The sequence below is a fragment of the Triturus cristatus genome, chromosome 11 (assembly GCF_964204655.1).
Source record: "Triturus cristatus chromosome 11, aTriCri1.1, whole genome shotgun sequence".
Classification (NCBI taxonomy): domain Eukaryota; kingdom Metazoa; phylum Chordata; class Amphibia; order Caudata; family Salamandridae; genus Triturus; species Triturus cristatus.
This window is the reverse complement of record NC_140594.1, coordinates 459,367,465-459,439,553: the sequence shown is the minus strand read 5'-3', so window position 1 is coordinate 459,439,553 and position 72,089 is coordinate 459,367,465.

The window sequence follows — 72,089 nt, the reverse complement described above, 5'->3', positions numbered from 1 at the left end:
TGCTACAGTACCATCACAATAGAATTAGAGAAGAACAAGAACATGAACATAGGCGCATGAAAGACACGAAAATGAAAATGCTAGTTTCCCAGACAGTTCCAGCTGACGGTCATAAGAAGGGTATAACACAGTCCAGTGTTTCAACAGGTCCTGTTAAAGGGACGTGCAACTATTGTAAACAGCCAGGTCATTATGTACACGATTGTCCCGTTTTAAAACATAATATCGCCATAGGTAACACAAAAGAAAGACCAAGACCACTTAGACAGGATCAGAATCAACAAGGAACCCCGCAGCATGCACAGTCCATGCCAGCTCCGCAACAGTCTATGCCAGCTCCACCACCGCAGCCTATTGCTGCCACACAAACAACGACCCGACAGATGTATCAGACCGCACAGTATGACTATCCTGATTATCAACGATACTCATGAAACAGCCTAGAGAGGGAAGTTGGCTTACCCCTTATTGAGGTCCCTGTAGATCAAGAAGGACCTTATGTACACAGTGAACTGTTAGGTCAAGATAGAAAATTCTTACTTGATACAGGGGCAAGCCGAACAACAATAAAACGTAGTGAAGTTCCAGGGGCACCCCTCTCAGGCTCACAGAATATTTCCCTTGGCTTTTCAGGAAAACCTATCATTAACGAAGTAACACAGCCTCTTCCACTTACGATCGGTCCCTTGACACGAACTACAGATTTATTACTTACTAAATCATGTCCAGAAAACTTGTTAGGCATAAAAACTTTGAAAGCTCTAGGAGCTATTATATGTTGTTCTCCGGAAGGAGTAAGATTGTTTTTACGTGATTTCAAAGGGCACTACGTGTCCCGAGACATGGATCACCGACTACAGACTTTACCCACACATTTATGGGCACAAGGCCCTACAGATGTTGGTTGCATGAACATTACACCATATCGAGTCACACTAAAGGCAGGAGTGGTACTTCCACGAATGCGACAATACAAGTTACCCCCAGATGCTGTAGTGGCTTTACTACAAATCATTGACGAGCTTATTACCCAAGGAGTGGTTGTGGAAACTGACTCCAATATATGTAATTCACCGATAATTCCGATTCTTAAACGAACCGATCCAACAGCCCCGCCAGTATATCGATTGGTTATTGATCTGCGCGAATTAAATAAATGCATAGTACCACAATACCCCGTAGTCCCAGACATTTCTTCATTACTGACAGCCATTGATTCCGAAGCAACATTCTTTACTGTAATTGATCTCAAGAATGCCTTCTTCAGCGTCCCAATAGATCCGGAAAGCCAATACTTGTTCGGATTTAGTTTAAATGGACGAAGCTTTAAATTCACACGCGCACCTCAAGGATTTACAGAAAGCCCCAGCATTTATAGCCAAGCACTGAAACGAGAACTCGACAGTATCCACATGCCAGTCAACACTGCCCTGCTTCAATACGTCGATGATCTGCTGATCACCGCTAGAAGCGAACCTGAATGTGAAAAAGCCTCACTGACGGTTTTACAATTTTTGGCCGAAAAGGGGCACAAGGTGTCCCCTTCTAAGCTGCAATTCTGTGTCCAGCGAGTTGTTTACCTTGGTCACTCGCTGTCCAAGGAGGGAAGGCAGCTTACACCAGATCGCATCCAGCTAATTGCTAATATGCCAATACCCAAGACACAAAAGGAGGTGCGGGCTTTCATAGGCCTCACTTCATATTGTAGGCAGTGGATCCCTCAGTATGCATTTCTAGCGAAACCACTCATTCAATTGACAACACAGGAGGCAGCCACATCGACTGTTCTCCCTTGGACTCAGGAACATACACAAGCTTTTGAAAGCCTAAAGAAAGCCTTATGCCAAGCACCTGTTTTAGCAACACCATGTTACAATAAACAGTTTACACTCTTCGTTACAGAACGCGAAGGTACTGCCTTGTCAGTACTCACACAGGAACAAGCAGGATCACACAAACCATGTGCTAATTTTTCTAGTACATTAGATCCCGTAGCTCAGGCTTTGCCTGCGTGCCTGAAATCAGTGGCAGCAACAGCTTTAGCAATCAGACAAAGCGATGCCATAGTATTAGGACATCCATTGACAGTACAAGTACCACATGCAGTAGAGGTTCTCTTGAACCGCACACAAACACAACACTTGACTATAGCACGACTTACTGGTTACGAATTAACATTGTTTCAGCCACATATAGAAATCAGACGTTGTAGTACATTGAATCCTGCCACATTGTTACCTCTAAATGGAACAGACCCACTTGCACATGATTGTATTGAAGTTATCACTATCACGACGAAACCCAGACAAGATTTGACAGACGTCCCATTGTCAGACCCAGACCTGACGTTGTATGTAGATGGTTCATGTATGAGAACAGGTACAGGAGAGCTAGTGGCCGCTTACGCAGTCACAACAGACACTGAAATCGTTGAAACAAATTGCATAAATACCTTGTCAGCTCAAGCCGCAGAGCTCATCGCTCTGACACAAGCCTGTATTCAAGCCACAAATAAAAAAGTCAACATATACACTGATTCACGTTATGCATTCGGAGTTGTACATGACTTCGGCGTGCTGTGGCGAGAGAGAGGTTATTTAACTTCTCACGGTGCCCACATTCAGCACGGACCCCTCATTCATGCCTTATTAGATGCAATACATCTACCCACTGCAATATCAATTATGAAATGTAAAGCTCATACGAAAGTTACTGATATCATTTCTCAAGGCAATGATCTAGCTGACAGAACAGCTAAACAGACTGCTCAAACTCAAACATCCGACATGACAAAGACAATAGTCCCGACACCAACACATTGCATGATGGTTAAGGATCCCGCTCTTGACGTAATCGACATACAGACACATGCTACACCAGATGAAATAAAGAAATGGACTGAATTAGGAGGGATCCAAACGGATCAAGGATGGATGACGAAGGAAAAATCTGTATGGTTCCTTCCTGATTCAATGGTCCAAGTCGTTATTAACACTGTACATAGTCCAGCGCATCTAGGAGAAAAAGCTATGCTAGACAGCATTCAACACATTTGGTTCAACAAACATTTACGAGCAGCATCTAAACAAAAAGTTCGTACCTGTATGATCTGTTGTCAGTTTAACCCAGGTAAAAGCATTCCCGTAGAACAGGGTGGATTTCAGCCTCCTGATTACCCTTTTGAAGTCCTCCAGATGGATTATATCCAGATGGAACGATGTCGAGGATTCAAATATGTTCTTGTAGTTGTCTGTGCTCTTTCCCGTTGGACAGAGGCATACCCGGTTTCAGATTACACTGCCCCGACTACTGCCAAACAGTTAGTTCGAGAATTCTTCCCACGGTACGGTTTACCACGTGCTGTCTACTCAGATAACGGCCAGCCGTTCTCATCCGAACTAATGAAATACGTTTCACTTTTGTTAGGCTATCAGTGGAAATTTCACTGTGTCCGACACCCCGAGGCAGCAGGTCTCGTGGAACGACATAACCAGACCCTGAAAATTAGATTGTCCAAAATTTGTAGAGAGAAAGGTGTCGACTGGGTAGTAGCCTTACCCGTTGCACTCTTTTACATGAGAATGGTAGCACACTCTCGAACAGGGCTATCCCCTTATGAAGTGATCTTCGGTAGACCACCAAATATGTGGGGGACGCCTATACCACGCAAAATAACTGATATTGACTGTAATATGCTGACAGATTACTTGGCTTCCTTGATGTCTGCACTACAATCTTGTCGTTCACAGGTAGCTGCAGCCTTTCCCGACAACACCGAGGTGAAACCCCATGACGTAATTCCAGGAGACTTGGTGTTAGTGAGGAACTTTGATCGGAAGTCTCAGCTGGATCCTAGGTGGAAATCGCCTCAACTCGTATTGCTAACGACGAGGACAGCCGTGAAGATCGAAGGTCGAAAAGGCTGGATACATTCAAGTCATATCAAGAAATTTCATGGACTACCGTCAGACGTAACCGACACACCTTGCGTGTCTTCACCGATTGACTCAAAACTTCCTTTGGGTGAACTGAATAACCATGAACAATATAAACTAAAACTTCGGTCTAACAAGTCAGGCAATTTGATTGTTTAAGTCCTCTCCAAGGTGAATCGGTCGAATTTGTCTCTGACATGTATCGCTTAGACCTGTATAGAGAAAGAAACAGAAGGATAAAGTTGAAACGACATGCGTACTGTAAATCACTGCGTAGTCATTGCACAGTGACGTTATTAATTTTGTTTTTCTTAAATCTTTTAATAATTACTGCAAGTATATTGTTGCACACATATTATCCTATTTCTAGACATGTTTATAATGTTACTGCTGAACATTCTTTTAGTGAATTACCTCTGCATGAATTGTCCTATAGATTTGCGCTGCGCAATAACACGTTTATTAGTATGTTACATCATTCCCATCAGGTTAGCAATGCTACAAACTGTTGGATATGTGGCCGACTCCCTCCCTTTCAGAACTATAAAGGAATTCTGCCTCTCTTTCCATACCCGTTCACACACAACGGCTCCTGTGGAGCATGGTTTAGTTTAATTAATTCCCTAGATTCGAATTCTGCAGTTTACCAGAATAACTGGGTATGGGAAAATCTGAACTTAGTTTTACTCAAAGTCTGTCACCCTAACAAGGAGGGACTTCCCAAAAGAACAGGAACTGATCTAGAAAATGAAGTATATGGATTAGGTAATTTTACGCTTAATCTTATGATCCTGAATGTCGAATCCGAAGCTACTCCAATTTTACCCGCCATGTCAGTATTTCCAGTTAAAGGTGAATTATGTGTAAGAAAGAATGGTTCCATACATATGGGCCATAGTAGATGCACCACTGTAATAGAATTTAGTGATCAAGGCAAGTCTACATTTAGAGCTTCCCGCCATTCCTACTTCATATGTGGTCAGACGGCATATATACGTTTGCCTCTAGATTGGGATGGTACCTGCTACATCGGATTCCTTTTGCCACCTGTTTTCCTAGCTCCTCCTGATTATCACAGAAACACTCATTTAGTACACAATAGAGAAAGGAGAGATCTCCCAATAGTCGATTACACTGAGACCGCATGGGAAAAATACACAGATTTCAATAAAGGTCTCTTCCCCTATATAGGTACAGTTACCAATAGTAAGCTGATACGTAGATTAACCAGAACCCTTGAAGCAGTAGTGAACGAAACTATTTCCGCCTTAGGCAATTTAACAGAAGAGCAGTCTGCTATGCGGATTGTTGTGCTTCAAAATCGTCTTGTCCTTGACGTCATCCTGGCCGATAGGGGCGGAGCTTGTAGGGTCATCGGATCAAGTTGTTGCATTTTCATACCAGAAAATTCGCCATCTGTATATAAAGCCATAACTCGTCTTCATAAGATTGTAAGCCAGATACACCAGAATCCAGGCACCTGGACTTGGTCCGGTTGGTTTTGGAGTGTATTATCTACCTTTGGATGGAAGGTCCTATCCTTCCTAGGTATTGGCTTCCTCATATTATTCAGTTGCTGTCTATGCCTACAATGTGGACCAGCGATCTGTGGTCTGTGTGCCACATCATGTATCCCACCACCAAGATTTCATTCATCACGGAAGAAGAACAAATGATGCTATATGAACAGATCAACGGATTGATGAAGATTGATATCTCTTGACGGGCAAGTAGGGGACAAGGAGGGAATGTGGAAATATGGATTTTTATGATCAGTTATGTCCCCTATCTTGGACCCCAACGGTTTCATGTATAAATCACAAGTACATGTATGTTCCCTCCAGTTCCAGTTATGAAGACGCAAACACATGTGCGTCCACCGCCAACATGTCCTCTTTCAGATCCGCCATGAATGGGCCGGATATTCTATTCCTAAGTATGAAAGGCCACCGGCTTTATATGGTTCATTTATGCCATTTTACAGTCCAGGCAAGTAGGCCCTGATTCTGCCATCAAGCCTTTTCTTGCCTTCTGCCTCTGAAAAGCTCCAGTCTGAGCTCGCATCTGTATCCATGAACTTTGTCTCATTCCCTGCGCAGCTAACGGTGCCTGACATCAGCCTGTTGCCTGCCAAAAACTGTATTTCACCTTCGAAATTATCTGCTCCGCTCCCTACCCAATGCATTCCTGTCTAGTAGTTTAAGTAAACATTCTTCCAGCTACCGAGCAAAAGGCCCGGCTTCTCTGTCTTTATACAAGTAATTCATAGCCCTGTTACTATGGAAGATTTCTGCCCCCGCATATTGTGTAGACACTTAGACGCTTGTACACGCACTAACAGTCAGTATAGTCAGTATAGAATAAGATTCTACTCTAAGAAGACCTCTCTTTTGGATAACATAGTTCTTTAAACATAGGATGTTAGATATGATTTGGGATTAGGTTGACTTGACCCTCCAGACTTCTGTCGCCACATGTAGAGCTAAATGTCAAGTCCCCTTCACCCCCTAGTTGCACGTCAATCACACGTCATGCTGCTGCGCACGCATTTCTGCCAAGTATTTCTGCTGACATTGCGAAATTCTTTCATGGAACCACCCTATTATGACATCATACCTGATGACGTTCTTTAGTTACACCCAGTTACACCCACTTTTGCTACGCATGTATGTTTTATCTTTACTATCAATTGTTACGCCTCCTGCATTTGCTTCACTGTAATGCCTATTGTATAAAAATGATTACTTGTCAATAAAGTAGCGTCTTCACTTCCTGAACCTTCGTGGTGATGGAATATGGAGCTCCTCAATTTAAATTGATTTTGGAATAAAGCCCGTTCCGAACCTCTAATACCACGGATTCTGCCTCTTATTTTACTGAGCTATTATTATAGATTTTCCGCATCAAATTAAGTTCCGGTAATTAAATTATTTACCACAAGTGGATAAACCGCACTAGACGTTCTGTCCAGTAACAGAGCCCACACATATCGATGGCGCTTTCTTTTAAGCGAGCACTCTCCGCACTGCAGCGGGCGCACTACATATAAATAGAGTGTGTCCGCTTTATCTGTAGGAGGTTCAGCATTGCAGAGTGCACACTGAATGCCATAAATCTAGCTCATAGAACAAATAGCCTGTGCACGTTTATGCATGGCTGTGTTCATCTGTTAATGCCAGAACTATTGCTTTTTCCAAGTCTTGCCAAAGGTGTGTGTGGGTGCCAGGAATGTAACAGCCATGGATGCAAGAGATTTGGAAAAGGCTCCTTTGGCAGAGCTGAATGTGCATCAAAGTATTAAAAAAGCCACACCTGTTCCAGAATTCGATTGAGGTGAAACGTATGTGACGGCTCCATTACAGCAATAGCAGTGGAATAGGCAGGAAAAAATGCCAGTGAATCCAGAATCCAAATCAGAGAATGGTACTATTCAGAGACGAAGGATCTATACAAATGTGACGTCATCTGTGACGCATAATCCGGCATCTTCCACCTCCCATGTCATATAAGCCGTCATCTCCCATGTCATCGCATAATCCGTCATCTTCCATCTCCCATGTCATCGCATAATGTCATAACCCGTCATCTCAAATGTGACGTCATCTGTCACGCATAATCCGTCATCCATCCATCCATCATGCATCCATCCACACTTTTATCCATCCATCCATCCATCATGCATCCATCCACACTTTTATCATCCATCCAACCATCCAGCCATCCACCCACATCATGTCGCATCATGCGCTATAGTGCCTGCCTTTTTATCCATCCATCCATCTTGCATCCATCCACACTTTTATCCATCCATCCATCCATTCACCCATCCATCCATCCATCCATCCATCCATCCATCCATCCATCCATCCATCCATCCATCCATCCATCCAGCCATCCATCCATCATGCATCCAGCCACACTTTTATCCATCCATCCATCCATTCACCCATCCATCCATCCATCCATCATAAGAATGAGGGGGCGCACTACATATGAAATCAACCCAATGTCATCAATCAAGAATCCAAATAATAACAATGAGGTGGCGCACTTCATATAAATAGAGTGTGTCCGCTTTATCTGTAGGAGGTTCAGCATTGCAGAGTGCACGGTGAATGCCATAAATCTAGAGAGTGTGACGTCATCTGTTACTCAAAATCCATTGTCTTTCCTTTTCCCATGTCACCTCCCCTGAAAACTAAACCAACCCCATGTCATCAAGCAAGAGTCACGCTGAATGCTATAAATCTAGACTCCGTCGTCTTTCCTATGCCAGAAACCATGTCACCTCCCCTGAAAACTAAACCAACCCCATGTCATCAAGCAAGAATCCAAATCAACCCGTCATCTCCCATCTAAGTTCAGCATTGCCAAGTGCACACTGAATGCCATAAATCAAGAATCCGTTGTCGCGCCACCTCCCATGTCATCGCAGCACGCGTTGTCATTGCTAGCGATGTAAATACCTATGCGCATTACTAGCATGCATTCTAAAAGCATGCGATGTCAAGCCTCCTGCGATGCGAAAGTCATGTTGCGATGGCAGCGCGTGAAAAGACCGTCGTTATAATGGGTGTTTCCCGATTATTTAGGTCACACACTTTCTCCCGAAGGTATCAAACCCAAAATATCACTAATCAAAGCTGTACATGATGTGTCACCCCCTAAAGACAGAGATGCCCTGCGTTCTTTCATTGGCTTAGCTGAATACTATGCTCGCTTTGTACATGGCTATGCTCAGATTGTTGAACCTCTTCGAGCTTTACTTAGGAAAGGTGCAACATTTTTGTGGAGTGATGATTTTCAAGACACCTTCAATCAGATTAAGGTCATCATTGAACGTGCTCCTGCCCTTCAACCATTTCAGGATGACTGCAGATGTTTTTTAAATGTTGATGCTAGTTTGTCTGGTTTGGGTGCTGTTCTTTGTCAGCTGGTGGGAAACAAGGAACACACAATTGCATTTGCCTCCAGAACATTACAACGTCCAGAAACACGGTACAGCACAATTGAAAGGGAAGCACTCGTGTGTGTTTGGGCTATTCAAAAGTTCAGATCTTACATTTGGGGACGAGAATTTGACATCTTCACTGACCATAAACCATTAGTTTACATTCTCTCTGGATCTTGTCCCAATAAAGCTTCTGTGAGATTAGTACGTTTACTCTCCGCTTTGCAAAAATACCATTTCGTAATCAAACACTTACCTGGAGGGAAAAACTTCAGAGCAGATTGTCTTTCTAGGATGTCTTTGGAAGCTGAATGTAATGAATTTGATGATGGTATTTCTGAGTGTCTTGTGGCAGCTATAGATGCTGTCATAGAATTTCCGTCTATTTCTGAGCACACTTGGAGAGAAGAATATGTTAAGGATCACAGCCATAAGGTTAAGTAATTTATCATTGAAGGTTGGCCAGAAAACAGAGTGCTTTCTGGTGACATGCAGAAATTTGCTTTCGTATCTGATGAGCTATCCATTGCTGATGATATAATCATGCGTTATGATTTGTTCATTCCCCCTGAGAATTTAGGAAGGAAAATTATTCTGTTAGCACATCAAGGTCACCTTGGTGTTTCTAAAACTTGTCAACGAATCAAAGAATTTTATTGGTGGCCTTCCATGGAAGCTCAAGTGAAATCTTGCATTGAAACATGTTCAGAGTGCCTTTTATCTTATAAAAGATGGAAAACCATACAAACCCCATTACATCCTGTACCCTTCCCTTGTGGGGCTTGGGACAAAGTAGGGATAGATTTTTCTGGACCCTATGAGTTAATTTTAATGGTGGATTACTTTTCAAAGTGGATGTTTTATTGGTTTTGTGATGGTCCCACTACTGAAAACACCATCACATTTTTAGAACATATTTTCAAACTTGAAGGTTCTCCAAAGTCGATTGTCACTGATAATGATACACATTTTATCTCTCAACGCATGGGGAAATTTTTAGAATATCAGGACATCCAGCACTTTAAAGTAGCTCTTTATTCCCCAACTTCAAATGGTCTGGTTGAAAGAGGTAACAGGATTATCAAAGAAGGCATACAAACTGCTATTGCTTCAAATTTAGATGTTGGGGAATACCTTAAGGAAAAGGTTTGGTCTTACAACACTACTCCCCAAGCCACCACTGGGGTTGCACCTTTCACCTTGATAGGAGGTAGAATGGCGCATTCTAGTCTATTTCCCTCATGGTTATCTAGTAAGTCTGAGCGAAAAATTGATTCATTAGATGTGGTCAAAGCCAGGGTAAAGTGCAACCAAGACAACATGAAAAGTCAGTTTGACTCTAAAAAATATTTTACTGGTGATTCCTTGAAACCGGGTGATTGGGTTTTAATTAAAAACCCTAAAAAAGTGTTGAAAGGTTACTCCAAATTTTCTCCTCCAGTACAAGTTTGTAAAGTGAGCAAAGGTTCAACTCTTTTATTCAACAAGGGATGGTGGAGTAAAAGGAATCTAGTTCTCATTTCAAGTTCTCAAGCTGATATTATTGTCAATCATTCTCTTTCCTACACAGATCATTCGCAATATTATAATTGGTTACAAGACGTAGTTGCTTCCAAGCCTCCAAGTAACCCCACCTTGCTTACACCTGTTCATCCTTCTCCCAGTGACACATTTCCACCTGTTGCTCTCACAAATCCATTGTTGGTTGATAAAAGTGGAGTGACATGTGAGAAATGTTTTGCTCGTCTAAGGAGATTACCTGATAAATTCAAGGATTATGTTCTGGATTGATTTGTCATCTTCTTTTCCTTTCCAGACTTCGTTAACGTTGCATTGAATGCTGTATTTTCAATTGTATTTTTCTTTATGTTGAATTAACTGTTTTATTGGCCATGTTTGCATCTCCTTTCATTTGCCAAGGAGGGAGATGTTGTGGTAATGTTATGATAATAGTGCACGAGATGAGCGCAGCGCATGTAGCCTTTTTGAGGTTCTGCGTGTGATCATCTCATGTACAAACTTGTTTGTGTTTGAGCGTCTTCCACACTCCAGGCTGTTTGCTGTTCAGCGGACTTTCAAGGAACGTTCATTTTCGTGCTTGAATCTGCAGCAGCTGGACGCCCTGGTCGTGGGTTTATTTCCTTTGAGAATAAACGGAAATCATCCTTCTTCTGCCTGCTGTCATTACTTAACAGGTGTCCAGAGTCAGTTTGGACACCAAGCCCTCAGTATAGGTCGTCCAAAACGCACAGGTCCTGGGGATTCCTAGTAACTACACGACAATGTATCCTTTGTATATCCCCCTAATCTCACTAAATTCCTGCCAGAGGACTTCCCAGGTGCCTTCCACAGCTCCGAAGCACCACTTGCTGTCCATTCGGTGTGTAAAATCTCCAATCCAGTGCACCACCATACATCAGACGCAGCCCGGCTAGGCCTTCTCGCTCCCTCTCTACCAGCGGCCTACTTCGGTCTGCTGGGTATCCTGTTCGAATCAGAGGTTTGCAGTGAGAGCCCATGGGGCGGGGGGGGACTGTGACCGCTGTACCCACTCGGTGCGGGGCCCAGGGAGAGTCAGAATGTACTGCTTCCGGCCATTACGGAACCTGCCTGAGGGCCATGAGTGCCGAGGCCGCTGACATCACCTGACGTTGGGCTCGGGGAACAGTAGAGTATTCTACTTCCAATCAATGCCCGCAGGTCACAAGGTTGCGGGCACCCGCAGCCATTGTCACCACCTGGCATGAGGTCCATGAAGCGGCGAAGTACCTCAGTCCCGGCCCCTACCTGAGGGCCATCAGGAGGGCCTGTGCCACAGTGGGGCCCCATTACCCACCATTATAGACTGCCAAGCAGGTGTGGGCGGGCTTAGCTGGGTCTGCTCCACGTCAGAGTGATCCCTGTGCCTGGCGTCTTGGCCAGGGTGCTGATCACCGCTTCACCACCAATAAACACAGCCTGAATATGGCGAGTTGCCCTACACATCTTGTGACCTTGCTGCAGTGCCACTCAAGTGTGGGATACCCTCCTCCTTCTCGTCTACGGCTGAGCACAACTCTGCTGCACTCCCAAGTGGGAAGCAAAGAGTGCCCCCTCCTCCCCAACCTTGGATCCTTGACTATATAAGACCGCAGCGCAAGTGGCCCTTCTGGTCTGGGCCATGAGGGCCTTGACAGGGTGGCAAGGACAATACAGAAGCTGTGCTTACCGTATTTAGCAGTGAGCGCTGGTCCATCATGGGCTTTGCCCTGAAGATCAGGCTGGCTGGCCAGAACTCACAGGGGTGACACGCCACCCTGACTCCCTGTTAACATCCAGGAGGGTGTTGCCTGCCTGCAACCTCATTGGCAGTGTTTCCTTTCCAGTCGCTGATCACGCAGACTGCCCGCCCAAGCCATCCCACAAGGACCCCAAAGAGTAGAGGGCCCCTGTTGATGAAACGGGCCTGGGAGGCCCCCACTGACCTGGCCTGAGGGTCTGCATAGTGTTGGTGGGTGGCCTACCTGCGGACCCCCTTCCTGATGGAGGGGCGTGCACTAGCGCACTGGGAGCACCCACGACATGGATTTCTCCACCTTCCTTGATTGATCCATTGCTGCACACTGTTGGCACAGGCCCCAGCTCACCTGGGGGCTGTGTCCCTCATTCCTGTTAACTGCTAAGTACACCACTGCCACTGCGAGGGCTGGACTACACCTTTCTTTTTAAAAAAAAATTAATTATGAGAGATGTCACTGACATACACAGCCATTCGCCAACAACCCTGGGGCCGGCAGCATTTATATATATGAGGCTCATCACACGGCTATTTTGACCACATCCCGGAGGCCAGGCAGCATAAGCTGGACCACATCTTTCCTCGATGCCTGCCTTCGCCTGCCGGAGCCAGGGATAGCCCCTTGTTGCCCTTCTCACACTCTCTGCTGACTATCGTCTACACTTGCATGACCTACCAGCCTCCTGAGTCAATGCCCTGGGCAACCGGCACACAATGGGCTGACCTTACGGCCTACTGAACCAGGGAGGCTGCGTCTTGGAATTCACATGCCCTGGAACCTCCCGGTCAAGCATAGCTTTGTGCTCTACCCTGCCCTTGACTGCCCACTTGCCGGGACACCTCAATGACCACAGGCTGGGGGACACAGCCTATGAAGCTGCTGTGCCAACGGTCCTCTGTCACTACTCTGCATGGCACGCACTGACCTGAGCACATGGTAAAACCCAACCGCACCAAAACACAACATATGGGAGGTGATGACGCTGAGATGGATCCAACAATGGGGGACAGGACGCTGGTTAGCCTTCAACAGCTTTAAAAAACCCTCCAAGCTCGCTCTTCATAATTTGACAAAGTACTCCAGGCCATTATGGACACTAAGACTGGAGACTTGCATTGACTGTGTCTCAGTGGAGGCTAACTTAATGCGAGCTGACTACTGCAAGTTGATGAACCACGCAGAAGAAACTGAATCTGCTTTTGCAATCCTGCATCTCTCGATGCAAGAACTCCAGGAGCATCTAAATAAAGGTGCGGACGGAGGTCAATACCTAACATCACAGAGTGGAAAATGCTGAGGGCAGTTCCAGGTGCAACAATATTCGCCAGATGGGATTTCCAGAGGGCCCCAGTGTGGAGCTATTCTGGGAGGAATGGCTGGTGCAGACTGTCCTGGAGGGCAAGGCACTGAATCTCTTCTCTGTTGAAAGGGCACATCACACCCCTGGCCAAACCCCAGGGCTCCACTGCACCCCATCATGACACATCTCCTCAACTACCGAGACCACAACCTACTTCTGCAGCGCTCCCGCACCAAGGGCACACGGACCTATGAGAATGCTCGGATATCAGCATACCCCGATTTCATTAGTGAAGTGCAATGCCACCGTGGGTCATACTTTTGAGTCAAACAACGCCTCCGGGAACTGAACTTCAAATATGAACTTCTATTTCCTGACAAGCTTTATGTCATCGATGGAGACATGGCCCATATTTTTCAATCACCGGAGGACTTCTGGACATGGCTCCATGCAAAAGATCTGTTGCAAACAACACCCCAGGAAAAGATTGATGATGACTGGCTAGTTCCTAAATCGCAATACAGCAGAATTTGTCCTCCTGGAACACAACCAACCAGAGAGTAGGCAGCATAGGAGCAGGCCCGTGCAGTGGCAGAGGCCTTTCTCAATAGCATGAACTCCTTTGCATCCTCCAGGACAGGCACACTTCAAAGTTGGGACCGGACTCAGGTGGCTCACAATCCTCATCAACAGGGGTTCAACATGGCCGTAAAGGTTCCCCCAGTTTGGCTGATGACTTGTAAGTGTAATGACATTAACGTGGCAGCAGCCTGGCACTTGGTAGTCTCCTCACGATACTTGGTATCACCTTGAATGTAATACGCCAAGGGCATGGGGCTATGAGGTGCCCACACCACTCACTTACTGAACACTGCTACTCTTGTACACAGGCAGACCTAGACCCTCCATCCAGTTGCCACACCACTCAAAAGCTCCTACGTGGAATCTGTTTAATTGTCTTTTGCCTGTTTCCTTTTCCTTAATGTTGCCTTCATTGAATGGTGCACGCCACGTATCAGTGCAGCATTTCTCAGCTACCCACAGGCTGGTTTGGGGGTGGGATGAGGGATGCACTCCTCCCCTTTGTTTGATGTTGACTTCCATGGTTGGCACACAGGCTAACATACATGTTCCCCACTATCACATTATTACCTGGAATGTGCGGGGCATGGCCACTCCAGCAAAGCGCTATCAGATTCATGCTTCTCTCAAGAGACAACCTTTCCACATAACTATGCTCCAAGAAACACACCTTAACATCACAGAGCTAAACAAACTCTGTACTAAATGGAGGAGACAGGTGCATGGCATCACAGCCTCCTCCTTTGACCATGGGGTGCTCATATGGAGTACCATATGTCATGACCACACGGAAGGTGGACATGGCGGGTAGATATGTGATCCTGGAGGGCCAACTATACAACACACCCCTAGCACTGGCCGTGATATATGCTCCCCACACCAGCCAGGGAGAGTTTCTTGACACCTTAACACGGCACTCCTTGGTGATCCATCCTCCCCGCTCTCTGGGATGGAGACTTTAACTGCATTCTAGACATGGCTCTCGACCGCTCCAGGCTCCCCTCCGAGCAGCTGATACCAGATGCACCACTCAGCACCTTCATCAGGGGTGACCCAAATGCAACTTCAGGATGCATGGTGGCTCCTACAGCCACTGGACTGTGAGTATTCCTTTCATTCACAAGAAAATGCGTACACACCAGAATCAATTTCCTACAATGTACGGAATGCCTTGGGGTCCAGTTGACCGGAGTGGACTTTCTGGCATGCACTCTGTCTGATCATTGGCCATTGCTACTTACCTTAAGATGGGAGTGCTCACATCCCCTTATACCCACGTGGCGCCTACAAGAGGAGGCACTGCCTGATCCTCCTTTTCGTGTATAACTGGCTCAAAGCATAGAGTGATACTTTATGCTCAACACCGGTACTGCAATCTCACGGGCTGTTGAGTGGGACAACCACAACATGGTGGTGCTTAGCCTCTGCCTATCGACCTCCTGGGGAAATGTAAGAGGTTACTAGAGGACCTTTTGACCATTGAGCGCGACCTTCGCTTCCTGGGGATATGGGTAGCCAACCAGGCAGCTTCAGCTGAGCAGCTCCATCAGCTACGCAAGCAGCATAGTGAAGGAGACCAGACTTTAAGCAAACACGATTATTGGCCATGCATGTCCCTGCAGCAAAACAAAGGAGACCGCTCAGGGAGACTGCTAATGTGGATCGTGCATGAAGACCAGCAACGCACCCTCATAGGTGCAATATGCTCGGCCAACAGAGTGCTGCTTACTACACAGCTGGACATCAACAGGGCCTTGCGAGACTACTACCAAGAGCTTTTCCTTGCCCCAGTCACTCCACCAACGCATTGCATGCTGGAATTCTTTGATGCTCTTCATCTGAGGCGTCTGAATGCCTTGCAATGGGCTGAGCTGGATGAACCATTGCAACTCCAGGAGGTGCATAGAGCCATATCTCAGATTGTTCTCAGTATAACCCCGGCCGCCTAGGGCTTACCCATCGAGTACGATACCACTTTCCTTACCCTGACCATCCAATGCCTCCTTGACGTCTTTACTGAGGCCAGGAAGGGGGATCTCCTGCCAGACTCGCTCTGTGAGGCCCTCATACTAGCCTTACTCAAACCCGGTAGAGATCCATTGGATGTCCGCTCATATCAACCCCTATCCCTGCTCAACCTGGATTGTAAAATCCTGGGCAGGATCCTGGTGAAGCATGTTCTTCCTATTATACAGCTGCTGCTCCACACTGATCAATCCGGGTTCATCCCAGGACGCAGCACATTTTTGAAGGTACACAGCCTCCTGCGCTTCCTGCACCTCCTGCATAACACACCGTCAGATGTTTGTGCCTAGGTTGCGGAGTCGTTAGACATAGAAAAAGCATTCAACACAATGGACTGGGACTTTCATTTCTCAGCTCTAACCAACATGGGGTTTGGCCTGGTTATCCTGAGCTGGGAATGTACACTTGACGCCGATCCTGTGGTGCATGTCAAAATCAGACAGGTGATTTCAGATATGTTCACCATCTGCAGAGGCACAAGACAAGGCTGCCCCTTAGCCCCCCTCATTATTTTGCTAGCCATGGAACCCCTGGTGTGTCAACTTCACCAGCAGGCAGCAGACTTGGGCATTTGTGAGTGGGCAATTTTTCACACAATGTCACTGTACGCCGACTATGCCTTGATCTTCCTGCAGGACGTGGGATTCTCACTACCGGACCTAATGCAGATAAGGGATGGCTTCGGCACAGTTCCCGGCTTATTGATGAATTGGTCTAAGTCATGCGTGTTTTCCATAGTATACATACCGATTGAAGATCGGGCGGTATCTCTGGAATCTCGCCTGCAATAGTGCTAATACACTTTCATATATTTAGGCATACAGATATATCACACCAAGCGAGACCTTGAAGAGGGAAATCTTGAAAATCTATAGGATCCATACTCTGCTCACTCCCCTTTTAGGGCTCGCTTCCCCTATCCCCACTAGGTCGGACAGCAATTTCCAAAATGCTGTTTCCCCGTCTGTCATAGATACATACACTCCAAGGGCCCAGCACTCCCATACTCTCCTTCAATCCCTATCTGAGACCTACCGTTGCTGCGTCAGGCACAGCAGCACATTGACCCGGTCCTGTGGAGTGACAAGGCAGCCACACAAATGGGTGATCTCTACAGCAAGGGCACGTTTATTTCATTTCAGGGAATGGCTGAGACTTACGAACTGAGCGCCGGTCAGTTCTTCGCATACAGCACCATTTAACGGGTGGTTCATGAGACAAAGGTCAACGCACTGGGGAGAACAAACCACCAACATCAAAGGCCTTAAACACACTGCTGACAGCCACTAGCACACATCCTTGTACATAGCCCTTAGCATCCCCCCACCTGATCACGCAATGTGGGCACGTTCCAGATGGAAAGAAGTGTTACAGCAGCCACTCTCTAATTCAGCCTGGGCTCGCGCCCTTCAGATGGCAGAGAACTTTTCTCGCAACCCCAGGTTCCGTTTCACACAGTTTCAATACATCCACCATACTGCCTCCTACCCGAGTCGTATCCAGCGCATGTTCCCAATGTTTTCCCAGGAGTGTCCCCGATGTAAACTGCTGAATGCAGACTTTATACACATGGTGTGGACATGCGCACCACTGCAACTGATGTGGACAAAACGCACCGCAATAGTGTCTGAGCTGACAGGACACCCTCTCACTCCCAGTCCCCAATCCTGCCTATTGGGACTATGACCCCGGGCAAAGGGGGATAAGCACATGCACCATTTCATTGACCTGGCCTTCATCTTGTTCATGCGCAATATAGCCATGGCTTGGAAGTCCCCCACTCCTCCAGGAGTCCAAGGTTGGCTTTGTGTTTTGTTTCCTACATGGACCAGGGCCAAGGTGCATACCCTCTACTCCACGTGAGGGGCGATTCCCACGTGGGGGGCTGAATGTTGGGAGACTTACCTGATTGCAGTGGAAGGTAAAACTGATGAACGACCACCATGAACATATGGCATATCACTTACACCCACCCATGGTGCATTAACAGATGTCACGTGTCGACGCCATCATCACCCCTCTCTGCACAATCCTCCTTATCCCCCTGATACTTTCACACACTGTCTGCAACGGCTCACCCCACGCGCAGCCGCCTGTCCATATAGCCAATTACCAGCGACCCTGTCACCCCTCCCTTCTCTTCCCTGTGACATGCAAGGCATCTACCAGACACGCAAATTCAACATCCCTATGTAGCAGCACACATACTCTCTTATACGGTGTACTGGCCTCCGCTGTGAATATGAGGAGAACACGTGCTGACTCCATATTCTCTTATATGTCTTTCATGGACCTAAGAGCTCTCAAATGTTTTCTTTTCATTTAGGCACTTTACATTTATTGCAGAATCATCCAAAATAACATGGCAACCAAAGTTAGATATGGCCAGAAGGGTGAATGCACCCCCAATTTTAACGTAAAACGCGGCATTCGCCAAGGCTGTGTACTAGCCCCACTACTCTTTACTCTGTTTATTAACGAAGATGATGCTATACTTAAGAGGATACAGGCGGATTCACCGCTAGTGGAAGGCAAAGAAGTACCAGTCCTGCTTTACGCGGACGATGCCGTGCTTTTATCAAGAACACCGGTTGGCCTGCAGAGGTTAATAGATGGGTTTGGAGCTTTTACCAACCAGAGGAAGCTGGTAATAAATAAATCCAAAACCTTCACATTGGTATGTGGCTCAAAATATAAAAGCTTGAAACCGTTTTTTATCGAGGGTAATAAAATAGAAAATGTGGATAATTTCTGTTATTTGGGTATCTCTTTCTCATCGGATGGGAAATGGAACTATGAAATATCCCAGGTTCGGGCCAAACTGAGGAAAAGTATATATGGTGTTTTTAAATTTGCCATTAATCTGGGGGATCGTCGTAATAAAGACATGATTGAGATATTTAAAGCTAGATGTACATCGGTCGCCCTTTATGGGGCTGGGATTTGGGGATCAGAATCTTGCCATGATCTACAGGTGGAAGAGAACTCTTTTTTAAAAAAGCTTTTATGTCTCCCCGTCTCTGCCCCCACTGAACCTATCCATTGCGAGGTTGGTCTTAACTTTTTGAGTGATTTAATAGCATTGAGACCGCTTCAGCTTAGGCGTTCGAAATGGTCTAAAGACGAGACAGCTTTTACTAAGTCTATTATTAACGACTGTCTGTGCCTGGAAAATTATCGAAAGATACCATGGTTGAAATATTTAACTCAAACTTATGGCGACATTTTTAATCTATCTGTTCTGGGAAAGCATAACGAGACACCAGTTACATCTAAACAGGAGTTAAAGAACATCTTTTTGTCACATAAGAACGCATGTAGGAGGGAATTATTTAAGAAACAAACCACATACCAGTTTTACCACCAATATATGGATACGCTGGGTTTCCAATCCTATCTCTCTTTAGTTACAAGATCATCCCATCATTATGTATTAACCAGATTGAGATTAGGCCTCGTGCACCATCTAGTTGCGTTTCCTATGATGAACCAGCACCCAGTTACCCCTTGTCCTTGTGACGGGTCCACAAAACAAAGCACTTTGCACTTTCTGTTTTTATGTGATCTTTTTCTGCCTTTAAGGATTGTCTATCTCAAGCCCTTGTTTAAAAAGTATGAAACCAATACCATCAATGCTGCTATGACCCTACTTTTTGCACTCAACGACCCTGATGTATGTTTTTATACTACTACATTTATTTTAAGTGCAATTAAGATAAGAAAGTGTATGCTGTTCTAACGTGAACCTTTATCCTTCATTAAGTTAGGGACAGTCCTATTGCTCCTGCACTCTATGCACTTTGCACTTTAGCTTTTGTACTTTTTTAAGCCGTTGCGAGTTGATCCTTCGCTATCGCTATTAATATCAGGTTACGCTGCTATGAGTCCATTGTTTACATCTGGAGTTTTGTTTTAACTTACGCACTATATACCGGACATTGAAAAGCCTCGATGGTTCCCCTAATGTAAATATGCAATGCTATTCTGTGCTTACTGTTTATTTTAAGAGAAGATAACCATGGTCTGTCGGATATTGTAAAATGATAACTGTATGTGTTTTAATATTATATGTGGATCTGTATCATGGTATTTTAGTATGTCATGTGTTATATATTGTGCTTTTATGGTTGTATGTCCCAACCGAAAAAAGCTTATTTTGAATTGAATTGAACATGGCAACAGAATAACAAAAACAGAAAAAAGCAGAAGAGTCATTAAGACTTAGTAATCAGTCCACAAAGATGAAAAAACAGTGAGGGGTGATAAAGAAATAAAATATCAAGAAATGCCTTGTAGAAAAAAATAAACACATATCAGAAGTTTTTTCAGAAGCATGGAGGGAATTAGTCTGATTTCCAAAGGGTAGTAGGAATTAATTCTGTCATTTAGCTCTGTTGGGACAGGTCTGACGGTATAGAGAGCTTAATTGAGAAAGAATCAAAACAGTTGTGTTTTCAGATATTTCTTGAATGCAATAATTGTAGGTTGGGTTATGATGTTTGTTCGAAGTGAGCTTTAGGTATATATTGCAGCTCCAGAGATGGATTTTTTTAATTTTGCAGCATTAATTCTGAGGTCAGTTTGGGTTTGAAGACTTCTTTGACCTCCGCAGATTAATTATTATGAATTAAACATTTGTATTTGTACCCTCCCATCTTGTTGAGTTCACTAGTTTTCAACTGGACAATCTGGAATTCATTTGTGTTTGCCTGCCTGCAATAAAGTTTGCAATAAAGAATATATTTTTCTCTCTTTATTTTAGGCAGCATTATTAACGTTTGCAGGAAATTGCCATCTTTTGTGTGGTGTTCCTATAGATTTTTGCCTTATTTTGATTTACCCATTTTTGTTGGCCATAGGACTCTGAACACTTTATTCCTGCTAACCAGTTGTAAAGTGCAAGTACACTTGCTTTCAAACCTGTTAAAATTGGTATAAACCTATTTGGCCTGGCCTGTAAATTAAATGCTACCAGTGGGTGGTAGGACTCATTGTGCCACCCACTATTGTAGCACTCTTAAAACATGTCTTCAGGCCTACCACTAAAGCCTGGGTGTGCAAACATAACCCTTTGACAGGCCTAAAACGTTCTTTTGAATACTTATAAGTCACCCCAAAGGAGGCCTTAGCTGCTCATCGAGAAGGGTGCATGATATTTAAAAGTAGGATATATAAATGTTATGTTTTACATGGCCTGGCAGTGGAATACCTCAAAAGTCGCTTTCATTATGACAAGGCTCGCTCTACCCTCGGAAAGCACTGATTTACATGATTACACTCAATATTGCTACATTCAGGTTTGAGTAGCAAGAAAAATATGTGAAAGACCTATTTTATTGGTGATTTAAAATCCAGTTTAATGTGAAGATGGGATTTTATATTACTCTTTTTGAAAGGACACTTTTAAAAAGCTGTATTTTACCTGCCTTAAACCAAAATGCCATTCTGCCGGTGTCAAACTGTCACCTGACTACTAATGCATCCCCTGTGGTGAGATGTGTATTGTTCCCAGACAGTGAACAAAGGGCTTAGAGTGTGTAGAGGGCGTTCCCTTCCTTGACAGGATGTCCTAGGGCAGTGCCCAGCCTCTTCTTGAGGTTTAAAAGATACCTACAGAGTCACTGGCTGATGAACCTCAGACCTAGGTCTGCCTCCCTTTTGTTTTTCTACATACAGTGGGAGGAGAGAGCTGCCCAGTACTGGATTAGTGTGTGGACAAAGTATTACCCCCGACCTACAGAGTGGCACTGGACAGAAAAGTGTCATCCCGAGAGCACTCCCCAGAACACTCCTGGCCCTGAAAAGCATCAGGAAAAGCTCTGCCCTGCTCTCTGAAAATTCTGATGGAAGCCTGAACCTGCTTGCTTTGAATCCAGAAACCCAGAAGTGTCTCAGAGGGTCTGTTGACTGACTGACCTGCTTGAGTTACATTGCAACTACAAGCTTTCAGATGTCCTTTCCCGCTTTCCAGCTGACCAGTCCCAATTGGACCGGACTTGGTCTCCTCCACTAGACAAAGGTGAAGTGAGTACTGACCCCCCCCCAATAATATCCAAGGTCCTGGACCCTTAGCTCTTGTCAAAGTGTACTCCTTTTTACCTAACTGAAAGTTAAGCATTGCTGTTGAGCGACACCAGGTTGATGTCTGGGTGGTGTGCCGCAATATGATCCATGCTACCTGCCAGAAGAATAAATTCCTTCCCAAATTAGGTCAAGCTTTTCTATCCTCTGTTTACTTCTGAATGTGAGGTTGTATTCTGGGGTGAAGCATTTTGTTGTGTGCAGGCCTTGCTGAAGAGCTGCCTAAGGTCGCAGTTTAGGACAGCAGAAAAGGGAGAATCTTCAATAATGTCAAGAAAATAGTAAATATCATTTATCATTTAAGTTTTATATGAGTGGGTTTGTGTGTCTGCCAGTTTATATGAATGTGTCTAGGAGCATCACGCACTCAAGAGAGTCTGAAGGTGTGTTCATTGACTTCACCTGGAGAAATGGAATATTGGGCATGTGACTGCCATTGTTCCAGAAAACTGTTATTAAATCACTTTTGGCATTGAAGCATTTCTTGCAAGAAGCATTGTTTACACTGTAAAGTTTAGTTTCAGGAATATAGTATTATATTAGAATAATATAGAATGTTAGAATACATTTGAATGAAGAATGGTGGCCTTGACATTTTCTGAAAATTGCTCAATGAGGGTAAACAACGGAAAATGTTCAGCTTGTGGAATTAATATCTTATATCTTATAAGAACTGTACTCATTTTATGAAAAGTGCATTTATTAGTTTTCAAAATGCAAACATTTCCTCATTTTGAATTCAAATGTGTCATCTGTTTTGGATTGGACATTCCCCGCCCTTTTCTGCCAGGTCTCACTGTATGTCTTAACCTAGTATTGTGCTGAGCCAATCAAAGGTCCACTAGTCCTTACATATTGTACTCCACTGGATTCTTCAATGGTGTCCAAGCAACAACTATATAGGCTACTGACTAGGTTTTCCAATGAGCTATGGGTTTACAACTGTGTTGTCCAGCAGAGACGTATGTAAGGTGTAAATCCACCTCTCATTGAACCACTACACTAATCAATCTCTTCATTTTCCTCAGTTTTCTTAGTGCAATCAGGAGTTGATCTCAGGCTAATTCTTAACTCATCAAGGCTCTCCATGTGGCCCATTGTCAAGGTAACACATTTGTCAAGAGATCCCTGGGGGAACTTACATTTTCTGCTTGCTTTTGGGCCTTTATAAAAAAAAGACAAGACAGTTCCCAATTCGAATTACCAATCTTAAAGCCAGTATGACATCCATGTACAGCAAGTCTTATTTCAAGGACTAGCACACCTACATTCACTCATATATTATCTCCCAATTGTAGTCATGTCACAATTAATGAATGCATACACAAGAAAGTGTAGGAAATTGGGTTATTAGTTGTGTGGACTGCATAAGTAATAGGTCCACAATTGTCCTTAATGGGAACCAAGCATCCTATTGTAGACCTTGACTCTCTCAGGGTAGCACGGCAGAGCAGTCCAAAGCCTATGTAAGGGAGGTGGTGCAGGCTAGTAATCACCATTCCCTGGCATGCAATGATAACACTCCATAAATGATTGTTTCATTGTTAGAAATGGGGGTCTCTAGTTGAACGAGGCTTTCACCCTGTCCAAGTAGGGACCCTTCCTTCTAGTCAGGATAAGGGATTTACAGATGACCTCTTCTCACCCACTTGGTAGCTGGCGAAAGCAGTCCAGCTTATCTCAGAGGCAGTGTGTAAGGTATTTGTACATAACACACACAGTAACACTGTGAAAACACTTCAAATGGACACCACATCAGTTTAGAAAAATAAAGTATCTTTATATAAACCAAACAAGACCAAAATGATGGTGCGCAGTCAAAATACCGTTTTTTTTATGCATCGACCTACATATCAAGTTTTTAATACCGTAGGGACAGAATATCGATGTCAAGAATATCGGTGACCAGAATATCGACCTTAAGGTAAGTAATATCGTTTTCATTTATATCGAAGTAAGTAATATCGAAGTAAATAATATTGTTAAGAAAAATGTAGCTGTTAATAATATCGATATTTATATTAGTGTTATGTATTTTAGATGTATGTTTATCAATTTTTGTAATGTATTGTTTATTATTTTTAAATATATGTAATAAATGTTTAGAAATTAGTAATTTTTTAAAGTAAATTTTGTGTTTTAGTATTGGAGAGGGTTGTGGGTTTATAGGGGAATAGGGTGGGAGGTAATTTAATTATAATTAATTAATTACTATGTTTGTATTTATTGTTAGTGATTATTAATGTATTGTTAATTAATTATTAATTGTTAATTATTTTTATTAATTGATTTATTTATATTAATTACAATTAATGTATTATTATTTTTTATTTATTGTTATTGTTATTGTTAATTCATGTATTGTTAATTAAATATTAATTGGTAATTAATTTTTATCAATTGATTAATTAATATTTAAAATAATTATGTTAATTTTTATGTGTAGCAGGTTGTGGGTTTATAGGGGAATAGGCTGGGAAGTAATTTAACTATAATTAGTTAAGTAATATGTTTTTATTTATTGTTATTGATTATTAATGCATGGCTAATTAATTATTAATTGGTAATTATTTTTTATTAATTGATGAATCTATAATTATATTAATTACAATATATGTATTATTATTTTTTATTTATTGATATTGAGTATTAATGTATTGTTAATTAATTATTAATTGCTAATTATTTTTATTAATTAAATAATTCATAATAATAGTAATTATTATTAATGTAGTATTATTATTTATTTATTGTTATTGTTAATTTGTTGTTAATTTATTATTAATTGGTAATTAATTTGTATTAATTGATTAATTGATAATTAAATTAATTGTGTTATTTTTTATGTGTAGTGAGTTGTGTGTTAATGGGGGAATAGGGTGGCAAGTAATTTAATGTTATTTAAGTAAATATTAACTTAATTGTATTGGTATTTCTTATTAATTAATTTATTGGTTAATTAATTATTAATTTGTTATTTATTTTAAAAAATGTGTTTAATTAATAAGTATGTTAATATAACCCTTACACTATCCAACACTTTCCCTACTGTTGCACTCACTGGCGTGGGAATAGTAATTTTAACCCTTACGCTATCCAACGATTTCCCTACTGTTGCACTCACTGGAGTGGGAATAGTTATTTTTACCCCTACGCTTTCCCTACTGTTGCACATTCTGTAGTGGGAATAGTAATTTTAAACCCTACGCTATCCAATGCTTTCCCTACTGTTGCACTCACCGGAGTGGGAATAGTAATTTTTACCCCTACGCTATCCATCGCTTTCCCTACTGTTGCACTCACTGGAGTGGGAATAGTAATTTTAACCCATTCGCTATACAACGCTTTCTCTACTGTTGCACTCCCTGGAGTGGGAATAGTAATTTTTACCCCTACGGTATCCAGCGCTTTCCCTACTGTTGCACTCCCTGGAGTGGGAACAGTAATTAGTACCTCTTCAGATTCAGCGCTTTCCCTACAGTTGCTCTCATTGGAGTGGGAATAGTAATGTTTACCCCTACGCTATCCAACACTTTCCCTATTGTTGCACTCATTGGAGTGGGAAAAGTAATTTATACCCCTACGCTATCCAACGCTTTCCCTACTATTGCACTCACTGGAGTGGGAATAGTATTTTTTACCCCTACGCGATCCAACGCTTTCCCTACTGTTGCACTCATTGGAGTGGGAATAGTAATTTTTACCCCTACGCTATCCAGCGCTTTCCCTACTGTTGCACTCACTGGAGTGGAAATAGTAATTTTTACCCCTACGCTATCCAACGCTTTCCCTACTGTTGCACTATGTTGAGAAAGTGTATGTCGTTGCTGACATGCCCTCCATGAACGACGCCATCTGTGTGAGCAGTTTAGTGTGTCCATGGAGGAAATTCAGCACCAATGCCTGCCCAATCTGCAACTGCTGCAGTATGTACACAGACTCTTCACTGAGGGCAGCAGGGGTGACAGGGGCAGGGGGTGCGGTGCCTGGGCCGAAGGAGGCATGGTGGGACTCTGCACGGACAGAAGGGACGGGAGCAACTGGGAGGGTGGAGATGGTAATGGAGGAGGCGGGGACAGATGTGGGGATGCTGCCAGTTGGTGTTGCAGCCTCCGCCTCCTCAGGGAGGTCAGCCTCGGACCCGTCGGCGTCGTAGCTGCTCTCGTCTCCAGACAGGTCCTCCGACTGACTCCCCTCACCCTCCGTGCCACTGGCTCCTTCTGACTCCCCAGCACTGGTGGCACTGTCGCTGAGTCCCTCCTCCAGGTCCATGCAGGTGTCTCCCTTGGTTGCGGATGGTGATGCTGTGGGCAAGGAGAAGAAACCGAAATGCATCAGTCACCTGTATACATCTGACACAAGAGCACAAGAACAATTGGTCACAGTGCATATCAGGCAATGCATCAAGAGTAACAGCTAGATAACTCCGCACATATGTAATCCCTGTACTGCCCAGTTGGTAGACCTACTATGCCACTTGGACACCAGGAAAAAAAGAACACAAAAGGCCACAACTTGAATGAGAAATACACTGAGAAGCTAGTGTCTGTGAACCGGTGAGCACAGCAATACAATGAAGTCATGCCACCTCTTGTTTGCCCTGAAAGAAACAGTAGTGGTGCACCCAACGTAAACTGGCACACCTCAATACTCAAGGTGTCACCACACTCAGAGACCTGTAAGTACTTTGGAACACAAAAAGAAAAAATGTTGCTACCTTGGGACTCACAATACTTTACACAATCTACATGTTTTGAATGTGCCAATTCGCCATTTCGTGAAAAAAACACTCATGTGCCTGCATGAAATATGTCGCACAAGGCAGTGCACACAAAAATACATTTACACTGTCATTGAAGAAGCTGGCACCTTTTCTAAGAAGCCACTGTTAGAAATTAATGGTGTTGCAGAAAGTACATATACATGGGCCCACGGAGGTCTTGATGTCTTGAGACTCGTCAGTTTGTATCACCAACAACAAAGGAGTCTCAAAAAACCAAGAGCACTGTGGGAACATGTATATGGAGAATCTGCAACACCATTTAATTCTAACAGTGGCTTCTTAGAAAATGTGCCAGTGTGTTCCATGAAAGTGGAAATGTCGTTTGGTGTGCACTTCCTTGGGAGACTTTTTTCATGCAGGCACATCAGTGTTCTTAATACAAATCATCAAATTTCCACATTTAAAAGAACTGTTGACAAGTGCTGTGAGTGCCAAGGTACAATTTTTTAAGAGTAACAACTTGAATTATGTCAGTTGTCACATGACCATCTGTAACCTGATTACACAGTTGGCTACACATATGACCTACTGCCTGTCATCTTGAGTGGCACCATGTCCACACCCAGGACAAGGCATAAGGGACACCCTCATGGCAAGCCAGAATGTACACACAGATGTCAGCACACAAAGTCCAAACAGCGTTGCATCTGAACCACACAGGTGTTAAAAATGTATGAGCAGGAATCATGTTTTTAAAAAACTGACACAGGCTAAAAAGGACGAACATTAAGCACTGGCCAGCATCACAGGGGCACTGCACGGTGATTCTTTGTACAGACAAGTCTCACACACCTGGCAATGAAAAATCAGGGTTGCACATGTATGCCTCTCCCACACACCCCACCCCATGCCTGAGTCAATGTGATTGATAGATCAAGAAGTGACACCTCTTATTCAGGGTTACAATAACTGTGCTGGAAAAATAGCTTCATTTACGCAACATCACCTCGTGGGGCTGGCAACACATATTTGTGACAAACAACCATCAACAGATTGTTGTGAATAGCCACACAGGCACTGCCCAGTTTGAGTATGCACAAGCAAAATGGTGTATCCCTGTCCAGTGTGGACACATGTAGCACACATTTGCAAAATACTAACTAGGCCAGGGACCAATGCCACAGAGGCAGACCTATGCTGAACCCACAGAGAATGTGCACAGTGTTGGACGACACACATGATTAGGAGGCCAGGGTGTCTCAGGGGACTGTAGTGGGCACACTGCTCCATGGTCCTGGAATGAGCTGACTGTACCATGTTCAACCATCATGGCAATATGCATATCTCCCACTCATGCACATCATGTCTGAGGCCACAACATTGGTCATGCATGCTGCAAGGGTGTTCAGTTGAAAGCTCACACTCCTATGTTGAGAATCATCATCAGTGACAACAAATATGGACCCCCAACATAGTGAACAGGTCATGGCACAGGCAAGGTACCAACACAAGTCACAGACTACCCTCCCACATGATGCAGAAAGCAATGTGCACTTAGATTTACTGGCACCCTAGATGACCATGTGCAAATGTGATTACACACAGACCAGGGGACACATGTCAAGGAGGGGAGGGATGAAAAAGAGCACCAGGTGACATTGGAGAACCGAAAATGCACTGCTCATATAAACTCTGGGAGTGTATCCAGGCTACAGAGCACTTCCAAAAGCTGGCAACACATAACACGGCAAACAGCCATGTACCTACCCCCTCCTTGCTGTAGTCTCTCCTGTAACTGCCTATCGAGCTCAGGGAATACCACCGCCAGTACATGTTTCATGTGGGGGGTCAGGCGTCGGCGGCTGCCGTGGAGGCGAGGACTGTCGAGCCCCAGCTGGACCCGGGCGATCCGCCGGGTCAAGCACCGGATGTCCTGCCACCTGTGGCAGCTGCCGACTACGCTCCCCCTCAGATCTCACGGCCCTGACGATGTCTTTCCAGATCACCCCCTTCTCGTAGGCAGTTACCTGTCAGGATGACAAAGTGACACAACATCAATACACCTGCTCCATGTCCCAGAGACACACAATAAGAAATTGGCCTGTGTGCAAGCCCCAATGCACTACATGGCATTCAAAGCCAACAGGTTGGCATGAGGGGTGCGACACACTCACTGATCATGCCACACACTGTGCAGCACATGCAACAGCAGGCCGAAGGCCAGCACGTGCCAAGCAGTCATATGTCCCACTCCACGCACCATCAGCATACTAGACAGACACACCCAAGCACAGATCACTCGCCTGTCATTGACAACAGCGGACACAACCCTCACTCTGCACATGTGCCACTTGCCAGTGGGGTGTCACAGGTGTCATGCTAGCTCTGCAAGTTAGACACACAGCCCGGCTTACTTGTCACATCAGATGGGTTGATCTGTTGCCTCCTCCATGCAGCTGTGGTGCAACACTTCACATAGACACTCACCCACATGACAAGGAACATTCACACACATCAATGTCCATGAGGTCGTACACATCATTTGGACACTCTCACCACAGGGCCACTCAACTCATACACATCTGTGGGTACAGTCACCTGTCACACCGGGGGGACCACTGAATCACCTCAGGACAATAGGAAAAAAAGCCACCAAGGATTTGCCAGGCTGAAAGTGTCATGCACTATGCAGTGAAAGTCACAGTAAGCACAATACAAGTGAGCAGTGCACACAGGAAATACATCATGCTCTGCATGAGAGACATCAGCATGTCCCCCCCCCGGGACCCACTCTAAACAACATTGCATGTCTGTCCCACCTGGACGCAATATTGACAGTCACACAACAGGTGCATAGGCAAAGGTAGTGGACTCAGCACTCACCTACTCCCCTGGTCTCCCACACAGCTTGGTGTACTGTGGGAGGAGGACGTCCAGCAAGGCCTCATTCTCCTCCTGGGTGAATGGCTGGGCCCTCTCCATAGTACGTGACATGGTCCAGAGGAAGCAGAGACAGCAGCAGTGTGGTTGACTGGAAAGTTGTGCAGGCAAGTGCCCTCTCATGGGTTCTGGCTGCCTTATATCTGTCTTGCTGAGGGGCATTCATTTAGAGGAGTACATAGTGATTGGTCAGACTCATTCGCATCCTATGTTTACTCCAATCCCTTTAAACATACACCAACGACTTAAAACATACACCAATGACAGCATTCGCATCGTTCAAATTTTGAGCATCATGTCAAGTCAACAAACACTTTGCAACACTGTATTTTGTGGCCAGCTGACTGTTCCAGGACACATGATCGACACTTTTCAACTGAAAACTCTGTCTCCATGACAACCAGCATGCATTTAGGGCCTAATACTTGTCACTTATGTGACCCCTATGTAATTTTGAAATCCACACACAGGTACGGTGCGTTTCACACGTACCCCTATTGGCACAAGTACAATGGTGAAACGAAGCGTACACACGCGATGATAGCAGGTGTACGGTGCATTTCACACGTACCCCTACGGCACAAGTACAATGGTGAAACGAAGCGTACACACGCGATGATAGCGGGTGTATGGTGCGTTTCACACGGTCCCCTATGGCACAAGTACAATGGTGAAACGAAGCGTACACACGCGATGATAGCGGGTGTATGGTGCGTTTCACACGTACCCCTACGGCACAAGTACAATGGTGAAACGAAGCGTACACACGCGATGATAGCGGGTGTACGGTGTGTTTCACACGTACCCCTACGGCACAAGTACAATGGTGGAACGAAGCATACACACGCAATGATAGCGGGTGTACGGTGTGTTTGACACCTACGGGTACACACTAGTTCACATGTACGGGAACGCACTAGTAGTACAGTGCTTTTGACACCTAAGGGTATGCACTGGTTCACACGTACGGGTACGCACTAGTAGTACAGTGTGTTTGACACCTACGGGTACGCACTGGTTCACACGTATGGGTACGCACTAGTAGTACAGTGCATTTGACACATACGGGTACGCACTGGTTCACACGTACGGGTACGCATTTCACATGCTTACAATGGTAATACAGGCACACACATGCCAGGAATGGAGGGCTATGAGTCGCACAAGGATGTCCATCAAGTACTTGTCATTGCATACTGTTATGTGCAGGCCCTAGGTGTGGCAGCCAGTGATATTGCACAGGTCATCTCATCTAGTTGCACAATTGATGTGTGATGACCTGTGGACACATGTCATGTGTGATGGGGCACTATGTGGCACACATCACCTTGACACTTGCCACGTGTGTCTGTAGTCCAACTGTGTCATGCACAGCAGCAGTGGGATGGCACAGTCATCACCACCCGAACCTGTATCCTGATGCCAGGGACAGGGACACTCTATCAACTGACATGTCACGATCCGCGTGCCCCTTTGTGACTATGTCAGGTGTGTGTCATGTGTTCCCATGAGCTTGATGTCAGTGTTCCGTCAACTGCATCTGCTGTTGGTGCATCCAGCATGGCTCTGTGTGGAGATGGGCATGGGACACATCTACACACACCATGCCACATGTGGATTCCCACCGCTGTAGGGTCTGTGTGCATCGGACGTCATATTTTCCCAGTCATACATGTCTGCGTTGTCTCAATGGCTGTCTTTCTCTTGTCACGTGTACCCCTTCATCGCAATGTGTTTGATATGTACATTTGACATTCCTTGTGACCTATGCCTGTGCCTTGCAGTCAGCTGTGTGGATGAGATGACATCCTTCCAATGCAGCTATGTGGTTGTGTGTCACTTTGGTGATATCTGTGGCTCTTCACTCAGACTGGCCACCAACTCATTTCAGGGCATGTCATGTAGACTTGACAATCACCAGGTGTATCTGGCTTTTTGTAGGAGTGCCAGCAAGCTGGCATATGTGTCCTGTATGTATTGCACACACCCGACTCCATAGTTACCTGATGTGTATTAGCAGTGTAGCATGAGCTATGTTCATTGACATTGGTATTGGCAGACTCTCAATCTTCATTCTTACAAACAATGTCTTGCAGGGCACAGCCTGTCCCAAGAACAATGCCAGACCTGGGTACCATGAGGGAACGTGACTGCATCCAACGTTACAGATTCACTCAACAGTTGATTGAGGACTTGACCGACAGGCTGGCACCACACCTCCAACCGCGACACAGATATCCTACTGCGCTGACCCCAAAGATGAAGGTGATGGCAGCCCTACATTGTTTTGCTACAGGTACGTTTCAATTCACCATAGCTGATGTTGGTGGCATGTCACAGACAATGTTCAGCTGTGTCCTGCGTGATGTTTTAGTAGCCATGTTGGAGCATCTTGATGAATTCATCACATTTCCTACTCCTTAGGAGTTGACAGATCTCAAGGGTGATTTCTATGCCCTGGGAGGGATGCCCCATGTCATTGGGTCCATTGATGGTACACATGTGGCTTTGGTACCACCACAGGCACAGGAACAAGCCTATCGCAATAGAAAACATTACCACTCGATAAATGCCCTTGTGGTGTGTCTTGCTAACATGCTGATTTGCCATGTCTGTGCATGTTTTCCAGGATCAGCACACAATGCCTACATCATGAGGCGTAGCAGGGTGCCACAAATGATGCTGTGGCTGCACAACGAACGAGCATGTCTTGTTGGTGAGTATACTCTGTTTGTCCTGTGTGTTGCGTTATCTTTGGCTCTTACGCCATCTCCTGACCCACTTTTTTACATGATGTTCCCATGTAGGGGACTCTGGCTATCCCAACATGCCATGGCTGCTGACACCTCTCCGCAACCCAAGAACAGCTGCAGATCACCGGTACAACAATGCACACGGGCAGACCAGGCGAGTGATTGAGAGGACGTTTGGACTCCTGAAGAGCCGATTCCGGTGCCTGGACAAGACAGGCGGGTCCCTCCCTTATGCCACGGAGAAGGTCTGCCGAATCTTCCTCGTGTGTTGCATGCTGCACAACATGGGAGTTGAGAAGGCAGTGCCACTCATCCTGGATCCGGATGAGCAGGAACATCCACCCGTGGAGGATCAAGGGCTTGCTCACGAGGCTAGTGATGAGGAGGAGGAGGATGATATCCGGAGTCATCTCATACGCAACTTCTTCTCATAATGGTGAGTCACTGGGTATGAGTGTGCAAGCTTGTAGCATTGAGTGGCATGTGTTGCAATGTGTGTGTCCAGCTGACTGAATGCAAAGTGACTTTGATGTGTGTTCTGATGTGTCACTCGAGTGATGATGTCATGCCACACAGTTTTGCGGAGAGACTTTCTTTGAAATTAACACGTGTCCAACATTGTTCATGTTTTGTAAATGTCCATGTGTGCGGCGAGAATTGTTTTAGGTGACTTCTTGTGTGTCTCTCATTCCCAGGTTTTTGCGCCTGTTGTCTGCTCGTGTCATCTTTGTCCTCCTGCAATTCCTCATGAGGATTGCAACGTGTGCTGAATCAGCGTTCCATGCACGGACATGTGGAAATGTCAGTTTGGGTAAGGATTGCTGCAAGGCTTTTTGGTGGTGGTATGGGTTGGGAATGTGTGGGCCTGCTTCTGTGCATGTTGTGGTACCATGCATACATGTCTTCTCACCATGGAGCATATAACATGTAGCATCTCTCCCATGACATGATAGTCACCCATCTTGACTGTCATCTGTAGTGAAGTGTGACGTCTGATGAAGGCATCAATGTGTGTAAACCTTGCCTCTGAAACATTGTGGATGCTACGGGTGGACATAGTGTGGTACATCACAACAACAGGCTCTATGGGGAATTGCAGCCTCTCCGTGTGCAGCAGGATGTGTTTGGCTCATCCCCTTGACTTGTGTGCCAGTTCATTGGGATTAACATCCGTGTCGTGAAGGGGGGGTCCAGCATATGTCCCACATGTTCTGTCAACTGACCTGTGAGTCTGTTCACATGGATGCATTTCCCTTTGTGTGTGTATGTGGAATAAAGGTGTTCAGAACAATCCAAAGTGCCTCATCTCTGTCACTGCAGCTCTCTTGCCAGTTTGCATGCGTCATCTATGGCATACTTGTCAAATATTGAGCATATGTGTATGTGTACTTCGGCAACATGCATGCAGTTCTTCATGGCTAATAATATCTATTGTGCATGAAGTCCCTGGTTGTGTATGTATTTGTGCAGGTTGCTCCCCACAACGGGATGTGAACACATGCTGATGGTGTGTCTCCTGTGCGCAGCTCCGCATTTTGTTGCCTGACCCGGTGACCGTCATTTTTGGTGATTGGTCATACATTTTCTCATAGTGACCCATGAGTTACCTGACACTCCTTCCTTTACATACACCTGTTGCACTGTGCCTTTCTGACCTCCTTGTCTTTGTGTGCTACTTTTTGCCTAGTTTCTCACCCCTTCCGCCTGCTGCTGCGTCACCTGCGGCACCGCCCACCGAGTGCCCTGATTCTGCAACCCACGCGCCTTCAAAATGCTCCTCCCTTCCCCCTCCACCCATTCTCAATGCAGCCAGCAGCTTGTCTGTGCCACTGTTGCGCCAACGCCGTGCCAAAGGCAGGACCGTCTGCGCCTGCAACGTGCACAGTGCCCGAGCCTCTGGTCTTTGCATGACCCACGTCACACAACAGGCTCATGCTGCAGCCAACTTCCAAGCAATGTCCTCCACACAATCATCCGCCTGCTATCAGGCAACCCCTAAGCGCACACACGACACCTTCGCATGCTGAGTGTGCAACTCAAACTGCCTACACAGCGCTTCCCAGCCTACCAGACCCTGTCAGAAAAACCAGGTCATGTGCCTCCTACTCCACACCCGATCCGTCCACCAGCACGCCATTGGACTCTGTTACCTCCTCAACACAACAGGCCCACACATCACCTTCATGACAGTAACCTGGACATAAGCATCCTCAGCACACGGCTTCTTCATTACCATCTCAGACGAATACATGATCACCCGCAGGGACGGTCCCAACAATCCCGGAGGATGAATTGAAATTTATTCACAAGTACACCCTCAGAGTCACAAATCCGGGTTTGCAGCAACTCCCTGGCAACCCTCAGAGTAACACTCATCTACAGATCTCCAGGCCTATATCCACAATTGCGCTAAGCCATCAACACGTACATCTGCACGCACACCCTCACCTCCACAGGCTACATGAGGCTGGGGGCCAGTAACTTCTGGCTGGAGGAGAACCACACCACCATCCATCATTGGTCCATCAACATTTTAATCGACGTCTCCGACAAGCAACACACTGCCCCACACCCTGCTAACGATCCCCCAAAGATGCTTGATGTAAGTGACCACAGACAAGCTGTGTGGGACAATCAAAACAACACCAACGCAACACCCTGAAACCTCACGCACTGGATCAGCAACTGATCCAACAATCTTGCCACATTGATGGACTTTCCTGTGAAGCACAACAACAGTTAAGGCACCTGGAACAAGGCAGACCTACTGGACTCCTACAGTCCTAACCGGACTCTTGTGCACACCTTGCAACACAAAGAGCCATCATTTACCTTACACGCCTGGAAAAGACCACACACAGACATCACCATATCATCAGCAAGGACAAGTGGAGATCCTTCAGATAGTGCAGAGACACCAAAACACACAACATCAAGGAGCTCATCAGCATTGTGAGTGAACTGACAGCAGATCTCCATCCAAGACATCCCACCCTTGCAAGGCAGATCACATCCCTTGCAACTTTGTACCACTGCTAGCTCATGGCCATACACAACAGCCTTGGCACACAGAGGCAGACAGCACTATTATTCGCAGGACAAACCCCCCTCAGGTTCTGGCCTCCCATCAGCAGCAAGTACACCACCTGGCTCATGTGCACCATCCACTCTGGCTCTCCATCAGGCCCCTTCCCACACAACATCTCAACCACATCATTCCCCATCCTTGAAGCCCACGTCCAGCGCTTCCTGAATGTCTCCTTTGATTTAGCCACATTCCATGGGTGCTGGAGGCATGCAGAAACCCAGGCCCTTCTTAAACAACGGACGGCAGTACCGCAGGATCTCCTGGTACATCAGCTCCAGCTCCAGGCAACCGGCACCAGTCCATATTCCACAGTAATCAGCCACTGCAACCGTCATCATTGCCACCACCAACGACAACTTTGCCCTGCTCAACAATGGTGAGCCCACACCCCTTGACCTCTCAACGGCATTGTGCACCATGTGCTACCACACTGTCAGCTCACACATCTCCAACACTGGTATCCAGAGGAGGGCCCAGAATTAAATCAGAAAGTAGCTCACCAGCAAGGCCCAGGGAGTCTGCCTCCACCCTGCAGCATGTAGTACACTGGGGTCATGTGGCCCATGCCCCAGGGCTCTTCTATTAGCGTGACGATCTTCAATGTCTCCATGACCCCCTCTCCACCATCACATGCGCACACGACCTCATCATCTTCTCGTATGCCATTGACACCCAGCTGCTCCTCAACCTCACCAAAGAGCCAGCCACTGCCAGATCCAACCTTCAAGAAGGCATGAGATCAGTTGACGAATTGCTGAACATCAGCCACCTGAAGCTGGACTTGGACAGGACTGACGTCATCATCTGAGGATTGGCCCCTTACGGCAGGGTCAGCTCCTTGTGTCCCACTGGTCTGGGCACAGCACCAGCACCCAGTGGCCACGCACGCAAGCTGGTGTTCATCATGGACCCATCGCTCACAATTACCATGCAACTCACAACCATCTGTACCTCATGCTGCAACACCCTCCGCATGCTGCAAATGATCCACAGATAGATCCACTACAAGGCAAGACAGACCGTCCACCTGGTCCACGACACCAGCCGCCTCAACTACAGCACTTTCTTTGAGTATAATTTTATATATATTCACTTGCTGACAAGCCTACCTTGCATTTCGGTTCCATAATTGGTGCTGATAATGAACTATCCGTAATTGGGTGCGATAATCACTTAATTAATACTTTGATGCCTGCGTTATTATTACACTCTAACGTGTTCTTCCAGAAATTGGCTTTTAATTCTTTATTTTTCTTTAGAATCATATGCACTGGCGCTTTTTGAATAATAAGACTAGACTCTCGAAAACTCATTGATTAGTCCTCCTTAATTGAGGTCTTTTCGAATATTCCAGATACCTGTAGTAAGGTAAGGATGACTTCTAATTGATTGTTAGTCTATACTCCTTCTTCTTTTGGGATATTTTATTTATGATCACGATGGATATTATCTTTGCCCCTTATGGAGGTTTTTAACATATCCTGCACTATAATCACCTTTGGTGTTTTTGGTAGTTCTGATGTCTTGATCTTGACTGTATCTTCTGGTTTCTGGCGAAAAACTTTTTGGCCTCTTTCTGGGTTTATTCTAATGATTTTTGCATTTACGTGTTCTATTGGAGAGGCTCGTTACAGATAAGCCATGTGCGTTTTTTGCTTTCTCTCTTTGGTCTCTTCTTTTCCTTTCTCTTCTTACTTTTTTGCTTTTCACCCTGAATCATCTGCCTTTTATTCTCTTATTTTCATCCTCTGATTTGTGTATAATTATTGCGTACTATCTCATTTGTTAAAAGTACTATATTTGTTTCCCTTTTGTATGATGGTTATGTTTCATTTTTCTAAACTATACATAGGCGCTTTTATGTCTGGATGTCATACTCTGTATGCGCGGTCTGATCTTAAAAATTGATCTTGATTATTACTGCAGGTTTTCCTTCTGTTGTTTGTGTTTAATGTACAAATTCTGAGTCTGTGATGTTTTTTGATCCTTTTATAATTTTTTATAATTGTTATTTATATTCATGTCTTGTATATTGTGATTTATATATGCATTTTACATGTGTATTTATGTGGGTGTTTCTATAATTATTGCAGCCCTGACGAAGTTCCCAGGGCACAAGGGAACAAAACGCATTGGCTGTGTGCCTGTCCTTTTAACCAAGACTACAAATAAAAGAAGAAATCCTTTCCTACTACAAGTGTTGGCTTTGTATGACTCGTGATAGAGTGCACCTTCCTTCTTTTGTGGACTCAACTACAGCACCGGCCTCTACGTAGAACAACAGCAAAACTGCAGGAGAACTTGTCCACATCCAGGGTGCATCCGCACACCTCATCTTCAACATCCCCAGCCCCAGCCACATCACCGTCCACCTGAGATAGCTAGAATGGCTCACTGTCTGCTGCTGGATCACCTTCAGACTCCTCAACCACACTCAGGAGGCAGTCCACAACCCCAGACCCAAAACAAACCTTGGACGTCTGTCATCCAACACCCCGTTGGCCCAACTCCATGCAGCCCACCTTGCCCTGGCCACCATTCATCACATCCACATGAAAACTGCATGCAGGAGATAGTTCTCCCACCTCGCCAAACAGACCTGGGACTCCCTTCCCGGGCACATCAATATGACCCATGACCTCTACACCTTCATGATACTCTTCCAAATTGGTCTGTTTAAGCAGTTTTGCAAGCCCCCCTCAGCAGCTTGAGGCCATCACGGGTGAGTATTGGGCTCCATGTCTGTATTTGGTGATACATTGAGATACATGTGTGTCCTCGACCAGACTCCGATCCAAGTGTATGGATGGCTGGAGTTAGTTCCACACTCAGGCATACTTTGACATATCCCCACACATATGTTGTGGACTCATGCTAAATGACTGCAACATAAAATTGAAAGTATTAATTATTTAATTATAGCTCTGTGGCATGATTTGTGCACTGAGAAAGGTGCAATGCAGGGACCATAGATTCCAAGGTTCACAGGGGGAGATGGGTTCCTTGCCATTTGAAGTCATCAGAGTCCAGACCACAGTGTTTGGCATCATTAGTCAGACTGTGACCAGCAGGTCCATGTGGCAGATGATGTCAGTTAATGAGGTGATGCTGTCGCACATGAAGGCCAGGTGCCAGGCCAGGTGACCTGGGAGATGTGGATCTGCTGCTGCCTCTCACGGTCTTTTCCGTGGACGACCCACCTTACTCAGGGGACCCTCAGATGCGGGCCTTGTCGATGCTTGGGACGCTCCGTCGGACGAATCCTCCTCCTCCTCCCTCCCTGTGGCTGGTGATGGTCTTCGCCTGGAGGCACAGGGAGGGTTGCCCATGTTGTCGGCTATCCGACGGAGTGAATGGCCTATGTCCCTTTGCACCGCCAGGAGCTCAGCCAGTCTTGCCTCCATCCGTCCTTGGTGTTCTTGTTGACTGGCGTGTTGTTCGTCCTGCTGTTTCTTGATCTCTGTGAGGGTCACTACTACCTGGCTGAACTCCCTGGTGTCATGCCGATATGCCTCCATGATGTTGTTGTTGTGTGACATACCGGTCCCTTCTGCTGGCTGGTCAGGTTCTCGCCTCCACCTGCCTCCACTCCCACCACCTCTGCCCTCACGAGCCTGGCCTGCCGTTGTGGGCACATCGGGTCTACGGGACCCCTGAGGGATGGCAGTGGCAGTGTTGTCTGCCTCCTCCTGGGTGCCCGTCGCTCCTTGTCCCTCCTGGTCAGACTGGCTCAGTTTTTTACTACGGGCAGGGCTCCTCGGTGTCTCCTGGGATGTGGCAGGAATGGGGGTGGTGGTTGGCACAGATGGTCCTGAACCAGGTTCTGCAGGGGCTTGGACACCAGAGGGTCCAGGTCGGTCGGGGTCATCCACGGAATGTTGAGAGGCGTCGCTGCCGGTGGGATCAGGTTCCTCCCGGGCCAGGGACTGTGAATCTTCACCCCCATTGTGGGGGTAGATTCATCGCGTTGCCCTGTGTGTGAGAGACAGACAATGTTAATGCTGTTTCATGCAACATCCATGTTTCATACACATTCAAGTTGGCACTGTTCCTCCAGGTAGTTGTATGTGCCTAGCATTCTCCTCAATGTTCACTTGCGGATGGGTATGTTGCGGGGGACTGATTGATGTGTTCTCCTGAGTCTTTGACATGTAGATTTTTGGCTTGGATGCTTCTTCGGCTATGTATTGGTGTTGTTGTGTTACATGTCCATTGTGACAGTGGGTAAATCCATTGCCTGTCCCGGGGGTGTCTGCTTGTGTAAGGGGTGTGTGTGACAGGGCCTGCTGGTGGGTGTTGTGTGATTTGCCAGTGGGGCTCCCAGGTGATGTAGCTGTCCCCGCATGGAGCATGCTGCCATGACAGTGAGTGTGAGTTTCTGTCCTAGATATCTGACCTTGTTGTCTTGGTGTTTGTTTTTGCACTGGTCACAGGAGGGCCTTGTGCTGCCTACACCCGGGCCGAGTATGAGCTATCTTGTCAGTACTTTCCCAATCCCTGTGCATTGCGCATGGTGCATGGGTATGTACCTGGGCCATATGGGATGAGGGCAATTGTGTCTGATTTGGAGTTCAACAATGTGTTTTGTGCCACCCACCCTCCCAGCAGACCGGACATCCATTCGTGGGTTGCTGCTTCATGTAGCATGGGACATATCATGGCCTTGCTTTCTCAATGGTGCATACACATGTTAGTGGCATTAGCGTTATTTTTGACTGTGGTTCTGGCCGGTGAGGGCTTGGGGGTAGTTGCGTGCATTTGGTGTGGATGCAATTACCCCCATGTTACGTAAGTTGTTTGTGTACTCACCAGGCTCTGGAAGTCCTTGCAGTCCATGTACTCCCACCGGCAGAAGCAGGGCCATCACCTTCTCCTCCCAGGGATGGAAATGTACTGGTCTGCGGGGCGCACCACCTCCAGTGATGTTGCTCTGAGCGTAGTCATCATTCATTTTGCGCTTGATCGCCTTCCGCAGATCGTACCACCTGGCTTGGCATTCATTCCTGGTCCTTCTGATGGGTGCCACAGCATTCACCCTATCGACGATCCTCTGCCACAGGTGTGATTTTTCAGCTATGCTGGTCTGTCTGACCAATGTTCCAAACAGCTGTGGCTCGACTCTGATGACTTCATTGACAAGGATCTCCAGCTCCTCCCTTGTGAACTTTGGATTCTTGTCTGTGGGCATGGTGTGGGGTGAGGGTGTGGATGGTTGTGGGTGTGTGGGTCTGAATGTGACGGTGTGGGTGTGAATGTGAAGAGGGTGTATGTGTGAAGGAGGTTGTGTGAAGGTGTATATGTTAAGGTGGATGGGTGCAGTTGTTGGTGTGTGCTCTCTAGCTGCAGTGAGTCTGTTGCAGAGGCTCATGGTTTTTGTGTGTGGGCCCTTTTTATTTGTCCATTTGTGGGTGGGCCTCAGTTTGAATTTTTGGTGGGTGTGTTATAAGGGGTGGTTGTGAGTTTGCCCCTCTGTTTGCCTGGTTGGATGTGTCCAGGTCAGTCATTTCCATCTTTGGTGCACTGTAGACTTGTTTTGTGGTGTTGTGCGAGTCGAATAGACCCTCCTTGTTCTGTTTTACAGTGTCCGTGGTTCAGTATGGTACAGGGGTACGAGTCGTACAGGCACACACCCCCATGCATTGTGTATGTACGGTGTGTACACGGACATTGCTATGTACGGTGCGTACACCGCCATTGCGTATGTACGGTGCGTACACCGTCATTGCTATGTATGGTGCGTACACCGCCATTGCTATGTACGGTGCGTACACCGCCATTGCTATGTACGGTGTGTACTACAACATTGGTGCGTACAACAACATTGCGTATGTACCGTGCGTACACCGACATTGCATATGTACAAGTCATTCCCCGTGTACGGGACGTTTTCCGTACGATTCGTAAATCGGAAAGCCGGTCCGGATCGTACTTGTACGCTCTGACTGTATTTTTACGATTCGTACGGAAAAGTGTCCGGGTCCGTCTCCTACAACTTTTCCCGCTACGATTCGTACGGATCGGGCCGATCCGTATGTACTTTTTCCTGTACGAATCGTACTTCACGGGTCGGACGTGACTTGTACGATTCGTACGGAAAAAAATACGGATACGAGTCGTACGGGAAAAAAAAATACAGGATCGGAATCGGCCCCTATATGTATTAGTTATTATTTTTTAAACATGTTATAATATTTTTTACAATGTTTCTTTTATTTATATGTATTATTTATTTCATTTTACATTATTGCTCGCTCAGCCCCATCCTCTTCAACGTCTCCATGAGCCCCCTCGCAGCTATCGCATGCCAACACAACCTTAACATCATCTCCTACGCAGACGACACCCAGCTGATCCTTTCCCTCACCAACGACCCCGCCACCACCAGAGCCAGCCTCCAGGAAGGAATGAAAGACGTGGCGGAATGGATGAAGCTCAGCCGGCTGAAACTGAACTTAGACAAGACGGAAGTCCTCATCCTGGGAACATCCCCCTCCTCCTGGGACGACTCCTGGTGGCCCCCTGCCCTGGGCACCGACCCAAAGCCAACGGACCAAGCACGCAACCTGGGCTTCATCCTGGACTCCTCCCTCACGATGACCAAGCAAGTCAACGCCGTCTCGTCATCCTGTTTCAACACCCTGCGCATGCTCCGAAAGATCTTCCGGTGGATCCCCGCCGACACCAGGAAGACGGTCACCCAGGCCCTCGTCACCAGCCGACTGGACTACGGAAACACCCTCTACGCTGGAACCACAGCCAAACTACAGAAAAGACTCCAGCGCATACAGAACGCCTCTGCACGACTCATACTGGACATCCCCCGCCACAGCCACATCTCGCCCCAGCTGAGAGACCTGCACTGGCTCCCCGTCAGCAAGAGGATCACGTTTAGACTCCTCACTCACGCACACAAGGCTCTCCACGACATGGGACCCAAATACCTCAACAACCGCCTCACATTCTTCACACCCACCCGCCAGCCCTGCTCCGCCAGCCTCGCCCTCGCCACCGTCCCACGCATTCATAGAACCACTGCAGGAGGAAGATCCTTCTCCTACCTGGCAGCCAAGACATGGAACTCCCTTCCCACCCACCTACGACTGACCCAGGACCATCTCTCCTTCAGGAAACAGCTCAATACCTGGCTCTTCGAGCAGTAGCGGCTCTCCCCTCCACCCCCCCAGCGCCTTGAGACCCTTACGGGTGAGTAGCGCGCTTTACAAATACCCTGATTGATTGATTGGTTATTAAAACATTTTAAAAAGCGATATTTTTAACATCGATATGTTTGACAACGATACTTTTTCTCTCGATATTTTTGTACTTACCATGATGTAGAAAGGACTTCGATATTTTTGACATCGAAATTCCAAAATGACAAAGATTCAACATACAAAATACGGCTCTTTAAAAGTTTCATACAAATCTTTCCACAGAACTCCATGGATGCGATGATTTTATACAAAGTACCTCAGATGCATCAAGCTCCACAAGGCAAAACAATCGTAGAGGAGGGAAACGTCAGAAAACAGAGCTATGCGTTGGTTCCTGAGTCCACGGGGATGCAATGCATCAGTTCTCCTGCACACAGGAGAAGTGTTGTGTTGAATCCGGACTGTAAGGGGAAGCAAAAGAAAGAAATCCAAGATGGTTCTGGCCTGCGGGTGATATGTCGCAGAAACGTGACACACTGGTGCAATACATGGAAATCTGGATGCGCTGGAGGTTGATGAAGCAGCAGTAAACAGGTGCTGCATTTATTTATTCAGCCGCTGTACCATTATGCATCGATTCTTTCAGCGGCACAACAGGGAAGTGCAGAAGTCTTGGACTTTGGAGATACGGTGTGCTGAATTCAGACTGTGGTGGTGTCTTCAGCCGCTGACAGGCGCTGCATCGGTTTCTTTGGCACAACAGTGGTGCATGAAAATTTCACCCGCACTGCAGTGCTGCGTTGGAAAAACAGGCGCTGGAAGGGCGATGTGTTGATTTTGATGATTTCAAGCAGGTTTTTGGCACAACAAGATAAGCCAGAACTTCCTGCAGTGGAGTTCAGGGATGCTGCAGATGAAGTTTTTTATGGCCCTGAGACTTCCAATAGAAGGCCAACTCTTGGAGAAACATCACAAGCAGGATACAAAGCAAAGTCCAGTTATTTTCCTCTCCAAAGCAGAATCAGGAACTGCAAGTCAACCCAGCAAAGCATCACACAGCGAGGGGACAGTACTCCTCCTCATAGCTTTTCAGCTCTTCTCCTTGGCAGTGGTTCCTCCTGCTCCAGATGTTTTCTAAAAGTCTGGGGTTTTAGGTCCATTCTTCAAAGGATTGTCTTTGTAGTGCCCAAGTTCGTGCCCTACCTAGTCTTGGCTCCAGACACAATCCATGGGGGTGGAGACAGCATCGTGAGAGGCCAGGCACTGTCCTATTCAGGTGCAGGTAACAGCTTCTCCCACCACTCTAGCTCAGGAAGGCCCATTGGTCTAGTAATGAGCCATCATGCTATGCAGGGCACACCTTAACTTCCTTTGTGTGACTGTCTAGAGTGAATGCACAAACAGGCCCCTGTCAGTCTAAACCGGATGTTAATTCCAGAGGCAGGCAGAGGCACAGGTTGGTTAAAAGTGGCATTTCAAAAAAAAGATTTAAAAACACCCTTCATTAAAGATATGTTATTAAATCCTGATTTCAGAGAGCCCAAACTCCAAATCTCTAGGTGTCCTCAATTGAAAGTTACACTTGTAAAATGTTACAAGGCAGCTCCAAAGATAACCTATGAGAGAGCTAGTCCTTACAATAGCGAACAAGCATTTGCAATGCAATCCGTCTCGCCTTTGGTCCCATATATGTATTTAGCTATGCTGCACATTAGTCTGAGTGCTGAAACATCTATTGTTCTTTAACATGGAGGGAAAATAAGCACCAAACAGCGTGACACACCAGGTATGGGAACACATGGATAGAAATATTGCCTTTCAGTGGGAAATGGTATAGTCCAAAGCTCTGTTTTTGAATATAAAATCAGGGCCTTCCGTGGTCATATCACTGAAAATACAAGATTAGAAAAAAATATTATTGTCTACGTGTGCTCGTGGAAGACAATTTCTATGGACTGGAATCTAGAGAATGCTAAAGTGATTCTGGTATTTTACTGACCTCTGCTGGTCATTTTCTACCAAGAAAGTTAAATAGAGGCAGTTGCCAGAAAAATTAAAAAAATAAAGTCCCTCAGCAGAAAGCAAATCTGGTATATTACTGTCCTCTACTGGTCATTTTCAATCAAGACAGTTAAATCGAGGCAGTTGAACAAGCAGAAAGCAATTCTGGTATTTTACTGACCTCTACTGGTCCTTTTCTTTCAAGACAGTTATATAGAGGCAGTTGAACAGAAAAGAGTCCCTAAGCGGAAGCAGACAAGTCCTAGGGCTGATCTCCAGAGCCCACAAAGTACATACACATATAAGTATATACTAAAGTATATACAAGAGGTCTCGAATACTCGACCTAAAAATTGGAAAAATCAGAGGATAAGCAAAGCATACTCTACCAAACCAAGGCTGTTAAAGTTCAGTACCCTTACTTACTTTGTTTGAGATGGGCTCTCTCTCCTTCTCCCTCAAGAGATAGTATTTGTAGTAAATTCTTACTCAGGTGGTAGCATTGAGGGAAGAGATAATATGACCAGATTTCAAACCAGTTTATCAAAACAAATCAATTGGGGAAAACATAGTTATTCAGGTTGTTGTGTGCTTTGTAGATTCGTTGACGATAGACCTGTAAAAACTCTGAATCCGTGAGATTAGAACAAGAAGGGAGAGAGTTTGACTGCAATACCGTAAATGGGATAGTTGGAATTTTGTAGCTAAGCACACATGCTTGAGATGGAAAAATTGTGACTCCTTGATTTGTCTTGCAGACTGTCTGGTTTGATTTTGAAGGTTATACTTGTAATGGACCAAAGCGCGAGGCACACCTTTACTGTAATGAGGAAACATAAGGCACCTATGAATGGCACTGTCCCCAATGTCATTAAAGATGTGCTGCTAGCGGACCCACCTTTAACACTTTAAATCAAATTAATCTAAATAGTACTGTCACATACCAGCAGTAGGCAATGCTAACAATGCATGCCTGTTTGAGGACTGTAACTCTAAAATTCACCACCAGTGCTCAATTAACCATCAGAGGATGTCACCAGCACTGCTTCAGGACCGCAAGTCGTGGTTTGCATTCCACTATTTTAGTATATAGTTTGGTCTGCCCCGGAGACCACTGTGTATTTGTGCTACTTACGTTTTCTATTTCCAAAGGATTTGTGTATATTGTGTTTATATCTCCGAGTAGGAGATATTGCAATGTGATAGTGAGTATTTCTAATAAATACATATTTTTATAACTACACTGTGTGGTTCTTTTTTACTTAACGTATACCATAAGATTAAGTACTGGTGAAACAAGCTGCTTTACACTCCTTCTGGAATGCTGTTCTCCACAGCTACCACTTAGAGTGCTTTCTAAGGTTATCTAAGACCACTAAAATCACCATAAGGGATGTCTGGATTAGTGCAGGGTGCTTCACTTGAATAATTGTGCACCATATACTAAGCCAGCCACTCAAATACATCTACCTGGAATCAAGAATGCTTATGTAACCAGTACTTTATGTTGTGGACTGTGTACCTCGAGTGCAGATTGCAAGGTCTCTGAGCTCACTCTTAAGTATGGCGCTTCATACCCTCTGTCATTACTCACTTCAGGGAGCCAGCCTGACAGTCTGCAACACTTCTTCTACTCTCCACTTTTTAAGACTTTTTCGAATCAGAGGGTCTAATTGTGATTTTTTTCTTAGATTCTAAGCCCACTGAGCTGCCTTGAAACAAAGCTACACCAGACTGGGCTAGCCTCTATTTCTACTGTAGCCTATAATTTAATGGACCCAAAGGTTTAAACAGCAGTATCTTTTGGTAAAGCCAATTTCATACACTGAGGCTGAGTTGCACCTGACCGACTCAGGAAAGAACCTGAGAACTATATCTCAGCTGTCACAAGGGACAGGCACTTCCGATATTCACCAGTGTGATCCATATGATCCACTTTAAAGCCCTCATTAAACGTAGTCTGATCATTTCCAATGTGTGTGGTACACCTTGTTACTGTATATATCAGATTTATCAGTTTTTTTTTTATGGTATACGGTACATATATAGATGCGATAAAACCAAATGTATCCACTGTGTAATTCTGTTAAGTTAAACCTGTTGGATTTTAAAAATAGAAAAGGGTCAGGAAAATACAGAGATGTGCAGATTTTGAAGCTTTGAGCACCAAGATGTACATGCTACATGCATTTCCTTTGCACAGCTTGCGATAAGCCTCGGTGTTGGATTTTATCAGCCATGATCATTATTGCATCTAAAACTGGGCCTCTCCTTACAATGGCTTAAGCCTGTTTTAAGTGCACTAGTCAACAGAAGTACCTCTGAGTGGACATTCATACTGAACGCCTGCAATCATTAATGTGTTATTTTGTAACTGGACCCAAAATCCCTGTGAATTTTCTAGAGTAAGCCTAAACCACTCGACTGCATCTACCACTGTGGATGGAGTCAAGGAAACAAAGGGCACTGGCTCACTTAGCAAATTGCAACATTCAGTGACCTGGGAGTCCAGTGCTTAATTTGTAAAAACAATATTTGCCAGGGCTCTCGTCAGGAGGGCACTGCAGTTTGCACCACACATTGCCCCTGCCATACTGCCAATAATAGTAACACAAGTACAAACCATTACACAACCACACATGTGACAGTTCGGATTATTTCAGGCCTCCAACACTATAAGAATGGTTTGGGAGACAGTAATAACCATTGTTAATGTATATTGAATTAGTAATTAACTTTTGTTGTAGTCATCTCTAAATTAGCCGGGAAGCGTCACCTTATGGCAGACTGTCACAATACTTATTACCCCATACAGGTACCACCAACACAGAATACCATCAGAAATATACTGGTGGTAATCACGTGGAAAATACTGTTCAGAGCCACCAAAAATTATGGGGTAAAAAATGAGAAAAACAAATTGCAAGTCCTGGACAGTATTGATTTTAAAGGTTGGTTAAAAAAAATATTAATTAGAAACAAATTTGCTCATTGTTGTCCTCCCAGGCAGCTCTTGCCTGCACACACCTTGGGCCCCGGAAACTTGAGGCGCAGGCAGGTGTCAGTGATCCTGTCCGCCCGGGAGGAGCCTCATCTTGGAAGAGCCCCGGGGCTTAGGTTCCAGCCGTGAGTGTGTGATGACAGGGCAAGGGGTGGGAGGAGGAACAGCGTCCAGGCAAGAGGGCAGTGGTGCTGTACACCGGCACAGAGGCTGCAGGCCAAAGCAGCCTTGGCGCTGCACACGGGCACAGAGGCAGGCTGGAGCAGCCTTGTCGCTGCACACCAGCACAGGCAGCCTCTGCGCTGTACACAAGCATACAGGCAGGCAGAGGAAGCCTCGGCGCTGCACACCGGCACAAAAGCAGGCAGAGGAAGCCTCGGCACTGCACACAGGCACAGAAGCAGGCAGAGCAAGCCTTGGCGCTGCACACGGGCAGAGTGAGCCTCGGCGGTGTACACCGACATGAAGGCAGAGGAAGTCTCGGTGCTGTACACCGGCATTGAGCCTCGGCGCTGCACAGAGGCAGTCATGAGGAGCCTTGGCGCTGCATACTGGTAGAAGGAGTCTCGGCACTGTACACCTGTACAGAGACAGTGGCTCAGCCAATGAAGGGTACTCTTGCAGCCGCAGAGGGGTGCAAGGAGAGCAGTGGCTTGAACGAACACTGTAGCGCCGAGCAGAGGACACTGGCATTCACGGACTCTGAGCCGCGAGGTGCAGGAGCGGAGTGAACAGGAACAGAACAAGCATTTGCAATGCAATAGGACTCACATTTACGCAAGACCTATCGCATTGGAAACAGGAGTGCGGGCGGGCACGAGAAGGCAGAATGGGAGTACGTGGGAGGGGGGACAGGAAGAAAATAGTGTTCAAAGTAAAGTGGCCAGTAGACATGGAAGGACACAAATGATGACATGGCCATCATGGAGAGGGACTAACAAGCCTAAAACCAATCAGAAGGCAGCATTTAGGACCTAAGCCAATGAAAAAGATGGGCGAACAGTGCGTGGAGCTTCCACAAAGTTTCCACGCTATACTGAATACTGCATGCCTCGCAAAGCGAGCAACGCATGCGCTGAAGCGCTAGGCTCGACCTAAAAATTAATTGGCAGCATTTCACTGTCAGGACATGTAAAACACAACAGTGTATGTCCTACCTTTCACATATACTGAATCCCTCTCCATGGGGTATCTTGGGCCTACCTTAGGTGTGTCTTATCTGTAGTAAAAGGGAAGGTTAGGGCTTGTAAGTGGGTGCACTTGGCAGGTAGACATGACTGTTTAAAACTGTACCCAGGGACATTGCAATGGCAGGTCTTAGACAAATTTACAGGGCTACTCATGTGGGTGGCACAATCAGTGCTTCAGGCCCACGAGTAGCATTTGATCAACAGACCCAGGGCACACATATTGCACTTTATTAGGGATTTACCAGTAAATCAAATTTGGCAATTATGGAGAACCAATCAGAATTTCAATTTACACGGGGCACTTGCACTTTACCACTGATCAGCCATGGTAAAGTGCCCGGAATAAGTAAACCAGCAAAAACAAAGTCCAGCATTACAGTCAAAAATACAGGTGGTAGAGTCAAAAAGACAGAGGAAATAAGGCCAAGAAGACCAGTTCTAGCACCTGTTAGTACTTTTTCTTTAGAAAAAGGAGAAGAACATTTAACACACAGACTACTACATACTACACAATAGTTTTCAAATATGTAAATTGGAAGATGGAAAATACCATAGATTACATCACATAACCCCCACCCCTTTAAAGGTCATTTGGTGTTGTTAAGGTTGAACAGCAACAAACCACATGTTTAAATCAACATTTTGCACTTACATGTCAAAAATCATAATCCTGCATGAATGCATATTATGAGCAGCAATCATTGAAGGCATGTGGTCCAGGCCTTGATCATATCCAGGCTGGACTATGTAAATGTGTTGTATCTGGGCCACCCGAACTATCTATTAAATCGTTTACAGGTGGTTCAAAATGCAGCAGCTAGGGCTGTTCTCTCTGTCGGACCTAGAGCCCATATGTCTTCCCATCTGAACACCAAGCATTGGCTACCAGTAAGACAAAGGATTTTTTTTTAATCCCTGGTTTTAACTTTTAAGGCCTTGAATAGTATTGGAGCCCCATATATTAGAAATAAAATGTAGCCCTACAAACCCTCTAGAACACTGCGTTCATCATTTCAACAACTGACAATTGTGCCTAAATTTCGCCGCTCTCATAAAGGCAGGATTATGGAATAGCCTTCCTCTTTTCCTTCGACAAGAATGCGATCTCCTCAACTTTAGACGAGGCTTAAAGGCCTGGCTTTTCCAGAAATAGTCTGGCTTTATCTTATGTTAGCTTTTCTGTCCTGGGGTCAGGCTAGCGCCGGGACACTCTGTGGAGTAGCCGCGCGCTTAACAAATACCCTATAACATAACATAACATAACATTATGGGAACCAATAATGCGTTGAAAATCCTTCTGTGGAACCGATAAACCATTTGAAATCATTATGATGAACCAATAAAGTATTTGAGATGCATAGAACTTGTGTCTGTGTTCTTTCTATACATTTTTCATCACCAACCTGTACTTATAAAAGCAGCCCCTAGAGAGTATCACATTGTAATGATACTGCATTGCAACCCTAAACAAGGCCTCTAATGAGTGCTTCAATACATGTATTGCCTTTATTCATCTTGAGGCGTTATAGGCAAAACAGACTGCTACCAGAGACATACCTTCTAGAGGGTGCAGCTCTCGCAGCTGTATAGCAAAATCTCGAGCCATGGGAGTGCTTGAAAATGTAAAGAAAGTCTTGCACGGGCCACAACGGCTGCATCGAGAAGTTGAAAGGTAATGGATCTGGCCCGAAGAAGCCTTGTTGTCAGTTGGGACCTTAGAACATGGCAGTGACTGTTGCACCTGGAATTCCCTCTGGCTGGGGCACAGCGGGGCCATGTGGAACAGGGAATCAGCAGTCTAGAGAAGGCTGGGCCAGAGTCATAAAAGATCCTCAATCTGTGAAGGCTAATCTACCTGGAGCCATGACAGAGGTGTGAGATTTGTGATTTTCTTAAGCCAAGGCCTGGGCTGCGGTGGTGATCTCCAAATTATTACTGCACATGTGACTTCTGGTGACCTTCGGTGCTTGGGGCCAAGCGTGATGGTGTTGCAGCGGCCTGGAAGAATGGGAGCTTGACACATCCACAAGCTTGGATAGTGTAGGAGAGTTGGAAGACCCTGGGGGCCTGACATGGAAACTTATCCAGTGGTGCGGTGGGACCCAGGCCTGGCCTGTTGTGGAATCGACGGTTCTGTGAGCTGCCAGATGGGCAGTGAAAGAGGAGTTGGGCCGGAGTCCACCAAGACAGTTTGGGAAGAGGTGCCTGGGGGGAACAGACTGGAAGATTCAACCTTATTGCAATGATGAACCCCAAGAGGCTTAATGTGCCCCAGGCAAACACAAGGTCAATTATGCAGTCCTGAAAACCATTGTGGCGATAGAAGGGAGCGCAAGTGATGAACCTTCGCTAGGGGCAATTATGTTGGCATTTAAAGATGTAAAAGGAACCTTGGATCCCAAAATGAACACAGTCACAATAGAGGTCAACTTGATTAGGGTGGACCTTCACAAGCTGCAGAGATCCGAATAGCCCAACTTCCGTCCATGATTAAGCATCTGGAGATGCAGTTTCAGTCCTTAATACAACAAGCCATGTCTCTGGCAGAGAAGCTGGAAGACCAAGAAGGAAGAGCAAGATGGAATAATATCAGGGTGGTCGGTGTGCCGGAGGGGGTGGAAGGCCCCAGTGTGGATCTCGTCCTAGAGGACTTTATACTGAACACTCTATGACCTAAAAGATTATCCAAATTTTTCTTGGTCGAAAAGGCGCTCCAAGACCCAGTGTCCCCGCCCAAACCAGGCGCTCCTCCATGAATGATAATCGCTCAAATCTTTTATTATCATGACAGAGATGCAATTCTTCAAGCTGCGGGGGCAAGGAGAGATCTCAACTATGAAAACACCATGATTCGCTTCTATCCCGACTTCACTGTGCAGGTCCAATGCCAGCAATGCAGTTTTGATATAGTGAAGAAAGAACTCAGAGAACGTGGACTTAAATATATGATGTTGTTCCCAGCAAAGCTTTGAGTAAATACAGAGGGCAAAACATGGCATTTCCAGTCAACAGAGGAAGCCTGGGAGTGGCTGGAAGGAAGGCGTGTGGCTGGCAAGGGACTGCGGCGTGGCCACAGGGGACAAGACAGAGACAGAGCAACGGAGGAGCCACAGGAGAAGAATCAGCAGGGGGAGCCTCCGGGCACATTGTAATGAGGTGCTGGGTATGAAATTGTTTTGTTGTTAGACTGGCCTGAAAGAAGACCAACTGGACTATGGTTCATTACAGGAACAATGACAGTGACTAGATAAAATTACACATGAATATGGTAAATAAGTTAGCTTGATGCTTCTGTATACACAGTCTGAATTAAAATTATTCTGTAAAGTACAGAAACATCCACACTCAGGATAAAGGACAATCAGGGAAATGTGTGGTCTAATGGAACACCCAGGAGGGACATGACTGATTACCTTAGTTGAGGAGATTCACCCGATTAATTTGGACTGTGTATAAAGAAGCATCAAGCTAATTTGTTTACTGTATTCATCTCATTTTTGGGAAACACAGACACCTTGTGGGTAAGTTGTCCACACCTTTCCCATTGTTATCTTGTGATTACCAGTGACTCGCTTGTCTTGAGTTTAACTCATAACCTAGATGTGCAATAAATTTTCAGCACAGCATCCCCCTGGACTCTGGAGAGGTCCACGTTTTCCTCATAGTTGGAGCTACCCACCCAATTCCAAGTGTACCCCACGTGTAAGACTACAGTGGGTTCAAGGTGACCCACCATGCCACGATTTACTGTACCCAATATCTCACATTTCCCGAAGGGTATATTAAGTTATTGATATGTTTCTTGCTGATTTAATGTGTCTTAAAGTGATCAATTAATATTTTATAGAAAGAAACTTGATAGCAATGTCTTAAAGTGTTGTGCAGTTCATGATATTGGGTACAAAGTAATAAATGATTTGAATATATTCCGTTGATACCAACTGTGTTCTGTGCCATACAAAATACATAAGCAGACGATACCCACGTAAATGGGAAAAAGTATGTGGTGATTGGCAGCCATATCGGGGTCCGTAGGAAGGGACATTAGTTATAGAAAGAGAAATCACTATAACCTTGTTACGATAATTTAGTCAAATGACATTGTATTTGACCAATGTACTTAAGACTTACTGATTGATGATATACTATGTAATGTGTTCTCCATGTATTGTTGACTGAGCACTGTAAAAATAAAAATAAATAAAAAAAAAAAAGAATTTAAAAAGTGGCCGAACCCCACATGCTTTGTTGCTTTGTTGCTGAGCAAAAGGTCGCAAACTTTTAAAATGGCATGACCCGGTGCCCGGCTGGGCCAATTTTGACAATCTTGGGCTCATTTTACTCCTGGTGGTAAACTATAGCTACCCAGCCAGCAACCTTGCTCATCTTCAAAGTGGTTCAGTCCTCACAGGACTCATTCTCCTGGTTTCCTGCATCAGCTCTCCTCCTGATCTTGATTGCAGGGGGACAGAAAAGTTAAGGGCTTTCCCCAAACTGGTCTTCAGGGGGTGTCTAGAACTAGGCTCACTGGCCCTTGGGGAGACCCACTATTCCTGTGGTCAACTGGGCAGATTCATTGGTCCTGAGTGGGGGTCCCTCCTTCCAGTTCTCCATGGCGATCCCAGGAGCCAGCATCTAACTGTAGAAATATCTGCAGGCAAGAGAGAGTCACCCCCTTGTGCAAGAGTTTTAAAGGGAAGAGGAAGGTTCCAGAAGTCGGGCATCTCTGGTCAATCCTAGGTTGTCACGTTACTTCTCCACCCCTGTCCAAACTCTTCTGCAGAGCATGCTGGGACTGTCCAACATGGCGTCATCCAGGAGTCACTGTTCACTTCAGCTCTTGGGGTCTCAGCTCCACCCCTCACTAAAATCACTTCCAGGGACCTGCACACTAGAAGTTTAAAGAAAGCCCTCCTCTGAGTTGGCTCCACTTGTCTAACCACTCTTCCTTGTTCAGTATGTTTGGGCAGGCCCATCCCTGGTGCAGTGTGACAGCTATGTGATTGATGCATTTGATGCCACACTACCCTTTTCCTTCTCATGAGATGGTAAAAACACTATTAATTTCTCCTTTTGTGTGGAGCAGCCTTTGTTCCAGCTGCTGGAGAAAAATGTAATTAACTGGACACAGCAGGGTGACAAAAGACCTGGGCTCGGATCCTCATCTGAGCCAGAGAAAAATGACAACTCTGGATGACCCAGAAAGTGTACAGATATCATTTTGAAAGTTACATAATTGATTTCCCCCCACAGGTTACACTCCAATTCAAAACATCAATGGTCTCTGTATGCCAAAAGGGAGTGAAACTGCACTCTAAGGCAGTTTGCTCCCTGTGTCTATAATAGTGTGTTACTATAGACAAAACAGTAAATCACACTGACCTTCCCTATAAGAGTCCCATTTGCGCCAGGCTACCTGTGTGCAGTTAATGGACTTTGCCTGACAGCAGTCTTCCACGTGCAGCCTCACAAATTTGCACGTGTTCAAATGTAACCAACCAAGTGCCCCTTACCCTTGCTGCATCGCAGTGGCCTTAACTTAAAAGGTGTATCTATCAATAGGGGATGGGCATGTAATCCCACTAGGACCTGGCAGAAGAATCTATGCAACATAAAAGGTGGTCACCTGTGGGAATAGATAAAAGCCTAACTATACTAGTGAGCTTAATAGTTGGTCACTGGTCAGTATATTTAGGCTTTTTCTATTCCCACAGGTAAACAACTTTTTTGTTGCATACTTAACTCTAAAGGTGGACACTGACCGTAAACATGTGCAGTCCGTTCTCCATGTAAGTACTATTGATGAGACACTTGTAGTGGGACTCACCCATAGTAAAAAGTCCAAAACCAGGTGATCTAAAAAGCAAAAAATCCAGGCTTACTGATTGGGCGTAACCCAACTGCAACAGAAATGATACAACATTTAAAGATTAGAACCAGATGTGGAATCACAAATTGCTCTATAATACCCTGCACAAATAGGAATGAGATGGTTGAAGGTTTTGAACCCAAAACATTCAGATTGAGCGTCAAAAGCCTTAACTACTAGTCCACTAGTGCCTCTTTCTCTTGAAGTGCACTCGATCCAAAGGTATCTCTCATTGGTTGTATGTCACAATAACAATTTCCTCTACCCCTCCTACCTTTATAATGCAGTCACTGTGAAGACTGCATCTTATCCATAAATTGCTTTACCATGCATTCCTTTACAAAAACTTCTCATGGTAATGGCATGCATGGTAAACGCCTATCCTTGGCTAAGGTTACCACCCTCCTCCCTCTCCCCCTGAGCCTTAAATACATCCCCAACCTCCTAAAAAATACCCCGAACCCCACACCCTGTAAAAGCTACCCGAACCACCCCCTAAAAACTACCCCGAACCCCCACCTACTAAAAAGTACCCCATACCCCCACCCCCTAAAATCTACCCTCAACCTCCCCACCTTCTAAAAACTACCATGAACCCCCACCGCTAAACACTACCCCTAGCCCCCACCCCCTAAAACCTACTCCGAACCCCTCTTACCTGTCCTGTTCCCTTTCTGACGCTCCTTTCTCCCCCCAATCCCGAACACTAGACAGACTTTGCCTTAACCATGTACATGTGTGGTTAAAGCAAAGTCATTGTTCAGGCAAGTCATTGTTCTGCTTACGGGCTTCCTGAACTTGTGACTCTGGCCTTGTTGTGCCGGATGTTTCCCTCTTTCATTTAATACTGTTCCACTTTAAGTGAAGGATGCCCCTTAATTGAAGGCTTCCTTTCAGCCACACATGTTCTCCACTTTAAGCACTCTATTTGAGAAGCTGTAATTCCACCTCCTGGTCTCTCCTCTTGCTTATACCACTGCCACCCATCCATGGACCACACATTTCACCATCCAACAAAAAAGAACAACAGTGTTGCAATGGGTGGGCAACACCTCAAACTCACCCCAATACTTCCACACCAACATGGGGCTCAAGAACAATGTTAGCTGGTCATTGCCACTGTGCGAGCCACAGGTAAGCTTTGTGGCAGGGTCAAAAGCACAAAAGTGGGCACAAAAATGATTATTTTATTTATTTATTTATTATATAAGTGTTATATAGCGCTAGCTAGACCCGACGGTGTCAGAGAGCTTCACATGATCGAGTTAGAATACAGTCAAGCAGTCACGTAAAGAACATCTGTGGCGAGAGTTCAATAGAGAATAGTACACATGAAAGGTGATAGTAGAGTAACCAACAACTAGAGATACAGTTCGAGAGGAACAATAGACCGCATAAGCACATAAACAGCCACTTAAGACAGAGTGACAAGATCTGTTCAGTCAGCAACCTAGTTCCGTAAACTAGGAGTTAAAGTATTTGTTGAGGAGGAGGAGTTTCAGGTTTCTCTTGAAGTAAGGGAAGGAAGAGTTGCATCGAAGGTCATAGGGTAGTGAGTTCCATATGCTAGGTGCATTTCCAGAGAAAGAGGGCAGCTTGGTTCTGATAGGGAGGTAGGAGCAGAGGTGCATTCGAGCTTCTCAATGATCTAGTGGTTCCAGCTTTAGACAGCTTGTTTTCTAAGTAGTTGGGTGTATGAGAGTGAAAGGCTTTGTGGATGATACATGCAGTCTTGTAGGTACATCTTCCTTCAATGGGAAGCCAGTTGAGGCTCTTGAGTGCTGGAGTGATGTGTTCAAACCGTTTAACGTCTGAGATGAGCCGGGCTGCCATGTTAAGAACTGCTCTGAGGGGAGAGAGGTGAGTTTTCGGTGTCCCAGTGGGAATTGCATTACCATAGTCTGGTTTGCACAGGAGTAAAGATTGCACCACAGTCTTGAAATCATCGATGGGAATAAATGGTTTAAGTTTATTGATGTTTTTGAGTGAGTACAGCGCTCCTTTTGCTGTATTCTTGATGTGCTCCTTCATTGACATGTTGTTGTCCAGAAAAAAGCTAAGGGATTTTACCGAGTTGGATAGAGTAAGAGAGCAATATAGAACATTATGATTAGCTAAAGTACAAGCCGCTAATACCAACAGCACCTGGGGGGCAAGGGTGTGGGTATGCAGTAGTCGAAGTGTAGTCATGGCATGACACAGAAAGAAAGAAAAAGATCTACCCTACATCCGAGTCTATAAGCCCCTTGACCCCACAACCAACCTGGCATGCACTGCACATCCAAGCACACACTTTAAGAACTCAGGATGGCTGTCCTGTAAGAGGTTTGAATGGGAGCACACTTCCCACTGCTGTTCACCTGACCTGAACTATTCAAACCTTCCCTTTGAGATCTTCATTTTACCATTCTATACATATAATAGCAATGGAGCAATATTCCCTTTCACAAATGTACTGCTCATTCTTAGTTAATAAGGGTGAAATGAGATGTAACCTGTGGTATCAGAGGTTGCACATGGTAATTTCACAAAAATTAAGTGGCGGTTGGTCACTTAAAAGATCAATGGGGCGCAAAAAACATTAAAAGAAACATACATAAATTATAACATTACATTATATAAAAAATTACAAGAAAGAAAAATAAAAGTTAAACTTACCTTCTCCTGTAGCACGACCTCGATGCTCTCCAGTCCATGGCTCGTCTTCAACAAGAACGAGGTAACGTCAGACAGCCTACTTCCTTATCCCATTCAGACCCTGCTCTCTTGTTGCATGAGTGAAGTGTCTGGAGTGGCTGGAACAGGCTGCGTCAGTGCTCCGAAGATCACTGGAGGCCTGTGCCTGCTTTCCAACCCAGCTGTTCAAGACAGAGGGGTCGAAGAATCTGAAGTGCGCATGTCGGTTTGGCCGATGCAAGGTAGATGGACAAACCTACACGTCCAATTCACACTGAAGGGGCCACTCCTCATTGCTGCCAATCACTTGGCAGCAATGACGCACAGGCCCCGACCCCACACTGCGTTTGGAAGAGAGTTAATAACAAAATGATATTAAAATCATTTATTACTATTTTATTTTCCACTCTTTCTGCAGGAGTGTGTAGAGGGTAACGCTCTTCCGCTTCTATGGAGGAACCGCCTCTGCAAATATTCACTCTTTCGAAACCCTTTTGCCTGTGCAAATCTCAGCAGGTATTACCTGGTCAAATATGCATTGGGAAAATATTAGGCTTAAAGCACATCTTGCATGACTTTTAGTGCCAATACCTGAGCAGAACCCTGTTTGCGCCCAAATCACCTTTACCGGCCCACTAAGAATGAGGATCCCAATAATTCTGTGCTATGGGACAAATCAGTTAACGTTGTGCAGTATGAAAATTGTCACATATTACTGTGCTTTTGATCCCAGATATCTTTTTTCCATTCTCCTTCAGTTCTGTCTTTTCCAGTTTATAATAACATTGTCCTGTCTGCTTTAAAAGATTGTTTCTAGCTCATCCTCTCCCCACATCTCCCTTATTGCTTTGCTGAAACGTTTTTCTCTTTTATCTCCACAACTGTCTATTGCTTTTCCACCCTCTTGAACAATGCATGCTGTATCTGTCATCTTATCACAGTAAATCTCCGGGGATTCGCCGTGTTAATGATAGCACTGTGTGAAGTTTGCACTTTTCACCTTTGACAACTTTTCTAGGAGGGTGAGAAAAATCGCGCTGTTCAGTGAACTTCGTGTGGGCTTTTTCTTCACAGTTTTTGGGTATTCTGACAGCAACGAAAATTGGACATTACAAAAAGATCCATCACTTTCAGAAATTCACAGTGTGGACATAAAAACACTAAACCATACCTTTGCATTTTAGGTCGTGTCTTTTGCAATAAATGCCTTTAGTGTGTGCGTGCTAGTGTGTGTATGTGTGAACGTTCCACGTGTGATTTCGTATGCAAGAGAAAGGTATAGCGTGTCATTATGGCTCTCTAAGTAAATGTCTGAAGGCATCTCTTAGTATGTACAGGGGCATATCATTTTACTGTGTCCCTGTGAAGGTTTTTATAAAATTCACCTGAATATTAAAAAGGGCCCAATCACGACAATTCTGTATGGAATGAACTTTTGTTTGTCTCCAAATAGGGTTTCAATGTGGCACAAATGAAAGGTGTTTGTTGCAGTTGAAATCCGACACAAATCTTGGGAGCAAAGAGCAAATGCCCTGTTTGCACACATTGGAATGGGGAACAGCACGTGCTATTGCCATGCTTTTCTTTATTTCAAGTTGTAAAACTTGGTATCATGCACAAATTGTGCTCCTGATAACTTGAAAAGGATGCACCAATGAAAATTACTGGCTGTGCAACTTGCAAAAGATTATTGCACTTATCCTATGCTTAAAGACTTTGCTGCAGAAATAGAAAAATACTGTGTGCCTTTCTGGGTTGGCATGGATGGCACTGTGCTAATCCTAGGCTTAAAAAGCTTCTTAGAAAAACATAACCCCTACCTGAAGAATCTCCCCTCGCACCCTGTACACAAGAAATGACAATTCAAAACACACTGACAGTCAAAAAAGGTGTGAGTCAAAATGTGTCCTGTTGTTTTTGCAACTCGTTAAATAAAGCGTGTCTTTCTCCTCTTATGTGAGCGTGGTCTCTTCATTTTTTTAGCTTTGAGGCGGCTATAATCCGTGGACCTACCGGCACCCGCTCCTGAGTGCTCAGCGTTTTCATGGTGGACTGGAGGACTAATATATATATTGATCAAGGCCCTTCGTGGTTGAAACGCATAATGGCTGCTGTTTGTTGAGTGGAATAAAGAAAGACTTTACCAGCACTGATTTTGTGGTCTCTGCTCCATTCCCTGTGAAAATCGTCGAGTGGTGGTTGGAGTACGCCTGATATATATATATATATATATATATATATATATATATATATATATATATATATATATATATATATATATATATATATATATATATATATATCCAAACCAAAGCTTCCTCCCATGAAGAAAAAGCGCAATACAGCTCCGGGGTAAAATTGACAAAGGCTTTATTTTCAAAGGCGCGTAGTGCTCAAAGTTCCTGAAACGCTCAGGCAGACGCGTTTCAAGCCTCCAATGGCTCTCTTCAGTGCCGGTTTCACGAACTTCTGTGCTCTGTAAGGGGGTCCAACAAGATGCAGCTGTGAAATAGACCGCTCCCTCTGTGATGTCATCACTCCTCCTCCAATGGAAGGTGTGCTAGCCCCTTGAGCTCACACCTTGCTGAGCAGATGCATGCTGGTTAGTGTAGTTCACATGGAGTGTCTGTGTAGTAACAGCGTTTCTCCTAACAACAAGTGATGCCCCAACGAAGTTGGTTGTGTTCCACACGTTAGCTTCAGATGCCCAGCGGTATGGGACAAAGTCTATTGCCAGCCCCTTATCAGGCGAATCGTTTCGCCTACTCTCTCCCTTTGCCGCTTGTCAAACCATGTGGCTGTCTGGGCAGCTGGGGGGGCGCCGTGTTGATGCAGTCCATGCAAGAAATCCACAATGTGCTGGTCTCTTCACGGTGCTCCAGAACGAGAGGGTGTATCGCTAGTCAGCGACCTGCTTGCTGACTTTAACATCCAAACCAAAGCTTCCTCCCATGAAGAAAAAGCGCAATACAGCTCCGGGGTAAAATTGACAAAGGCTTTATTTTCAAAGGCGCGTAGTGCTCAAAGTTCCTGAAACGCTCAGGCAGACGCGTTTCAAGCCTCCAATGGCTCTCTTCAGTGCCGGTTTCACGAACTTCTGTGCTCTGTAAGGGGGTCCAACAAGATGCAGCTGTGAAATAGACCGCTCCCTCTGTGATGTCATCACTCCTCCTCCAATGGAAGGTGTGCTAGCCCCTTGAGCTCACACCTTGCTGAGCAGATGCATGCTGGTTAGTGTAGTTCACATGGAGTGTCTGTGTAGTAACAGCGTTTCTCCTAACAACAAGTGATGCCCCAACGAAGTTGGTTGTGTTCCACACGTTAGCTTCAGATGCCCAGCGGTATGGGACAAAGTCTATTGCCAGCCCCTTATCAGGCGAATCGTTTCGCCTACTCTCTCCCCTTGCCGCTTGTCAAACCATGTGGCTGTCTGGGCAGCTGGGGGGGCGCCGTGTTGATGCAGTCCATGCAAGAAATCCACAACGTGCTGGTCTCTTCACGGTGCTCCAGAACGAGAGGGTGTATCGCTAGTCAGCGACCTGCTTGCTGACTTTAACATCCAAACCAAAGCTTCCTCCCATGAAGAAAAAGCGCAATACAGCTCCGGGGTAAAATTGACAAAGGCTTTATTTTCAAAGGCGCGTAGTGCTCAAAGTTCCTGAAACGCTCAGGCAGACGCGTTTCAAGCCTCCAATGGCTCTCTTCAGTGCCGGTTTCACGAACTTCTGTGCTCTGTAAGGGGGTCCAACAAGATGCAGCTGTGAAATAGACCGCTCCCTCTGTGATGTCATCACTCCTCCTCCAATGGAAGGTGTGCTAGCCCCTTGAGCTCACACCTTGCTGAGCAGATGCATGCTGGTTAGTGTAGTTCACATGGAGTGTCTGTGTAGTAACAGCGTTTCTCCTAACAACAAGTGATGCCCCAACGAAGTTGGTTGTGTTCCACACGTTAGCTTCAGATGCCCAGCGGTATGGGACAAAGTCTATTGCCAGCCCCTTATCAGGCGAATCGTTTCGCCTACTCTCTCCCCTTGCCGCTTGTCAAACCATGTGGCTGTCTGGGCAGCTGTGGGGGCACCGTGTTGATGCAGTCCATGCAAGAAATCCACAACGTGCTGGTCTCTTCACGGTGCTCCAGAACGAGTATATATATATATATATATTATCTGGAACACTTATCACTGCTGACCACATTCACCTCCAAGGAGGAGAAGTTTGCCCACGTTTGCAGCCCAAGCAGTCCGAGCCCAGCGGAGTGAAGTGAAGCCAGAGCCGGAGTAAAGCTGTGATCAGAGCAGGTGCTGGTGACAAGAACCGGTGACTACAGGAGCTGGGGTTGAACCGAGTTAAGCCGGGTTGAGAGGGTTGGTGTGGCGGCAGCTCACTCTCCTGCTCCCGCTCCCCCGCTCTGCCTGCTCTTTCACTTTATTCCCATCGAGCTAAGCGAGTGGAGCCGGCGACTAGAGTCGCTCCCGCTACCCCTGCTCTCACTTCGAGCCGAGCTGAGGCAGATACAAATTGACCTGGAAGATATCTGTGAGTCTTCACTGGTGCAAGAACGAATCTCCTCCCAGCGCTGATGTGCACGAGCACCAACACACGTGCATGCTGTTGCCTGTTTGGAGACGTTTCAGCCGGCGTTTCAGCGAGTCGGCGATGAGCGGTGAGCGGGTCCAGTCCAGTCCAGGGCCGGAGACCGGCTTGACAATCTCGACAATTTCAGTAATTTAGCAATTCAGCAAATCCCCCGACCTGGCCCGGCCAGCAACACCAACACCAGGATTCATCAAGAATACCCAGGCCAACAATATCAGGTGGGAGCAGAGTACTCTCTGCGGAGCTTTACGGATGTGCGGTGAGCGTGGCTGCTGTTAGGTGTGGCCACAGAGTGTGTGCCTAGGTTGGGTGCGGCTTGCGGCTCAACAGTGTGCCCTGCTCCCGCTCTGCCCCTGCCCCACTCCTGCCCTGCTCCTGCCTGCCCCCACCTGCTCTGTCCTAGCCTTAAGGTCTTCCCCCTCACCACTGGCTCTGACCCTGCCCCCTGCTCTTACCTTGCCCCGTTTCTGTCTTGCCCCTGCTTCTGCCAGTTGCCTCGTGCCTCGCGCCACTTACCCTTGCCTACATCCTGCTCCCACAACTCCCTTATTTCAACACCACCATTAACACTGAGACTGATACTGGATACTTGGACTTTGGATAAGCTGCTTTTCACAGAGCTCCACCAGCTTTCTCTGGAATAAGCAGTAAAAGCGGTAATAGGGGCAAATACGGCACAAGCGTGCCACCAGCGGGGGTATTAGTAGATACTAGAAGATAGAAGACAGCCATAACCAGCACTTCTGAGACTGAGGCTGAGACTGAGGCGGGGTTGGAGTACAGGGTGCATGAGAGCAAGCGTAGCTCTCTGACCGCTGTCCTCCGTCCTTTGCCCGCCGTCCTGCAAGCCTGCACATTCTGCCAGTGCTGTGAAAACCAGGCAATTAAAGTACCGGTTGGAAAGTCCCCACAAAACACAACGCAACACAAACACAATGCAAACACAATGAGGTGCAAGAAAGTAGAGGAGAAAGTAGAGGAGCACCGAAGGTCCTGGTGCATTCTCCATCATGAGGTCCGGTAGGAAAAGAGGCCAGACTGTGGTTCCTGTGCGCAAATCCAAACAAACGGGGAAGACAACACTAAAGTACTACAAAACTGGTCTTGCCCTCCAAGGAAACAGAGACCTCCTGCGGCCTGGCACTACAGCGATCAGGAGGTCACCCACCACACCTCTATCAACCAAAAATTTCCTCAAAGTTCCAATTTTTAAAGGACCCTGCATCATCGATATTCTCCTCCAGTGGCACAATTCAGGGCCTTCATGATCCTCTACTCCACTTACAATTATTCACTACATCAGTCATGGTACAAGCCACAGAGCAAACTCCAGCATTCCATCTAGCAGTCCATCCTGAGGTCTCCCCGAATGTAACACACAACATTTCGGAATGTAAAAAAAGCAGCTCAACGGACCCACAAGCGGGGGAAGTCGCATACAGAGTAGAGGAGTATTCCACCTGCCAATCTTTGCCCACTTGCACTCTCATCTGTACCGCCAAAATCACAACAACCGCAACAACTGACCACAATAAGCAGAACGAAGTGCAACTATCAAAAGCAACAATGACAAACGATAGTAAGGGCACAAATTCAGGGCACGACGAGTCATTAACTTACAACTTGTCAATACAGCCTGAGGCCATCATGCCTGCAACCACACATTTGAGTCCAGAAGTGGAAATAAGGGGGAGGGCTGTAACCCCTAAAGAGTCCATTGAAACCGTTGAATTCTCACTGGATTCCAGGGAAGGTGGGAAGTATCCAGTCGCCCCCATGCCCTCTCCTACCTGGGATCACTGGAGTGGACGGATCTAGTTGACTCCTATGCCCTGGATTCTCAGGAAAAACATCCTCCGCTTACTGGTGGAACTGGCACCATTCAAGGAGGCAAACAAGTCAGTGACCTGGAAGGATCGATCAACAACTCAATCTTATGCCAAAGCCCTCCCATCCCCATTTCTACTTTAGGCTCACCATGTCAAACCGGGAAGCCAGCATTGAACACATGGGACATCCTACTAAACACAATGCAACAAACTGTTGATGTGTTACACTCAGACAAAATGGACCTGCAATTGAATTTACTAGACACACTGGCTCTTTTTGTGGGGGGATGGACGAGAAACTGGGTAAACTAAACCTGCTAATTAGCAGAGCCCAGCAGGAAGCGAAACTGAACTGTAGATCTGGTCCTATCATCGACAAACTATCGTCCCTTCCCTCAATTGTATCCACTCTCATAGAGGGCCTGCCAAAGGGCCCAAGCCAAGAGATATTAAAGGTAAATCCACATAAAGTAGGGCTCACAGAGTCATCGAAAATGGATCCTGCTGTTCAAAACTTCGCTGGCACAAATTTTACGATTCGTCAAGAGAGCAGCTCTTCCCTTGGGATCACTTCATCACCCAAGGAGCAAACCCTAACCCAGAATGCAAAGCAACGTCGTCAACTTAGGAGAAAAGGTCGTGACAAAACATCTTCCTTGAGCCTTGCAAAAGTCTACCCTCTTTTCGCAACAAAAACACCACAGCACTTAGCGCCAGTGCATGTTACTTCAGCACACGCCCTTGTAGCTGACGGAAGAACTAACCAGCTAAAGGAAACCCTCTTTAAGGAAAATAAGGAACAAGTATGAATATTATCTCCTGGGGTAGCCTTGTCACCACCTGGCAGCCAAATGGACACCCAAGGCAATAGGAAAACTAAAGACGGACAGAAAAGGGATGATAGCACAACCAGCCGACCACCACAATCAACTGGGGATAGGGAGCAAATTCTCATGCATGGTCCAAACCAGGCGTTCGCTGCAACCTCAAACTTACTTCTGCTGCTCCCACAGGACGCCAACCTCAAAACATCAACCATGCCAATTGATCCTCCAACGTATAGGATCATTCAGGCCTCGACCCAGGCACCAGGTAAAAAAAAAAACAACGACACCAGTTAAGTCAACAATGAGGGGCAGGGAGTTCTTTATGAGCCAACAACAACAACTGGGCACCTGGGCCCCTCTGTAACGTGAAGTCCAATAAAAACCTAGATCGCGGTCCAGAAGCATCCATAGGCCCCAGGTGTACAGATCCCCCAACTCTAGATAATCTCAGTGTGCAAACTCAGCAGCCCACCAACATCGTCAGCGAGAATTACTTGGGGTTAAACTCTTTTTCGCCAATCAAGCTAGGAACTCCACTATTACACTCTTTACACCAGAATATGACTCGAAAGGCCCCTTCAACATACTAAATAGAGGAAATACCCTCCACCTCCTAGGTGCAATACAAACACTAAAAGGCATTAGCTCAACTGACCTTTTCTCAATCGAATTTATAAAGTCGGACAAAGCACAAGGCAAGGAATCCACTAAAGCGACATGGAGGTCCACTGGCATCGCAAACAAAGTTCTGGAAGAACAGGAAACTTGTATAACTTGGGGATACAATTCTCTGTGTATCATAACATAGTATATCCACTCCATTTGCTTGTTAGATCACGAGAAGGAATGCCCTGCTACAGAGTAAAAACATCCTCGGTACTCAGGGGAGCCCGAGGGCGGTCGCCTCACAGTGAACAGGCCTCGAACTCACAAATGAGCACTTCATTTAACCACCCCGCTGAATCTGACCATCTTCGGATTACTAGACCCGTCAACACATCTAGTCATCAACAATGACAGAGCAACTTAATGAGGAATCGAGGAAATCCCGATGAATCAACTCTGAGGTTATGCTGATGGAACATTTATGGGCTGGCTAACAAGGCTGGAGATGCCGAGCTCCTTGTCTACTTAAAATCTTTTGACATCCTTCTCCTGCAGGAAACATGGCAAGAGGAGCCATTGCAAATAGAGGGATATATTTGCTTCCACACTCCCGCACGAAGGAAATGCAAATATGGCCGTCTATCTGGCGACCTAGCTACATACATTAAAATAACAAAACATCACAGCACGCAGGAACTGCCCTCTCTCCTCCCAGCTGTAAACTTTATAAAGGCTCATGTCGACCTCAGAGGAAAAAAGGAGGAGGTGCTGCTGTTCAACATTTATTTAAATCCAAAATGGAAAAAACAGGAATCAAAAATTCTAATCGAACATCTGCTTCAACAAATGAGTTCACATACCACATTAAACCTTATTCTGTCCGGCGACTTCAATCAACACCTCCTAGGCACCATTCAAAATGAAGACATCCAGGTCCAGTCTTTTCATTGAAACATTCCAACTCAAACCCATAGCGATTATGGAAGAACCTCTAACAGTGATTTAGAGCTGTCTAGAAGAACTCGAACATATTGGCCTAAGGGTGGTAAATGGAAGATTTGCCGATGACTCACCGCTGGCCGCCTCATTTCACATGGGACAAGTGACTTCCACAATTGATTACACCCTAGTGTCTCTTCTATTTTTTCAACATATAATAGGCTACTGCATAGGAGACAAAGGGGACAGTGATCATCGGCCCCAGGAAGTACTAATTCAAGCACTCCCAGACTAATCAATTCCAAACCCAGCAGGTATGCACGCATGCCATACCATAAATTTAAAAAGAATCAAGTCATCCACAGCAAACTCTAGGGAGGTGCTCTTGGCAGCAAAACAACAGCTAAATGAGCTTGACTATCCAACTGGAAATCCAACCTGTATATGGGAAACATTTACGGCCTTGTTTGCTCATCTGTAGTCCGATACTTTCCGTTCAACGATCCTATGGCTGCAAGGAAACCTACAAGTGCACAGAGGTCCGTCTTGAAATGCCTCAAAAAATCTGTGAATAAATTACTGAGATTACTGAGGTTACGCCTGGGGGATAAGGACCTACTCCAACAGCTCTGCAATAGCAAGGTCGAACCTAGGAAACTTAAGTGGGACACAAACAGACAAAATGTAAATGAATTCTGGACCAAACTCTGTTATGATTCTAAATGAAATATTAGTGCCCGATTGTGGTCAACAATAAATACAATTTTACAACCAGCACATGTTGGTCTAATATCGCATATCACAGAAAACACATGGACATCTTTTTTAGAATCTCATTTTAACCAACAGGTATCCGGATCGCTTGCTCTCAAGGACAACCAGCCAACCTCTTTAACCCAAACTGTGATGACTGATGTGGTCGAGGCTAATGAAATTGATGCCACCATGATTAGGGAACAAATCTCTAAAGGGAGGAAAGAAGGAGCACCCCGGCTAAACGGGATTCCACCAGCTCTTTTTAATCAAATCCAGAATACTGGTCAGAAACTCTGACTCGTCTCTTCAACTCTGTTAGACAGTTTGGGTGCCTGCCCGCATCATGGAAGGGCTCCATTATTTCACCAATTTATAAAGCTGGAGACAAAACCCAATCAAAAAACCACCGCTTGATTGCTCTGCTAGATGTCGAGGCAAATAATGTTGTGGTTATTCTACTAACAGAGCTGCATGAATGAGCATCAGAGCATAACATTATTCCCGCTTGTCAGATAGGGTTTTCCAGAGAGACCGGTATAACAACAAACCTATTAGCAATGTCACTACTTATTGACAAGGCAAAATTAACCAAACAAACTTTATATTTCTGCTTTGTGGATTTTAAAGCGGCGTTCAACAGCGTCAACCGAGCTAACCTGTGGAGGAAATTGGCTCTCTGGGGAATTCCTCCATTTCTTCTGAATCTTCTGATACAATTACACTCCAACACATGGATACAGGTTAAGCTAGGCAACGGCTCCCACCTTTCAAGGTGCATACCAACAACCAAAGGTCTTAAACAGAGTTGTGTGATTGCACCAACTCCTTTTAACCTTTATACAGCAGATATGACATCAGCACTAACTGCCTGCAACACGCGTGCCCCTCGACTAGGGGAGAAGCCATTTCCAGTATGTCATATGCTGACAACATTGTTTTAGCAAGCCACACTCAAGTAGGTCTGCAACGGCTACTTGACACATTGCATGAATATGCAGCCGCAAATTGCCTGGAAGTCAACATCAGTAAAACTAAAACTCTGACAATCAACGGGAAAACACGGTCTCACTCTTGGTCCCTGGGAAATACTCAAATTGCACATTCCACCGAGTACAAATACTTAGGTGTCATAATTGATAACGGTGGCCATTTTGTGAAACAGCTTGAGGCCATAAAGAGTAAAGGGATGATGATTGCGACAATGCTAAGGCATCTTAAAACAAAACTGACTGGATCAACTTTTTCACCATTGCTTCGTGTTGCGCAAGCAAAAATTCCACTGTCAATCACCTATGGCAGCGAAGTGCTGAGAGGCGGGGACGCCATACTGCTGGACTCCACCATGGCAAAGACATACAGAGTTATGCTAAACCTCCCGTCATATACCTCTAAAGCACATATCCGACTCAAGTATGGACTAACGAAGCAACTCCTCGCAAGGAGAGGCTCGTACATCAAGTGCGGGCATAAAATCAAGAATTCGTCCAGGAACACGCTGAACCACCGGCTCTGGCAGAAACTGTGTAATACATCCATCTCACCAGCCAAAGCCATTTGGAGGTATCACTGGCCACTACCAGATTAGCCGATTTATGGGAAATTCCAACAACGCACTTGCACTTTAAGGATATTGTAAATAAGGTTGGGAAGAAACTTTCCCTCACAGAAGTCAAAGCCACCTTTTCACATAGGAGCCACGCATGGATGACTCTGAGCAGCTACAAACTATTTGGGCCACAGGCATAATTGGAACTGGGGTATTCCAGGAAGTCAAAAGAATCGTTTTCAAAATACAGGTTAGGAATCTTTCCAGAAATACCTCATCTTCCATCGTGGCTTGGATATTGACCATTTAATATGCTCCTGCATTAAGCTAAAAGAGGAAAGGGCAGACCTCCTAAAAAGCCACTTTACTGAACGAGGCATAGTACCCGGAGACATGCAGTACTTGCCTGCTTTAACCTAAGTGACCCACATTTAAATGGGAAGCTAGTCAAGTTCTTGATATTAGCAGCATCTAAGCAAGGCCCGGTGGCATCCTGCGTGAGTACAAAAACAACAAAAAACCTAAATACTTCTGAACTGTAATCTGTGCACAGACTCCAGAGGCTTAGAGCTAAATGGACACACTGGGAACTCTGCTCCTTTTGAACATTCCTGTATTTTTTAATATATAAGATTTTTTTAAAGTACTGATTGCAAAGGCTAATCAACCAAAAACGTTTTATCAGAATGTATTTTTGTAATGGTTGTAATTAATCAAAAACAATAAATTTATTACTTACTTACTGTTACCCTATTATTATGCCAATCAATGTATTCTAACCCTCATGGTTTTCACAATAGGACCATCATTATTGATTGTCTTAGCTCTCCTGATGCACTTCTTTGGCTGAGATATATTACATTTTCTTTCTGAAACCTCAGCAGGGCTCTGTTTGCTAACCCTGAAAACTTCATTAAGTTAGATAAAAACAGGACCTTCTTAAAAATTGTATGTAATGTTTTTGAGCTCCTTAAAATGTACGTTTTTGCATACATTTTGTTGCTGAACTCATTTGGCCTGGAGTTATACTTATGAGCTGTTATTCATCTTGCCTCCTTTATCACTTGAGGTTGGGTCAATTGTCTGCATTGTTTGCATTTTATCTTTTTTTCTAAATGTTAAAAATCTGTTTCCTAAAAATGTTGAATACTGTTGCTGAAAAGATCTGGTTTCACAAAATGTAGGCCAGCCTTAATGTAAGTACAGATGGTATCTTATTTAAATGTTTGCTATGTGACAGGGTCTTTTTTTAAATGTGAGGTTAGGTACCATAACTCGTATTGTATTTGGTGCACTTGATTTCAGAATTCGTGTATGTGTTTTTTTTTTGGGGGGGGGGCAATTTTTCATTTGAAATACATTATAACCATATCATTGTCAAAAGTGAATAAACCAATTTGCTGTAAATAAGCAAAAATGAGAACCAACATACATTCATTATCCACAGAGATTGAATACAGGGACTTAGAATAGCATGCAAGGTGTATTAGATCATAGCCCCAACAAAAACAAACACAAAAGAAGTACAGAAAAAAGGGAACCAGTATGGTCATGTATAGTTCTAACCAGCCATAGAACCAATCAGAAGTCTCCTAAAAGGGTCCCACATTTTCCTTAGCCGAGCTCTCCGTTCATCATCTATTAATAGAATTCCAAGAATTCATCTAACTAGAGCATAGGATTAGGGGCCTGAGCAAGCAGCCAATAATGGGCTAAGATTTACCATTTCTTAGCAATTACAAAGGAGGTAGATCCCAGTGAGGTGCATGATGAATGACCTGATGCAATTAATGTAAGATCGCAGACCACGTTGGTCTGACCAAACCAGCTATGTTTTTCAAAAATCGTCTGCCAATAATGAAGAACAGAAGGACGGGTAGCAAAGATGTGCACAGCTTCCGCCTGATCTGCCGAGGATCAGAAGCATTTTGCATCCTGTGTAAGGTTCATGATATGGAGATGGTGAGGAGTATAATAAAAATCATTTAGACATTTAAGACACTATGCACCAGTACACTTGTACGACTCATGTCATCAAGAGTTACTTCCACACTTATATACCTACTCCACCTATCTGCCCCACGTTGAAAAAGGTCAGCCCAGTGTCTGACCTCAACTGATAGAATCATTTTATAGGTCAGGCTAATGCCCTTCTTAAGCAGACTGTGCATCAAAAAATCCAAAAGACTTTTTGAAAACAGTCTATATCTTCCATCTTTAATCTCCTCACAATGGGCCTCATGTAGGTAGCCCAATACCGGTCGGTAACGGCCGATTGTCGGTAAATATACCGTTAGCGACCGGTATTTAGGCTTTTGATATGTAGGGGGACCATTTCTGTATTCGGTAATTTACCGAATCGGTAAAATTACCGATTCGGTAATTTTACCGATTCAGTAAATACCGAATACAGAAATTAGATGTAGGGGGAGTGTGGGGTGGGTGTGGGCATTCGTTATTTACCACCAACTGACAGTTGGTGGTAAATGACGAATGTCTCAGTTAAGGCATTATTTGGCCCTTAGATGTGTGCAATGTGGCAGACACACATGCCCTCAGGGCATGTATGTGTGCCACATGTGCACACATGCAGGAATCAGGGGTGCAACAGGGTGTCAATGTGACACCCTGCCACCCTTGATTGAGTTCCCCCCATTACCGATTCGGTATTTACCGATTCGGTAATGGTAACTGGCTTCCCATTGATTCCTATGGGCCTCCTGGCCCATAGGAATCAATGAGATACAGGTTACCATTACCGAATCGGTAAATACCGATTCTAAAATACCGACACTTACCGATTCGGTAATATGTTACCTACATTACATTTACCGATTCATAAATACCGAATCGGTAAAATTCGGTATTTAAGAATCGGTAAATGTAATTTACCTACATAAGGCCAATATGCGGAAGCTGAAGAAAATGAAAACACCCAGTACGGGGAAGAGAAGTCCTTTGACATAGAGTTTCATATGAAAGAACACAACGATCCTCAAAAAAATGCCCCAACATAAAAAGCTTAGAGCCCTCCCAGTTCTCCAGGAAACTCTCATGAACTTGCCAAGGAAAATGTAGGTTATAGCCTAAATATTTTTACGCATTACAGAGAGTAATTCAAAGTAGCCTCTTTCTCAGATATGCCCAAATGGAAACCCCTCAGCATCTTAAACTGGGTACTTTTAAAGTAAACTGTGTTGATGATACCACTGCGTGGAATAATGGCTGCACCCTAAGGTAAATAGTCTGGGAACATACAACCTAACTCCGGGGTTCACTACCTAAGACAATGGTTAAACATGACATGAATGCAGCTCGGTAATTAACCCATAACTCTGGTAGGGAGAGACCTCCTTTCTCCTGAGGCATCTGAAGGAGCTGTATGCCAGATCTGGGCTGTTTATAGCACCATATAAATTTTGCCAATAGGCCTCTATCTGACA